At 36.2% G+C, this 72,089-nt stretch overlaps 2 protein-coding genes and 1 pseudogene across 5 annotated transcripts; 1 reads left to right on the forward strand and 2 right to left on the reverse strand.

Annotated features, from left to right (window-relative positions):
• Positions 1 to 22,771: 22,771 nt before the first annotated feature.
• Positions 22,772 to 23,736, reverse strand: LOC143548302 (uncharacterized). Its single transcript, XM_077039508.1, has 3 exons — positions 23,509 to 23,736; positions 23,025 to 23,158; positions 22,772 to 22,942 (listed from the first exon to the last, which is right to left on the reverse strand). The coding sequence occupies exons 1-3, from the start codon at positions 23,706 to 23,708 to the stop codon at positions 22,869 to 22,871; spliced, it is 408 nt and encodes a 135-aa protein (XP_076895623.1). The 5' UTR covers positions 23,709 to 23,736; the 3' UTR covers positions 22,772 to 22,868.
• Positions 23,737 to 30,195: 6,459 nt separating this feature from the next.
• Positions 30,196 to 36,270, reverse strand: LOC143548316 (alpha-glucosidase-like; annotated as a pseudogene). The gene is made up of 5 exons (XR_013137928.1): positions 35,890 to 36,270; positions 33,090 to 33,787; positions 32,771 to 33,001; positions 32,019 to 32,665; positions 30,196 to 31,230 (listed from the first exon to the last, which is right to left on the reverse strand). The product of XR_013137928.1 is annotated as an alpha-glucosidase-like (transcript).
• Positions 36,271 to 65,826: 29,556 nt separating this feature from the next.
• On the forward strand, positions 65,827 to 70,860 carry LOC143548317 (splicing factor U2af large subunit A-like). 3 transcript variants are annotated; one of them, XR_013137929.1, is made up of 13 exons: positions 65,827 to 66,041; positions 66,725 to 66,984; positions 67,118 to 67,234; positions 67,957 to 68,033; positions 68,567 to 68,637; positions 68,726 to 68,770; positions 68,851 to 68,910; positions 68,984 to 69,044; positions 69,122 to 69,234; positions 69,316 to 69,762; positions 69,851 to 70,001; positions 70,096 to 70,283; positions 70,498 to 70,629. XR_013137929.1 is itself a non-coding variant. In XM_077039522.1 (13 exons), exons 1-13 carry the CDS (start codon positions 65,910 to 65,912, stop codon positions 70,633 to 70,635), a joined length of 1,737 nt encoding a protein of 578 aa, XP_076895637.1. In that variant the 5' UTR covers positions 65,827 to 65,909; the 3' UTR covers positions 70,636 to 70,860. The 3 variants fall into 3 exon arrangements, 2 of the variants coding, with proteins under 2 accessions (XP_076895637.1, XP_076895636.1); XM_077039522.1 differs by having other exon boundaries at positions 67,960 to 68,033; positions 70,216 to 70,283; positions 70,498 to 70,860; XM_077039521.1 differs by having other exon boundaries at positions 70,216 to 70,283; positions 70,498 to 70,859.
• Positions 70,861 to 72,089: the final 1,229 nt, after the last annotated feature.

A 72,089-nucleotide genomic window follows, 5' to 3' on the forward strand; every position in this document is an offset into this window, starting at 1 on the left:
CCACAAAATGAGCAAGTATACAGAATAGAATAATAAAACGATTTGTAACATGTACTGGAATAATTATAATGCTATAATAACCTGAAATTAGAAAGTGACTGGAATGTAAAGAATACCAATTTGTTTCTGTTCCGCGAATTCACAGATTTGAAGCATACGTAAATAGAAGAATAATAGCGCTTTGTTTCTGTTCTGCAAGTTCACAGATTTGAAAATTTCATCTTCTCATTATACTACTTAATTCATGGTCTCAGTTGATCTCGACACGAATACTGGTTATTGGTTAGAGAACACATCACCATAGACGAGATTTCAGGAAACGCGCTTTGTTTTAAAGATCTTGCAGCCAACAAAAGAAAGAGCGATATACGTTCCAAATACACAAAACCGGTTGAAAACGGATAAAGTCGTCCTGTCCCATTCCGGTTCAAAACCATATTATTATTTTTACTTGTTCATTATTAATTTCAATCATAGTTGAAAATGAAATCCGAAATCAGGTCTAAGCCTGTAACACAAGACCTGTCACAACCTGGTCATAGTTATCTGGTCAGGTTTCAGTTTCACACAACCCAGTTTTAGCTATCTGGTCAGGTTCTCAATTTCACAAATTCTTCCGGAATGAAAACCCCTACCGATCACTAATTCGTAGAAAATATAGTTTCAAAACTATTTGGCATGAATAACCAGTTCAATATATTAATTGTAGATAATAATGGTTACGGTATATAAGATCATGATAAAAAGTTAAATAAAAGTACCTGTAGGTGACAATCAAGAAATACCTAAACTTGATGGCTTTCGATGCGTAATTGTTGTAGATGTAGATGTGGCGATAAAAAACCAACGCATAAACAGAAACACACGACACAGGAGGAGAGGTCCCGGGCAACCCCGTGCGACCTCTCCCCAAACACAAAAATATTAAGTTTTATTAAGACAGGCGACCTGCCATGCGAGCGCACCCAACATGGCAAAGGTCTAGGTAACAAGGTGTAATAGGACATACAGGATCCCTACTAAAGATCCGTTACTTCCAATTACATACAAACCTGTTTGCTCATCATCAATTCTCATCAATACATCCACAATAAGTTGAATCACAGGTCCAATTTAACCAGTAACAACGATTCTGATAATCCATCAAACAATCCAACAGCTGTATACCAATACTTAATCACGAGAATCGGACAGAAAACCTGTAATCATCACAAAAGTTATATCAAGCTGACGAACAGTAAATAATTACAAAATAACGGTGCCTATATTATAAGAAAAACAACTAATAATCAATTAATTAACATATAGCAAAATTAGGTCAACCGTACCTTCCATACACCAATCGTGTGCAGAATATCGAAGATCTGAGCTGCCGATAAGCAAATCCACACCGATCAAGCGTAAATCGAGAAGCTAAATCAATAACTCGCGTCAAAAATCATCAGCTACCAGCATAAACGCCAATCAATCCAACGAGATATGAGGCAGCTGCATCAGATCCGTGGGGACAACACGTTGGTTGAATCGAAGAGATGAACATGAGATCCGAAGCTTCTTCCGAGATGAACGACGAGATGTTCACTCATTTTAGCGCGAGATGAAAGCAAGGAATATGGTAGGGTGGGTATTTATAAAGGTAAAGGCAAAACTGGACGGATGAGATTTGATATAAGATTTTCATCCGACGGCTGAGGATGAGGAGGTGACGTGTGGTTATAAAAGTTTCCGCTTGAGGCGGTTGCACGAGAAACTTGACAATAATTTGTTAATTGGGAAAAGAGGTAGAAATTACCAACCGACTCGTTCTCATTCAAACCCTACGACCCGATCCGACCCGTTAACACGCAACTACCAACGCCTTCCTGTATTGAGCGGCCCACCAAAAAATTTATTTATTAATAAAAGACAGCCCATATGATGGATGATATGCACATGCATTACAATAAAATACAAATACAACACGTTTTCTTTTTGACAAAAGCACAATCATTAAAATGTTCTCCTAAACAATATTAAAACGTAGCAATATTTTATTAATAACAAAAATTATTATTATTTTATAGACATTAAATTTTAATAATCTTAACTTAATATAGTTGGTCGATAATAATTTTAGACTATATTTATTCATAACCCAGCCCGACCTAACTTTTTTTTATAAAATTAATTTCTCTCTCTTTCACCTACTCAACCCAACCTAACCAAACTTTCCACACTCATTAGCAACCCAACCTTCATTATTATTAATTAATTATAGATTATAATTGGTGTTTTTTAATTAAAAGTGATTAGAAATATAGAAAGTTTTAATTTTATTTCAAAAATAAATAAAAGTTTTAATTTAAAAAATAAGTGATGATAATATTTATTTTATATTAAATATACATTTTTTAAAACAAACTTTGTTTTTAATTAATTTTATACTGTTGTGTTCATAAAAAAAACTAAAAAAGATTGTATTTTTATATTTTTTTTAAACTTAATTATTAGAAGTTAATAAAAAAAATCAAGATTAGAGATAAACTAATTATTGTAACAGAAAAAAAGAAAAATAAACTAAAAATACACTCATTGATGTGATGACATATGACAATGACACATGTTGCAACCTGGGTTGATTTCACGGCTAGGTTGCACAAGTTTTCAAGATTTTTAATTATTTTTTTATTCAAATATTGCCATAACCTCAATATGAGGTTGCCAATGAGAGTAGTCTTAACTTTGAAAATAACTGTCATTGGTCCGAACGTTCACACTATTTGTTTTCATTGTACCTTCGTTAAAAAAGATTTAATGACATTAAGTTTTTTTCAAAATTTCAAAATGATATTTTAGGGTTTTTGATCGGAATAACAATACAAGTTGATTTATGTATAACTTACCTCCAAATGATGGTCCAAATGACTAAATAATGTTTCAATTCTTATGTGTTTAAACTTTTAATTTACAAAAATCAAGTTGTTTGAAGCGTCCTTTCGAGTTAAGTTTTACATCAAGCAAACAAATTTGGTGTCGTTAAGTGTTAATTGCGCCACTTGGCGGCACCGTATTGGTCCTTGAATTTAGGTTTCTTTTTCGTTTTAGTTCTGGTACTATGACGAACATAACATAAAGCAAACAAATTCGCGTAGACCCACAACATCAAGGACCGAGACCGACAACGCACAGTTTTTACCAACCTCACCCCACCTCATTGGTCCACCTCATCTTTTAATATTTGTTTTCATTTTTAAGCTCTGGTACCGTAAATAAAGTAATAGATCCGACTAAACTCATGTCGAGTTACCGCTTCAAAGCCCGGGATTGACAACGCTTGGGTTTTACCATCGCCGTGGTTTACTGAACAAAGAAACGTCGTGTCACACCCCGACCAAAGGCGGTGGAACATGCCGGGGTGCAACGGATTGCCCATAAACACAAAACACTATTTAAAGTGACAATATTTAATCAACTCATTTATTTCATGAATCAAAAATCAACACATCTCGTTCACACAAACAAATTGAATACAAGTAACAATTATATTGTTCGTTTTACTAATATCCTAATGGTCTTGGTAACGTTTTTTCGTCAAGTCCTCGAGTCAACAAAAGTCAAACCTGCAACATTTCATAAAATAAAGTTTGTCAACACAATGGTTGGTGAGCAATTCATAAGTTTGAGCATATAAGTATATAGTAATAAAAAGCCACAAAACTTGTATACGAAACGATAAATAAAAGCAACAATATGGATAATATGAGATCACTAACACATTAGCGACACATGCCATAAGAGAATACCAGATGGTTCAACATTTTTATATGAGGTCATTAATAAGAATACATTAACGGAACCGTCTATAAATAGATTCGGATTTCATGAGGTCGTTAATAAGAATACATTAACGGCACCGTGCTATAAGAGAATACCAGATAGTTCACGGATTTATGAATCAACCTTCCAAAAGCGGTAAACACATAAGCATATAAGCATGTAACCATAGATTACCAAATCGAGCATTTATCTAAGTAAAGTATACAATTGTTTGTGGTTTAAGATTCAAGTATAAAGCATTTAGTTTAAATAAGTATGAAATGTCACCTCAAAACAAAAGATAGAAAACGGGGTATGAAGTTACTCACCTCGATTGATAAACCGGGAATAATAGATAGAGATAAAATAATGCACAAGCTAGCGAACGAGAAAGAACGGATCCGACTTGAAACGACAAACACCTTAAAGAGAATAAATAAAATAATATTAACATTGATATTTCGTGAAAGTAGAACTAAACTTGATATTATATATTGAAACATATAACGAGGGGTTCGGTTTTTAAACGGGTTGAAGCATAATATAATATTAAACTTTAACAATACCGATATTAATGATGATAATAATAATAACATTAATTATTATTAATAATACTAATATAGTATAATACTAATAATAATAGTTAAAGAATAAAAATCTTAGTATTAATTAAAGTGTCGTTGATAATAATAATAATAATAATAATAATAATAATAAATAATATTGATAGTAATAATTATATCATACTCGATGTTGGTTCGATTTCTAAACAAGTTCACAAAATAAATATAATAATATTATTGCAAATGATTAATGATAAAAAAATATGATTTTAATTAATAATAATATTACGATCATTAATAATAATAATAACTTTTAATATTTATAATAATAATGATAATAATAATAATAATATTAATAAAAAATAAATATAATAGTAAGTTAAACATAATAATTTTAATAATAATTTTTATGTAGTGATATTAGTACTAATATTAACCATAATTTGTTAAGTATAAAAAATAATACCAAAACCGGTCTAGGATGAGACTTGAACCCGTGACCTCTAGTTCAACAACTAACGTACAAACCAATCGAACCAAGATAACAATTGTTAATTAAACCGGAATTAATATATCCATTACTAGGTTGTTCATCTTTTACCCAAATCAAACCAACTCCATACCCATCCAACCTGTTTCAAAGAATATAACCGATAAATAAAACCGATTATTAACAATTTAGATCCGATATTTGATATGTGAAAATTGATAGCCACAAAGCCTCAATTAATTTATCTTTTAGATGTTCACATGGTCGTGGCTCTATACTGTGAAGAACTCGAGCCGAAGCAGCCGGAGATCGATGGCAGCAGCCGGAGAGAGAGAGAGAGAGAGAGAGAGAGAGAGAGAGAGAGAGAGAGAGAGCACGGCGAGAGTAGAGAGAGAGAGCTGAGGGAGCTCACCGGAAACGCGACCGGGAGAGGGAAAGGGCTCGCCGGAGCTAGGGAGTCGCCGGAAAAACGAGACAGGGAAGGACAGGGTGATGGCGTTGGAGTTACGGACCAGAGGGGTGTTGGAAATAGTGGACCGATTCGGTTAATTTAACGCATCCGACTGAGTTACGACCCGCGAGAGTTACACCTTGGGCAACGAACCAAAATCCGCTTAAATTGTTTAACCGGTAATGACGTATGATTTACGATCTATTATTTATATTAGATATAAATAATAATTGATAAATAACATGCATTATTTATCAATATGGACTTTCAAATAATTATGTGCTGAATCGTAATGGGCTTAGGTCGTTTATATGTTGTACAGATTAAAAACAAGGGATTAATATATTAGTTGAAAAACCCTATCATTAATATAACATAACAAGAAAAGAAACCAATCAACCAAAAGGAGCCATCCGATCCCCACATAAGCTGCAGGTCACATCGCTTGAAGCCGCTGGGTACTGCCGCAGGAAGCCTCGAAGCAACGTCGCCGCCGCCGTCACTATCACAGGTCGCCGCCGCCGCTGTCCATTTATTAGTTCGTCGCCTAGCGCTTGTTCATTGAACCTCGGTGTCTCAACCGGTTATTCATTAACTGAGGTAAACTTAAATATTGTTGGTTTAGATTTACGTTTAATTGGTTGTTTCGTATGGTACTCGTATTGTATGTAACCGGATCCTTTCCGTTAAATGGTGATTACTCGTTTTTATATTCCGCTGCGTATTCAATTATTAACCTGATTAATAATTATGAAACCATTTTAATTAAACCGGGTTTAATTGTTAAACCATTGACTGATCACCACTGGAACCCAACAGTGGTATCAGAGCCTTGGTTACAACATACGAGTCGAATCCGGTCTTTTCACCGAATCTACGTCATAAACTTCAAGCTAGTTGAAGTTTTTAATCTAGATATGTTTTTTGAGCAATCTTGGTTTTGTCAATTTTTATTTATTTTATTTGATCAAAATATTGATTAACTTTATTTTTTATTGAATATGTAAATCTGGCCCGACCTTGTGTGATTGGTTGTTTGATTTTGGTCATATGGATGGTTCAAAGTTGTATTTTATTTTTTGGTTTTATTTTATGGTTTTTTGGCCACTTTGATGGTTCAAGATTGTAATAGATAGGGTTTGGTTTTTCATTATATGTATTTTTAATATTGTAATGAAGAAGACTCGAAGGAAAACCGAGGACGAGCTTGTGGAGTTCTTGAAGTCAGTGAGAGTTAGCAAAGATGACCGGATGCACCAGGAGTCCATCCTTGTGGTTGTTTGTGTTGTGACCCCTTGACCCGATTGGTCTTGCTAATAGGCTCTAGCAAGACCAATCATCTTTTGGCCATTTAAGATTTACATATTCTTGTTTGCTATTGTGGTTGCTTGCTTGATTATAATAGGTTATAATACCACCAACCTAATACCAAATACATTAAAATAAATTTTTAATCAACCAATTGAGTTTTTGCAAAATTAAACTAAATTTGATTTTCCAAAACCATATAACTTAATAGTTTTCTATTAACTTAAAATTGGTTAGACGTATCGCGACAAACTTAGTTTTTAATAGGTTATTTAAAACTAAGTGTCCTGAGAGATGAAAGGGTTTATCTTTTTTGTCCCGATAATAAATACAATAAAATTTGACTTTTACTCTATTTGGTAATTATAAAATTAATCCCAATTTAAAACCAATAGTTTGTGCCAATCCTACTACAAGTCACACTTGAGGCATACTGCAAAATTTCGAGTGTTTGGAGCTAAAGCACCGCACCTAGCCTATCCCATCAAGGTGAAAGCGTTTCGTTGACACATCCGGCGCTTTCACACGTCGCTGTAGTAGGACAACTATTACTTTACTCTCCTGTTACGTGCTAAAGCTGTCTGGAGACTTAAAGTGGGCAAAGATGAGGCTAAACGTATCTATACAGACAAACGTTGTCCCTATCGGCCTCATAACCGAGAGTTGTGCTCTATTCACAATTGACAATCGTTGCCAGTTTGCCTAACCACTTATTAATGTTGTGTGCTATAGCTGCCTTTAATAACTGGAAGCCAGATTCTCATGCTCCTATTTCATTAATGTTATTGGGTCATTAATAATAGGATTACAACATCGAAAATACTAATTAAATTTACTTTTGCTTTATTAATCAGATGTCTTCAAACGAAAATTCACCCTACGCCCTTAAGTCTATCATTGAGAAGGAGAAACTGAACGGTACCAACTTCATCAACTGGAACCGCAACTTATGACTAGTTCTTACAATGGCAAAGCGCCTGTATGTTCTCGATGGACCTGTTCCAAACGAGCCTGAAAACAACATAGCTGTTGCTCGAAAAGCTCTTGACAAGCATAGGGATGACTTGGCTGAAGTCTCCTGTATTATGCTAGCCACCATGACTTCTGAGCTTGCTAAAGGCTTAGAAGACATTGGTGCCTATGAGATGCTGGAACAACTGAAGGGCATGTTCCAGAAACAAGTCCGTCAGGAACGGTTCGATACCATGAAACAACTCATAAGTTGCAAGATGGCAGAAGGGGCCCCGTCAGTTCGCATGTTCTTAAGATTGAGGGGCACATCGATCAGCTCAAGAAACTTGATTATCCCATGCTTGATGAGATGGCATCGGATTTCATCCTCAACTCTCTCCCCAGCTCTTACGACCAGTTCGTAATGAATTTCAACATGAATGGCTGGGTAAAGACAGTGCCGGAGCTGCACAACATGCTCAAAACGGCTGAGATGAGCATTCCTTCTAGGACCAATCAAGTTTTGATGATCCGATCTGCTGGTGTAAAGAAGCCAAAAACCAAGAATCAGGGTTATAAGGGAAAAGGCAAGAAGAAAGTTACTGTTGCTGCCAAATCTGCCACCAACACTAACAAGAAAGTTGCAAAGACACCACCGCCGCCTCCTGAGGAACGCCAGTGCTACAAGTGCAACAAGATGGGGCACTGGATGCGTAACTGCCCCGAGCATCTAGCTGAGCTTGCAAAGAGGAAGGCCAATGGTGAAGGCTTTTCTCGAGGTATTTCCATATACGTTATTGAACTTTTCACTGTCTCTAGCAACACATGGGTATTTGATACCGAATGTGGTTTCCACATTATTAATATCTTGCAGGAGCCTGAGAAGTGGAAGAAACTTAATAAAGGCAGCATGGAACTCATCGTTGGAGATGGGAAGAGAGTACCAATTCTGGCAACTGGAGTTTTTCATTTTACTTGTCCATCTGGCCTAGTTTTTCCTTTGAATAATTGTTTGTATGCTCCTGGTTTGACCAGAAACATCATTTCATTTTCATTGTTGCTTGAACAAGTTTTTAAGTACATTTTTAATGGCATGGCTATTTCTGCTTACTTAAATGATATCTTTTATTTTGAGGCTAAACCTCGAAATGGTATTTATGAAATTGATGTTCAAACTGATAATAACGTATATCATCTTTCAAAACGTATCAATACTAGCATCAATGATACTTTTCTATGGCATTGCCGACTTGGCCACATAAGCAAGGCAAGAGTTAAAAGACTCAAATCTGAAGGGATTATTGAATCCACATGACCGGACTCATTTGATGATTGCGAATCTTGCTTAGCTGTCAAACTCGCCAAAGACTCCTTCACTCATAAAAGTGAACGAGCAAGTGATTTGTTAGGACTCATACATTCTGATGTATGTGGACCTTTCAGAACCATGACTAGAAACCATGAAAGATACTTCGTTTCTTTTATCGACGGTTATAGTCGATACGCTTATGTGTATCATATGAAACACAAGCACGAAACTTTTGAAAGGTTCAAAAAGTTTCAAAACGAAGTGGAAAAACAACTTGGTAAAACCATTAAAATACTTCAATCAGATCGAGGTGGAGAGTATCTCAGCTCAGAGTTCATCACCCATCTAAAAGAGCATGGAATTGTTTCACAGCTCATTCCACCTGGCACACCCCAATATAATGGCGTGAGCGAGAGGAGAAATCGAACTTTGCTAAACATGGTTCGATCGATGATGTGTAAAACTAACTTGCCTCACTCCTTTTGGGGTTACGCCTTTATGACCGCCGCCCGCATTGTCAATCTAGCTCCAACTAAGAAGATAGACAAAACCCCATATGAGATATGGCATAAGGGAAAGAAGCCCAAATTGTCTTACCTTAGAGTATTGGGATGTGATGCTTACATCTCAAGTGAGTCTGATGACAAACTTGATCCCCGCGGTGTAAAATTTGTTTCCGTCGGATACTATAACCAAAGTGGTTATTACTTCTTTCATTCTGATACAAATACGATTTCTATCAAGAGGAAAGGCCACTTCCTTCAGAAGAAATTTCTCAATCAAGGAACTAGAGATAACATTGTCGACCTTGAAGAAATTCAAGAACCACAAACAACCGCTGAGGAAGTTGGAGTGTCTGATCAACAAGTTGTTGTTGCTGATACATCAGACGTGAACACAAGCGTTCGCAGAAGTAGTAGGACTCCCGTAACAAATTCTAGATACTTATGGCATCTAAATGGTCCCGAGGTCTTATTAGTAGCCGAGTCTGGCGACGAGCTTCTAACTACAAATCTGCTATCTTGGATCCTGAATCCGAGAAATGGCAAGATGCCATGAACGCCGAGATGCAATCCATGCAGGATAACCAAGTTTGGAACTTGGTTGAGCTACCCCCGATAGTCGGGCAATAGGGAGCAAATGGATTTTCAAGAGAAAAACCGACATGCATGGAAATGTGCAAACCTATAAGGCACGGCTAGTGACGGGTGGTCCATGGGACAATCTTAATTGATTTAAAAGTCGTAATAATCATGATTTGAATTTGTTTATTTTGTGGAATTAGATAACTACGGTATTATTGGTGAATTGTAGGCTCAAAGGAGGTTCCGGGGCTATTATGGAGTATACCGAGGCAACCGAATGAGCCGAAGACGCACGAGGGGTCAAAAGAAGTGAAAACGAGAAGGTGCGATGGAAGTCCACCGTGGGCCACGGTCCAGACCGTGAGCCACGGTCCAGAAGTCCAAATTAAACAGAAGCCACCGTACCGTGGCTGGTACGGTGGCCGTGGAGATCACCTTGACCCACGGTTCCACCGTGGGCCATGGTCCTGAAGATACAAGAAGTCCACCGTGACCCACGGTGTAGACCGTGGGCCACGGTGCAAGTCGTAACAGCCGTTTTCTACATTATTTTTACTCGTTTTTGGGCTGTCTTTTCACTTATTCCTTCATTCTAAACTACCTAGGGGCGACTTTTTGAGAGCAAGAACAATACTTTGGTAATTCTTATCATTAGTTTGGGTTTGTGATTTGTATGATTACCCTAATTGATGTGATGTTGAATCAAACTATGTGTGGCCAATCATCTTTATGTTCTCTCCCGAATTGTAAGGTTTTCAATTGGATTACTTGTTATTCGCTTATGTTATTTGTGGGATAATATTTTGATCTTATGAATATATTGCTATGGTGATTGTGAGTTTGTATTGTAATTGTTAGTATGATTTGAATTCGTGTTCTTGACTATCCGTTCTTGGTGCCATAGGCAATCGAGATTTAGTATAAGAGAATTAAGATTAACAATACTAAACTGATTTTTGAGTGACAACCTTACATTTTTGTAATCCAAGTACTTAGTCCTCTTTTATCAAAATCAACTGCATTTTCACAAAACTATATTCGTGCAGTTCATTCCACAAATAAACTTGATTAACATTGGAAACCTAAAATCGGGAGAGAGCATTGTTATTTATATTGTTAAAACTCGTTTATTACTTTAACTATTTTTATCAATCAAAACCAAACAACCAAATCATTGAATTTACATTTTGCACTTAGATTAAGTTAGATTAATTTCATAGCTACTTTGTAACACAATTTCTACAAACTCCCTGTGTTCGATCCCCGCTTATCGCTATCTAATTAGTTATAATCGGTTTATTTTTTAGTGAGTCTTCGACCTCACGTCAGCTAGTCGCGAAAGGTTTTACTCAAACTCAAGGTGTTGACTATGATGAAACCTTCTCGCCCGTTGCTATGACTAAGTCAATAAGGATATTACTTGCCGTAGCCGCGTACTATGACTACGAGATATGGCAAATGGATGTCAAAACCGCTTTTCTTAATGGACATCTTTCTGAAGATGTTTATATGGTTCAGCCTGAAGGTTTTGTCGATCCTAAATATCCTAATAGGGTTTGCAAATTGAATAAGTCCATTTATGGACTTAAGCAAGCATCTCGAAGCTGGAATCTTCACTTTGATGAGAAAATCAAAGAGTTTGGTTTTGTCAAAAATGAAGATGAGCCTTGTGTTTATAGAAAGGCTAGTGGGAGCACTATATCATTCCTCATCTTGTATGTGGATGATATACTGATCATTGGAAACAACATTCCTATGCTTAAGGAAGTTAAGCACTGGGTGGAATCTTGTTTTGCCATGAAAGATCTTAGGGAAGCCGCATATATTCTGGGAATAAAGATCTATAGAGATAGATCTAAGGGGATTCTAGGGCTAAGTCAAAGTACTTACATAGACAAAGTAATGGCACGCTTCTCAATGGAAAACTCCAAGAAAGGAGCTGTTCCAATGACTAAAGGAACCATGTTGAGCAAATCGCAATCTCCGGCAAAGGACATTGAATCTAAGCATATGCAAGCAATTCCATATGCTTCAGCGGTTGGTTCTATCATGTATGCTATGTTGTGTACTAGACCAGACATCTCGTATGCCTTGAGCATGACCAGTCGTTTTCAACAGAGTCCTGGAATGGCCCATTGGACTGCTGTAAAGATTATTCTAAGGTACGTGAATAGGACCAAAGATATATTCTTGGTGTTTGAGGGAGTGGAAGAGGAGCTCACTGTAAGGTGTTACACTGATGCTAGCTTCCAGACTGACCGAGATGATTCTCGCTCACAGTCAGGTTTCGTTTTCACTCTCAATGGAGGAGCCATTTATTGGAAGAGCTCCAAGCAGAGTGTAGTGGCGGATTCTACCACCGAATCCGAATATATAGCTGCATCGGATGCTGCTAAAGAGGCTGCTTGGATGAAGAAGTTCATCACCGATCTCGATGTGGTTCCGAGTATTCGCAAACCAATCGAGGTGTTCTGTGATAACACAGGTGCTATTTCTCAGGCCAAAGAGCCCAGATCTCAACACAGAGTCAAGCACATTCTAAGGAAGTTCCATCTCATACGGGAGATACTGGAACGAGGTGACATCATAATAAGCAAAGTAGACACAGATCAAAACCTAGCAGACCCGTTCACTAAACCGATGACTCAGGACAAGCATGACCAACACAGGGATGCTATTGGTCTTAGATTAGCTAGTAATTTGTTTTGATTTAGTATTTCGGTGTATGAACATTTAAACAGTTATACTTTTAAGTTCACTTTTGATTTAATGGTTAAATACAAACGTTGAATATTATAACTGTGTTCATTTTAATAGGTTTAATCCATGAATATTGTATTCTAAATTATCCGTAGTCGGTCAGACTCGTGGGAGCGATTCTGAATTAAGACTATTCTGACTTTGGACTCAAAGGGTTAACTTCCAAACTCACAGACTGATGTACATATAAATATACATCTTTTCGGCATCAAATAATCTCTAAAAACTGCCATTTCTATCTAATAACATAGCATAAAAGACTACTTATCATAATAAAACATAATTTCAGGTGAAACCAAGCCCCAAACAAAGAAACAAGTGAAAAGACGAAGAAAAACATAAGAAAACACAAGAAAACGAAGAAACACGCCCCCATGCCTCAAGAAACACGCCCCCATGCTTCTAACATAAGAAAGGACAAAATCTGGAAGCAAAAGCACGGGGTCGTGCTTATCACGCACAGGGCCGTGGACGAGAATACAGAAAAGACAAAAAGAATTGAGCACATGTCACTAAAAAAGCACGGGGCCGTGCTTATCACGCACGGGGCCGTGGACGAGAATACAGAAAAGACAAAAAGAATTGAGCACATGTCACTCTAAAAAACACGGGGCCGTGCCTACCAACCACGGGGCCGTTGCCACCTCACACAAAAGACAAAACAGATCTGGCACATGTCATAAAGATACACGGGGCCGTGTTCATCATGCACGGGGCCTTGTCTCACCATCCAGATTGCCTATAAATAGTGGCTCATGTTGCATTCATTAGGTGTTCCTTGAAAAGAATTCTCTATGGTTTTCACTTATAAAAACACACACTAACACTCACTTTGAAGATCTAGTGAAGAGTTTGAAGGTTTGGAGGTCATCACCACTAATCATCATCATCAACCACCATTACCATCATTAAGAAGAAAGATTCATCTACATTTGGTTAGATTGTTCCAAGTTTAATCATGTATTTGTTATTATCAACCATCTTAATGTCTATCATCATGCTCATTATGAGCTAAACTCCTTTTACCATCTAAAATCTATGAAGAAGCTTTGTTTTACTTGATAATTAATCAAGACATGTGATGTAGTCTAGTAAAGTACATGGTTATATTACAATTATCTTTTGATGAGAAATGTTTCACCATCTTAAATCACTAATTCAAAGTTGGTGGTTGTCAATATCATTGGCAATCGTTCATGATCGATTCATGTTCTTAGAAAGATAGAAATACTTTGATATATTATCGAAACATGGATCCTTATATTGTACTTAGAAATGATGAGATATACGTTATGGTGTATTTTTCTAAACCTTGGTAATCCGAAAATGGCTTTGCTTAGGATATCAAATTAGCCAAAGAAATCATATGTTAACGGAATGTGTAATTATAACCTACTTAAATCAACCAATGGGAGGTTGTGTGATGAACTACAACCACCCGAAGTTGTTAGAATTGGTATTCGAGAAATTGAAGTCAATCCTAATCTTTCTACTTTACGAAACTACTTGCCAACTTAAATTGACATCATTGAGATGGTATGACATTAGGAAAGGGTGGACTTTAAAATGCGCATATCATCTCCTTAGTGCCAAAGATGCTCACTTAAGGTTTAAGGAGCTATCTATCATATATTGCTACGAAAAGTTTATCACATGTCTACATATTACTTATCAATGTTAAAATGGAGTGGATTCTTGATTTTAGATGGTAACCTTCGCATAATTGAACAACTCGTTTAGAATTTCTTGTCTTGGTCACCTATATATTATATATAAGTATTTACATTTTATAAAAAGTTCAAAAATTAACCCCAAAATGACTAAAACCTACGATTGAAGTAAAACAAAGATTTATTATTAGAAACATTTGTGTCCACGGATCGATACTTGGTTCTTACCAATACTATTCTACATATATGATAGGTACACTTGCCTATTTTGTGTGTGTTCAGTCTTTGTAGAAATCACTTTTATAAATTTAAAACACGATCTTGTGCAAAATCTAAATATCCAATCCATCATATTTTATACAAGTCGCGCACACGCACATCACAGACCTCATTGTGAATGACGTTGGATGTAACTCGCATCAAATCATCTTCATGGATCTTAGTCATAAGATGCATTTGATATTGGTATGCTCATTTAGTATCCTTAGACCTGAGATACATATTAGAACTTTCATTTACTAAAGGTATTCTTTGATCAATGTCAACCGCTGTCACGTAACTGCCAGTCATAAAGGCATTGGTTGGGAGTATTCTGAAGTTCAGTGGGAGTTGTATGTAATCAAGATGGGATTCCGTACTCTTACATGATATGTAACAATTAGACATCTTGGCGTCTTCATTAATTCAAACTGGTAAAGTGTGAGGCCTCACCCAAACTTACTGTGTGTTTGATTGGACCACTTTGACTCGAGAACGAAAACGATAATGATTGAACGCCATATGAGATTGATCTGATCCATGTCTCATTGTTCAATTGGTGTCTTATATGGAAAGGATAAATGATAACGATTACTATAAACTCATTATCTTGCAATAGTGTATTCCAAGATGTTTTGGTTAATGACTTTAAAGTGTCATAACTTGTTGGGGGTAGTCATGTGTAGCTAGAGCACCGCTGGCTGTCTGCGTTAAGGAATTTAATCGAAAGCCGTCCAGGTGGGAGACTGTTGGAAATAGTGGACCGGTTTGGTTAATTTAACGCGTCCGACTGAGTTACGACCCGTGAGAGTTACACCTTGGGCAACGAACCAAAATCCGCTTAAATTGTTTAACCGGTAATGACGAATGATTTACGATCTATTATTTATATTAGATATAAATAATAATTGATAAATAACATGCATTATTTATCAATATGGACTTTCAAATAATTATGTGCTGGATCGTGATGGGCTTAGGTCGGTTTATATGTTGTACAGATTAAAAACAAGGGATTAATATATTAGTTGAAAAACCCTATCATTAATATAACATAACAAGAAAAGAAACCAATCAACCAAAAGGAGCCATTAGATCCCCACATAAGATGCAGGTCCCATCGAAGCAACGTCGCCGCCGCCACCATCACAGGTCGCCGCCGCTGTCCATTTATTAGTTCGTCGCCTAGCGCTTGTTCGTTGAACCTCGGTGTCTCAACCGGTTATTCATTAACCGAGGTAAACTTAAATATTGTTGGTTTAGATTTATGTTTCATTGGTTGTTTCGTATGGTACTCGTATTGTATGTAACCGGATCCTATAAGGTTCCGTTAAATGGTGATTACTCGTTTTTATATTCCGCTGCGTATTCAATTATTAACCTGATTAATAATTATGAAACCATTTTAATTAAACCGGGTTTAACTGTTAAACCTTTGACTGATCACCACTGGAACCCAACAAGGGGAGGGGGATACGGCCGGAATCGGAGGTCGGGGAGACGGGGTGGCCAGAATCGGAGGTGGCGCCGCCGATCGCCGGAAAGCCGACGCCGGAAATGAACGAGAGAAAGGAGAGGGGCGGCTGTGGTTTTTTTAAAATAAGTTAGGGTTAGGGTTTGTATATATATAATACATATTTTCAAATTAACCCCGTTTCAATTCAAGTTTAATATGAGTTTTAAATGTTTTAAAACTTATAACGACTTTACAAAAATCATTTTGAACCCCTTTATGTTTTTTTTAACGACACTATAATATGACAAACATCGATTTATTGATGATCGAGGTCTATAATAATATTATATAATAATTAAATAAGGTTCTAAAAATGCTGAGTCGGGTTTACAATATGAAAGTTTACAAAATGAATATTAATCGAGACTCAAACTTGACGAATGTCACACGTCGAATATTTAAATTTTTTTTATATGTTATTCTTTTTATATGTTAGTTTGACAATTTTATTTTTTGGTTTTTAACGCTTAAGTTTTGCTGACGGTTTTAATACCGTAACGAGCGTAACCGATAATGTCTGAACTCGCTTCGACTCACCATCGTAACGTTCGGGTTTTACCAACACCCGAATTTCAACGTTGGGGTTTCACAACATTTTTTTTACTTCCGGTACCGTAATGAAACTCGACTGAATGGCAATTTTTCTGTTTAGTTCCGGTATCGTAACGAACGTGGCGGCAACCGACCAAATTCGGGTAGACTTACTGCATTTTGTTTTAATTCTAGTACCTTATCGTACGTAAAAAAAACCTACTTAACGCCAATTTTGTTTTTGCTTTAGTTTAGGTGCCGTAACCAATGTGACGGAAATTGACGAATTTGCGTATACTCATCGCTTAAACTTTCGAGATCGACAATGCTCGAATCTTCTCAACACCCAAGTTTACCGACTGACGCCACTCAATTGATGCACCTCAAATTTAAAATGTTCTTATTTTATTTTTGTTTTTAGCTCTGGTATCATAACGCACTTAACCGAAAATGACTGAATTTGCGTCGACCTACCGCTTCAACGTCCGGGACTAACACGTTTGGGTTTATCATCGTGTTAGGTTTTACCAACCTGTCCAGCATAACACGCCAGGTAAAACACTAGTTATTAATATTCGGAAGAGAAAATCACTTCGCAATTATAATACGACACTTCAATTTTTATGTGCAAACAAAGAAAAGCTACTAGGCTAGTAGTACATCACCAAAAAAAGAAACACATCACCAAAAACAACCCGTACATCAACAATAAACCCCAAGTTACCAAATGTTAAACCTCCACAGGTCCACTCAACCGATAGAAAAGCCATTCAAGCACTTCACAATCAAAAGAAAACCAAGAGACTTAATATTCTTTACACAACTTAGTGAGAGACATGAACTTAATGCTAAACACCTAATCATTACAAGCTTTACATAAACACCATAAAGTCATGAAGATTAGCCATTCAAGTACATCATTTGCCTTCTTCTATGGAACCTTTAGGAACTTGAGTAACTCCGGTAGGTCGTTAAAACCAAAAACATATATCAAGGATATTTTACACCGTTGAGATATAACATGCCAAGTAGACTAAACAAAGAGTCGATATAAAAATATGTTCCGTCTAACAACTAACCCCACATAATTTACATAAACCTGAATGTCTTATAATGTTTCTTGTTGCTCGCAAAGCCATGGTAGGTAATCTTTCAAATTATGCTCTCCAAGCAAGAATACCCACCTTCTTAGGAACCCAAGGTATTCAATTTCATCATGTAACAACTCGTATCTTCCAAACTAATATCTATAACCTGACCCGTTTATTTATTCGAGAAATTTACCTAAGAAAATAACGTGTGATTCGAGTTACTATTATTTTATTAATATGTGGTATTATAATTATTTAATATACTAAAAACAAATTTGAAAGATATTCACTTTTAACCCTAAACTAAAGTTTTAGCCCTTAATGCTTCCATACCCAACCTAGAAGGGCCTCTTTGCAAATCTGGTCAACTAAAGTGTTATAACCCGTTTACCAGCAACCCAAACCCATAATCAGCACCAAACCCGTATCCAGTTCATCTCCCTTGACCCGATTATTAACTTGTGCCTCAATCTTCGCTCTAAACTTGGAAATTGATTAATGCATATTGTTAACCATTCCATTTACGGCTACCGACACTCGTTAATTATGTTATATCAATCAAAACTTATACGAATTTCTTAACTTATGGCCGACACCCCTCCTCGTTCTTATTATACAGGTAAACAATCATTGTAATCCAATTAAAGATACCAACATCACCCTCATACCAGCGCGTACTAAAGCCCCTTAATCAATTGAAATATCATCTCAATTTGATTCGTGTTCTGGGTCTACTTCCTGCCGTCTGTTCATCGTGCAAGTAGACCATCAAACTATCGTCGTTGAGGTAATTAAGTTATATGGTTTTGATCGCCGTCCTTCATACTATATTAACCCTAACGTTAATTGAGTAAACTCTTAATGATTTACGCGATTAATGAATCTAGGGTTAGGTTATGAACTGGGTGGTCTGGTCTTCTATTTATATATTTTTGTTCTGGTACCTTAACCAACCAAACACCCAGCGCAGTTGGCTGGGTGCATGCTTGCCAATCTATTGAGCCGACCATGGCGCGGGTTCGAGTCTCGGCTATGGCAGATTATTATTATTTTTGTTTTTTTTTTATTTTCTTTGTTTTAATCTAAACGGGTTATGAGTTTAATATAGTTAATGCTATATAAACGTCATACTATTAAAACCGATATATAAATTGATCGTATTTATGAACTTGTGTTAAACATCATATATATATATATATGATATATACATTTATACATAAATATTAATAAGTAATAGATTATTAAAAGTTTTAATATTTAGAAAATAATAATTTTAATTAAATTAAATTTTATTATGTTAATTCACGTATTAAAAATATAGTTTAAGTATTTTATAAAGATCATATTTTATATAAATATCACTATTTATTGTTTACGATCTATTATTTGCGATAATAACTTAAAAGCTATCTTTATTAATAATAAGAATATATATAAACATTAAATGTATTTTTAGTTTAAAATAATTATTTAAAACAAATCTATTTATATGATTTATCCGAAGTCTTATAAATATTTACTTAAGTATTTTTATGAAGTTTTGTATAATTTAAAATAATATTACTTATTAAAAACGTTGTTAAACATAAGTAATAAAGAATTGATGATAAGTCATATTTAATTTCCATATGAACTTACTTGATAATAAACTCCTGAGTCTTTATTTAGTTGAATATTCGTTGTGGACTTTATATTTATTTTCCGCAATTATTCCTTATTAGGATATCTCGTCAGTATTTCCCGAAGAGTCGATCTATCTTTATAGCTTAACAAATTCATATCTCTTGCCTAATCGCTAAGGTGAGTACCACATTCCCCTATTTTACTCGTTTTCTTACGTTTTGGGGACATATGCGTAAATTTACTTTTCATATATACTTATACTCAAAACTGCAACTTTGTCTTATGTGTTAACAACTTATACTTTACTTGTTTATGTGCTTATTTGCTTTGTATGCTTCCGCATTCGGAGAGGTCCAACATAATCTCAGTCTAGTATGATCATACGCCAGTCGTTAGCCTTTGTGCTTCTCGACATCTCAGTTATACTTGCTTATTTGGTTATTTTGTTATTCTCATATGACTTGTTGCAGCTACGTATGTACAACTAAACTGGTGTGTTGCTCACTCAACATGTGTTGTTGACAAAATTCTATTTTATACGCATATGCAGGTTATCGCTTGAATTAGTTGTAAGACTTTGTGAAGATATAGTGAAGAATTGTGTTAGAAAAGATAAAATCAAGAATTAAATTTGTGTTTATTGTTTGTTTAATGAGTTGTATTTTGTATTTGATTTATTTGAAAATTGAATAAAATTAATAGATATTGTCATTTAAATATTGCATGATAGTATCTTGAGAGCTGTGACAATCAGTTCGCGTCCTGGCATTTCCGCCGTAGGTTGGGGTGTGACACATCATGTAGCTTGGATTTAAACTATTTTAACTCTTGAAATCGTTCTTTAATTCTACTAACTGTAAAAATCCTAGACCCCTCCAAGGCCAGGTCCATTTTTGGCCGCTTTTGAGATGCAAAATAATCAATGCCAGAAGATAAATAATTAACTTCTGAAATCTCCTCCGAAGAGAAAGGTAATTTGGACAATCCCCATTGGCATGAAGTATAAATTGCAACCAACTAAAATTGCTTAGCCACACGTCAAAGTAGATGTTCAGGGGCAAATAATCTATGGAACGTTGACCAAAAAGGCTCATAACTAATACAACAATCTGCCCAAAAACATAACAATCCAACATGTAAATAATGAAAAGGTAAGTTTCTTTCACATTGAAAAAATGAAAAAAGTAGCTCGTCCCACGTCACTGAAAAGAAAAACTTGTAAACTTTTTATAAAAGAGAGAGCTCACAAGATTATATTCTTATATAACAAGACATTCTTAGTGGTCTTAGCGAAGGTGCAATGGCGCTCTCGCGAAGTGCGATGGGCCATGTACACATCCTCCTCCGATTGACCATCTCGCGCATATTCATGAACCCATATCACATGATAAGAAACCGCAACATACATTTGACTTGTAAATCATTAGGTATAGCCATCATTTTGTATTACAATACAATGTATAATATACAATGACACGAGAATTATGGTTCGGTTAAAATCAAGAAACCTTTTAATCTTGTTATCAATTTGATTTCATGGTCATTTTTTAGTCTTTGTTAACCATATAATTAATGATACAAGGTGTATACGATTCGGTTAAAATAAAATCAATAAATTGTTAAAACTTATCAATTTGATTTCATGGTCGGTTTTCTACTTGTTATCAATTTGATTTCGTGGCAAGTTTTTCTTTTAAGTTTTGGACGGGTCGGTTTTTCTTTTAACTTTTGGACGGTGTTGGTATAAAAATTTCAAGATGTAATAAACGATTTGGTTTACAGTTTATATAGAAAATTAGGAGTATAAAGCCTGACCATAAATTTTAACAACATTATTTTAAATTAGCTGTTTCATTTCATATATATATTTTTAATTATTTATATATATTTTTTATTATTGGGAATAGAGTGGGGCGAGACACAACATGATATGATGTCCGGACCAATGTTGTTGGAGCTAATGTCGGCCCGGACATTGTGGTCGAACGAGAGACGGTTATAGTCGATTTCATTCGATTTCAAGAATCAAGGTGCCAAGGAAACCAAGAAAGCAATCAAAGAACAGACATGTTATTATCGAGTATGAAGCAAGGAAAGATGCAAGGTTATCATCGAGTATAAAACAACAAAAATATTAAGGCATAAATAAATAATATGGACCTAGTTAGGTGGTTAAATAAGTTGTTATTATTAATGTATTTGTACTTATTTCAATATTTCAAGAAAAGTTACTGTTAATCCTAGTAATGATATATGTAATTTGTCAAGACTTTTTTTAGTTAAGCTTCTATTACAGACACCTTTAAGTATTAATAATATGTTTTTAAAAACTCGTTTTGTAGTCTTGTTTTAGCTTTTAAAACTGTATTCTAGACGGCTTGATTAGCTGCTAATCTAGTAATCTACTCATGTCCTTGCTTTGTATGCTTGCTTTAAGCTTGTATTCAGGCCCGACCCAAGGGTGTGGCTGGGTATTCGACGGCCATAAACTCGACACTTTCATAGGCCCAGAATTTTATTTTTTTTTAAAATGTATTTTTAATGAAAAAAATATATATATAATCAATATTTAAACACTAGCTTGATCTAGTGGCAAAGAAGTATGACTTCTAAACAAGAGGTTATGGGTTCTAGTCTTATTTAAGACATTTTTTAATTTTTTTTATACAAAAGTTTTTTACATAACTCAAATCATAACCAAGTAAGCCAACGTAAAATTAAATCAAGTAAGCCAACGTAAAATTAAATTGTTTAAACACAACAAAATATTCCTTTTACTTAAGGCTCAAAAAAAATTTCGTCTTGTCAAACAAAATTTCGACTAAAACTATTTAATTTCGACTATAACTATTTTAGCTGTCAATCCTACTAATGTTAGGCATATTCTCAAGCTTGTTTTAAGCCAACTAATCAACGTTAATTATATTTATTTAACTTAGGTGTATTTTCCTATGTAGTAATCGTGTTTCAAGCCCAACTCGTGTTATATTTAAGTGCATTTTTTCATGTTGTTTATATAGTATTCTAGACGGCCTGATTGAATTGAATTGTATTGATTTGATTTTCAAATACTGAAAATCCAATCCAAGCAAAGCTGTTAACGGTGCGTAGCTTATGATTTAACATGGATCATATATAATTCAAACACCTAACAGATTCATTCCATTCCACTAGAAATATTTTACATAATCGTCCGAACAAAATCATAAATAATACACGTTCATAGATACACCCAAGGAAAAGAAAAGGAGATATATATCTATTTTTAAGATATCATACACAAACCAAGCATCATCCCTAAATTAGTAACAAATTAACGGCTTAAGACGTAAAATTGAAGGATACTAAAACTATAAAAGCGACACACAGTATTTCAACCTTTTAAGTTCAAAAAAACAAACAAAATAAAAAGTTTTGAACTACACGTCTACACGAACGGAGTGGCATGACATCCTCCTACCTCGTCTTCATGAGTTGGCACTCGTCTGGTGTCGAGCCTTTTCCTTCTCTTTCACCTCGCTCCCTTGCGACTTGTCGTATTCTTCAAAACGAGTACACGATATCAACTCCATCACACAAACAAATCTAAATACATGATCCAAAACTGTATTATACAAATGTACCTGGACAGTTGCCATGAACGATCTTATCTTCATCTTCATGAGAAAGCGACTGGTTGCCTCCGTATATTCCTCCAAAGCCTTCCTCATCTGATCTCGTTGCGTACCCTTCACCAAACGAATGTGACATCACATCCCTAATTCCCACATATATAAAAACACACTGATTAATATTCACTTTCAACTTTATGTAAAAAGTCACATATTTGAGGTGTGAACTTCTCTCTAATTTACGATTCAAAAAAGGACAGGTGAAGGGGTCACAAGTTGCGTCAAAACCCCTTTAAATTAATTTAAAGATTCAAACGATAGCTATAAAATGACAGGCGAAAGGGCCACAATTTGTGGCTCGACCCCTTTATATAAATTACGATTAAAAGGAGTACTAAAAAATAACATGTATAAAATGACAAGTAAAAGAGCAAAAAGTTGCGGCTCGACCCCTTTAAATGGCAAAGGCCACCTATTAAAAACGTATAAGTCATACCCCTTTTTTTCAACTTCCTTAGCTTCTTCTTTCTTCTCCATGTTATCAGTATCAGGCTCTTCGTTTCCCGCGGACGCCTGCTGGAACCTAACAGTTCGGGTGATCGGATATGCTTTGCCGGCGAAGTTGTTCGAGCTAGAGAAGAGGGTTGAAACAGCTGGTTTGGTTTGAGTCGGAAGTGATTTAGTGGCGTTGAACATGTCTGTGTTGCTTTAGTTTTTAAACTGGACACGGTGAGTTGTGGATTTATGATAATGGCAATGGAGATACGTATGTGAAGATATTTACACGTGTCTTCAGGAGTTGACGCGTGTGATGTGTTGAATATGGTGGGTAAATGGAAGTCTGACATGTGTCTTGATAATTGCTGACGTGGATTCTAACATCAAATATGCCTGCCAACCTCCTCAATGATTTATCACTTATCACTCAAATATAACATGATACATCATTGTAACGTACTACATTACATTTTATTTTAGTTAGTTTCTATAAAGATATAAACAAATTAAAAAGGCATAAAAGAACTAAAACAAAATAACTATTAATATTTATAAATCTATAACAAAATATTTAGTCAAAGTCTTGCAAGAAAATCCAAAATTGATTAAAACCCAAGTATTATCTTTTTGAAACCAAACAAATTAAAACATGTAAATCATCTCTCTTCGCTAGTGTCTAATTAAACACTGCATTCCTCATTGTCACAGGGAGTCGTCTTTTAAGTGGCGTCTTCTGTAGCTAGTTTTGTCGTTTTTATGAATTCATCAATGTTAACTTGGTAATCAAAAACTTTTATTTATATTTTTTTTATTATGTTATTTTACAAGAGAGGATTAACCCCAATAAATAGAATGCTCAATAGTTAAACAAGGAAACAAAGAATTACGGAACATCCTATGGACAGTCCTTTTTTTCCTCCTATAATTATTCCTTGATTGAAGTCTTCCATGTTTATCAATAGTTCAACACTCTCCCTCAAGTTGTGTAGTGGGATCTCCAATACCCAACTTGGATAACACTAATTCAAATGCTTTTGTTCCAACTGCCTTTGTGAGAATGTCGGCAAGCTGATCTTCAGACTTCACAAATGGAATTTCGATGGTACCATCCTCAATCTTTTCTTTTATGAAATGACGATCTATTTCAACGTGTTTGGTTCTGTCATGTTCCACCGGGTTCTCTGAGATTTTGATAGCAGCCTTATTATCACACTTTAAACGAACTGGACGCTTGAAGGGAGCTCCAATTTCTTTCATTATTTTTCTCAGCCAAAGAATTTCAGTAATCCCTTTAGCTATACCCCTGAATTCGGATTCTGCACTTGATAGAGATACGACTTTCTGCTTTTTGCTCCTCCATGTTACCAAATTACCCCCAAGGAGCGTAAAGTACCCTGCAGTAGATCGTTTATCATTAGGATCTCCTCCCCAGTCAGCATCCGTGTAAACTTCAGCGTCAAGGTGATTGTTTTTCTTAAACACTATACCTCTTCCAATAGTGTCTTTTAGGTATCTAATGATCCTCATAACTGCTTCCATATGATCTTCTTGGGGATTGTGCATGAATTTACTCACAACTCCCACAGCATACGCGATATCGGGTCGAGTGTGGGCTAGGTAAATCAGCTTCCCTACTAGCCTTTGGTATCTTTCTTTATTTGCTGGTTTGACCCCTTCTATTATTTTGAGTTTATGGTTTATCAGCATGGGAGTATCACTGGGCTTGCAATCAACCATTCCTACTTCAGCCAGCAAGTCCAGTATATACTTTCTTTGAGAAATAAAGATCCCTTCCTTTGACCTAAGCACCTCAATCCCTAGGAAATATTTTAATCCCCCAAGGTCTTTCATCTCAAATTCGGTGAAGAGATTTCTTCGAAGGGAGCTGATTTCCTCTTGGTCACTCCCTGTTATAATCATATCGTCAACATATATTATAAGACATGTGATCAACTTACCTCTTTTCTTGTAAAACAAGGTATGGTCAGCATTGCTCTGTTTGTACCCGTATCTTTTCATGGCCATAGTAAACTTTCCAAACCACGCGCGAGGTGATTGTTTGAGCCCATACATAGCCTTTTTTAGCCTACAAACTTCGTTCTCCTGAAATTCATCCGAGAACCCTGCAGCCCTTCCATATACACCTCTTCTTTCAAGTCTTCATGCAGGAAAGCGTTTTTTACATCAAATTGATGAAGAGGCCAGTCTTTGTTTGCCGCTACAGAGAAAAGGACTCTGATAGTGTCAATTTTAGCAACTGTGGAAAAGGTTTCAGAATAATCAATACCGTATGTTTGTGTATACCCTTTGGCAACCAATCTTGCCTTGTATCGCTCAATGGTACCATCAGAATTATACTTGATGTTAAATACCCACTTGCATCCGACTGGCTTCTTCCCTTGTGGTAAAGAACATTTCTCCCACGTGCCGTTTTTCTTCAAAGCCTCTATTTCTTTGTTCATTGCTTCTCTCCATTCAGCTATCTCCTTGGCTTCTTGAACTGTGTAAGGAATTTTTTCTGAAAGGATGGTGGCCAAAAAAACTTTTGCAACATTGGCCACTCCCCCCCTGTTAGTTTCAACCGGGTATTTCGAGGTGCGAGAAACCTGTTCCGGTGAATACCGTTTGGGAGGGATTCCCCTATTTTTCCTTGGAGGAAGAACACTCTGTTGCTCCTCCATATGACTTTCTGGATCATCATGATTAGAAGTATCATTTTGTAAATTATCATGATGTTCTAAGTTGTTTACCTCATTGTTAGTCTCTACCGAACCTGGTGCGGTTTCGGTGACTTCGACCGGATGGACATCGTCTTCAGGAGATTCATTGGCTTGGTTATCCTGTCCCACGGTCGACGAAGCGGGTTCAGCGGCGCCATCTACCGGCTCTGTTTGGACATCCGTCGAACAACTATGATATAGCAGCCAATCGAACCAATCGAGTGACTCACCTAGTTTCTCCCCCTGAGTACTGGATTGGTGGTCAAAAAAATAGGCTGACTCTACAAAGTCAAGGTCCATGGTGACATGGACCCGACGAGTAACGGGGTTATAGCAACGATAGCCCTTTTGATTTACACCGTACCCAACAAAGACACATTTCTCGGCACACGCACTTAATTTATTTCGATCTGTTTTTGGGGTGTGAATGAACGCGGTACAGCCAAAAACCCGAGGAGGTAAAGTCATAATGGATGGGACTTTAGCCTGGGTAGCTAGGACACCTAGAGGAGTTTTATGTCCTAGAATTTGGGTTGGGAGACGGTTAACAAGATAGGCAGATGTAGCCACGGCTTCTGGCCAGTACGATAGTGGAACATGAGACTCAATCATAATGGCACGCGTTTTTTCAAGAAGTATACGATTTTTTCGTTCCGACGTTCCGTTCTGTTGAGGAGTGTTAGGACACGTAGTTTGATGGATAAGGCCATTTTCTTTAAAGAAATCTTTCATTGTTTTGTTCACAAATTCCGTCCCATTATCGGAACGGAGAATCTGAATACCTTTTTTAAACTGAGTTTTGACCATCTTGTAAAAACTAACAAAAATTTCAGCAACTTCAGACTTATGTTTCATGAAGTAGACCCAATTCATTCGTGAAAAATCATCCCCAAATATAACAAAATATCTGAACCGACTATTGGTACTATTTGGAGCCGGACCCCAGACATCGGAATGATTTAACGAAAAAACAGATTTGACTCTAGTATCATTTTTGTGGAACGAAGCCCTATGACTTTTTAAAAGAATGCATGTTTCACAAATCTCCTGAGCGGAGTTATTCGGGAAAAGACTAGGAAACAAAAACTTAAGATAACTAAACGAAGGATGGCCAAGACGTCGATGCCATAACCATAGTTGTCTTTCGGTTGTCCCGTGAGCAAGCATGGCATGTCCCTTTTGAACCACCTCATCAACATAGTAAAGAACCCCGCGTTCAGTACCACGCCCAACGATCTCCTTCGTACGAATGTCCTGTAGAACACAGAAATTAGGATACATAAGTACCATGCAATTGAGTTGTTTTGTAACTTGGCTAATAGATAATAATTTTGAGGAAAGGGAAGGAATGTATAAACAATTATTAATTTTCATTTTTTCTGAGAATGTGATAGATCCTCCCCCTTTGACTTGAATTCTTTCTCCACTTGCCGTTTCAATGTGGGACTTTGATGGTGGCACCAGGTTACAAAAATCTTTGTTATCGTATGACATAGTATCCGTAGCCCCACAATCAAAGATCCAGTTTTTTTCTTTTCTAGAGTGAGACATGGGCTGAACATTAAAAACTTTAGGAGAAAACAACTTAGAATGAATAGTAGAGGGACTTGAGTTGTAATTCTCAAGTCCTGTACCTATTAGGTCATCATCACATGTTGCAGCCACTCCTCCAAAACCACCGCTGCTCTCCTGCGGTTCCTTTTCGGTGGACTCTCCTCCCCTTGTTACTGACGCACCTCACCCATCACCCCTTGAACATTGGTTGTTCTTTGGTTTCTGGCCGTCTTCCCACCATTCTGGATACCCGACTAGCCTGAAACACTGTTCCTTAGTGTGCCTCTTCATCTGACAATGAGTGCAAAAAAGTTTGGATTTATCTTCTTTTTCTTTCAGTCGAAACTTTGTTCTATGTTGTGGGTCCTTGGCAGCCAATCCTAATCCGATTTCGGTTGAATCGTTATCAGAGGGTCCAGATTTTAAGATGGTCACTCTTGCAACCTCTCTTCTGATGGTGGCATATGCCACCTCAACGGATGGGAGAGGTTCTTTCTTCAGAATATCTCTTTTGATTGGTTCCAGTTTGTCATCTACCGCCATGAGTAACTGGTAAAGTCTTTGTTCTTAGGTCTTCGTATTGTAAACTTGAATGTCTTCCGGATCCTTCATTGGATTCGGGTCTCTTCTATCGATCGACATCCAAATGCCTTGTAGTCTACTCCACAAATCTTCCAGAGAATCAGACCCTTGTTTGAGGGAGTTTGCTCGTTTGTGGAGATCGAACACCTGGAGTGAATCTGTTCCAGATCCGTATGTGGTGGCTAAACCATCCCACAAGGCTTTTGCAGTAGGATATTGTGAGACATTATTCACCAGGTTGGATTCAAGATTTTGGATAATCCAGGTGAAGACACATTGGTCATCTTGTTCCCAACGTGAATAACTTGTATCAGTTTTTAAAGGGGGTGACGGATCCCCTGTGACGTGAGAACCTCTCCCCCTACCTCCAATGGCTTTCTTCATCAGTGTTGCCCAGAGGGCATAGTTATCGCCACCAAGTTTAATCCCTAAGGAAAGGTTCTCAGAGTTGGTTGTTGTTTGTTGAGCTCCGAGACCATTCCTTAGGAGTGCAGCAATCTTCATCGTCAATTCATCAGGAACTTGATTGATTTGGGTGTCACCATCCGTCATCTTGTTTGAAGATAGGGCGGAATTCCCAGGATCAAACGCGCTTTGATACCATGTTAACTTGGTAATCAAGAACTTTTATTTATATTTTTTTTATTATGTTATTTTACAAGAGAGGATTAACCCCAATAAATAGAATGCTCAATAGTTAAACAAGGAAACAAAGAATTACGGAACATCCTATGAACATTCCTTTTTTTCCTTCTATAATTATTCCTTGATTGAAGTCTTCCATGTTTATCAATAGTTCAACAATCAAGGAAGTGATCAAATGTGCTAGCAATTCTCGAGAACAAATGTTCCATTTGTTTATACCAATCATAACAATTGAGAGAGTAGCGAATGAACCCAAATGATTCAACATAGCCAAGTAGATTCAATCCGTCACATCATGCTAAACAGTTATACATTTATTATCAATTTACATGATGTTGTATTAAATTTAAATATCATTACGTTTTATAGAAGAAAGTTCCCAAATCCATATAAATATTATAGAAACAAACTAAGTTTTATAAATTATGACTATTTAATTATAGTGAATAACAATATTTAAGGAAAATTCTATATGAGGATGTGAATGCATAGTATGATTACAGCTCGATCATGAGACCCATGAAATTTTGGAAAAAAAATCATGTCACATATATTTAACTCGTATTTCTTTTAACACATAGATTTAGTTCTTCATTACTTTACATCTTCAAGATTTAAACATGAGAAGAAGGTGTTGCTATATGAGCCTATGTCGTATATTCGAAATACTCATTATATTAAAGTGATCAGTGAGAAGCTAATGAAGAACTCCTCAAAGAGCAAATAATACTGGTATCTAAATTTTAAAGAGACGATTTGAAACTAATTATATCAATTGTTTTTAGAAAAAATAACTAGGGAAGAATAACTTTTCTGAGTACAAAGACCAAAGAATGAACATAAAATGGATTGTTTTAACTTTTGATCCACAAATGGATTGTCTAACTTTTGAGTGGATCAGGAAAACCGTCAATGGCTGTTTGTGAGTGATAATATCTACCATGTTGTAGCGTTTTTGTTCATGTCTTTTCATGTTTCATTACTTCAACAAGTGAAAAAAAAGCATAACTTGAACATGCTCCAATTATTAATTCCATTAAAAAGTTATTGGCTATTGAATCTAGTCCATATTAACCACCGATTTGAGATGTTAATCATGGTTCCCTTACAACACTAAACACTTTCTTTTGTATAATTAACACTTTTCTTTTCCATAAAATATTTGTTTTAAGTCCCAATAATCCCTTTCCTTATTATACCTTATAATTTAGCATCAGTTTATATAAAGTTTATATAAAAATAAACAACATAATACTCATACTCGAGAGAACAACTCCTTATGATACATGTTGAGTTCAACTTATTAATAACATAAACTCCATCTTCAAACTTATCAAGATACATCAATACTTGAGATCAAACTTTAACTCAAACTCTTCCCCTATCAACACAGACAAACCCGAAATCTTAGCCATACCAAACCGTCCACCACCACCACCAACCTTCACTCCACCACGTACTTTCGCCCCCAAAGTAGCTAACTCATAACCAGTTGCTCTTGAAACATTTTTCAACCCGATAAACGTCACCTTTTCGATTACCCACTTTTGACTCAATGCAAACCCACCATTCTCGACCACCGATCTCAACACCGCTCTTTTCCCCACAACTTGGCTAGAAAACTTAACCAAACTCCACTTCCCACTTACTCCACCAAACCCCATCTCCTCACCATCATCCAAAAACACCTCACCCGTGCTATTCTCACCACTACTAACCACCACCAGTATGTGAAATGGGGTCATCCTAGCGGCTTTCGTAGTCATGGCTTCCTTTTGTAAAACCAATATATTCCCTTCACGAATATGAACATTTATATGGTCAGCAGGTGCACTGAGCCTAACATGAGCCCCCAAACTGACACTAACCGAACGAGAATAGTTAAACAGATCAAACCAGTTTCCGGATGGGAAGTATGCATCAACCGAAACTGCTCCCGGCTTTAAGACAGGGGACACTAGTACGGCTTTTCCAAGGAGAAATTGTGTGCTAATATTGTAAGTGTTGGTGTCTTGAGGGAATGTGAAGAATAATGGTCGTGCAATTTGAGTCCCCTTTGAATGTGCATTGTACATTAACGTGTACAAGTAGGGAAGCATTTGGTAACGTAACCCGAGCACCTTCCGAGATGTTGTGGCTACTGAATCCCAAAGGTAAAGTTCTTGACGCGCGGATGATTTATCGGAATGGTCTCGTGAGAAAGGATAGAAAGCCCCTAGCTGCGATTAAATCAAGTGAAATCAGAAAGATTTTCCAACTTTTGGCATAATAAAGAACCGAATCATCCTACATATTATGATATGGGTGCACAAATGGATGGGTTGGTAACGAGTCAAACAAGTAATTTCTAGCACATATTAAAATGATTGGACCAATTTAGGGGTTTGCAAAGGCGTTTGGGTCGGTTTCGGGCTCAAACCAAATAAATAACAGAAAAGTTTAGTGTTTAAGTTTTTGAAAATCGTTCAGTTTCAGTTGCAGTTTTTACAATGGGTTCGACTCGGTGTGGGTTACCTCGTTTTATCATTCGGGCTTAAACTTTTGTGTCAAAATATATTGGTACAAAGTAATGATCAATTGATTATTACACGTTAGGGCTTAAAATTTTGGTCCACACCAATATTAATTTATTGTAAGTTACTTAAAAGTAAAAAATTAAAAATTACAACCCATAAATTCAATAAGAAAAGTTGAGTTTTTCAGGTCCGATACAGTTATAAAAGTTGGTTTTTCTAGTTTTCGTTACATGCAAAACCAAACTAGAAATTCAAAATTTTTTAATTAACATAAACCAAACCGTCAATTTTTGATTTAGTTATTTCGGTTCAATTATATATATTGGTTGATTCAATTATGGATTGGCTATTTTGATTACATGCACAACCCAGGCCAGCCAACCTGGAAACACACACATTTAGTCTTCTTCTTTTTCTTAGTTTACAAATAATATGTGTTAAATATGATTATAAAACTATTGTCAAAGTTCAAAATTTTAGAGATTTTATACCTGGATCCAACGTTGGCAAAGTTCTTCATTAGTATTTCCACTAAAACCACAAATATCAGCACCGACCATTGGAATCCCAAATAACCCAAAATTCAAGATACTCGGGATAGAATACGCTAAGTCATCCCACGTGGCGGCATTATCCCCAGTCCAATGTGCCGTATATCTCCCTGACCCCACAAAAGTCGACCTAGAAAGTATGAACGGTCGCTTAACCATTATATTATGCAACACTTCATTTGTAGCCTTAGCCTCCAAAAACCCATACAAATTATGTGCATCATAAGCTGTCACGTTACCAAAATGCATAGCACTTGCGGGCACGGTTCTATCATTAATAGACTTTTGATCTCCAACATTGTTAATATTATAAGGAGGGTTGTCAAGTGTAGATGATGACAATGGAGGTGATGATATGAAATTTGATGGTTCATTCATATCAAGCCAAATGCCATCAAATGGTAGCTGATCATGAAACCGTTTTATCTCATTGCCCCAAAATACCACTCCTTTTGGATTTAAAAAATCCGGATAATTAACAATGCCTGGCCAGACCTGTCCTATGTATGGTTTACCGTCACGCTTTATGTAAATATCCCCTTGTAATCCTCTTATATAAGTTTCATATGTTTTGTTTATACTAATACCTATTCATAAAAGACGGATATGAGTATTTTAAAAGAACCGCTTTTTTGAAAAGAAAAAATATGTCATGGTTTTTTATGTGAAAATAATAAGTTAAAGATGGTTACCAGGATCTAATATGAGCACGTATTTCTGACCGTTTTGGTGAAGATTATGAACAAATGATGACATGTTTGTCAATGGGAAGTTGATGGGATCTAATGTGAAATCTTTGAAAGCATCCATGTAGTCTATATCTGTCCACATAACCTCTAATGGGATCTTGGCTTTTGCATAGCCAGCAACCACATCTTCAAGATCATGAACATCTTTGTAACCCCATCTACATTGATGAAACCCTATATACATAACAAAATAAATATCAACAAGATCAAGTCCATTTAATCGAAAAAAAATAAAAAATAATTTTACTAATGATGAGCTCACCTAAGGACCAATAAGGCATGGGAGCCGGTCTGCCGATGAGTTGAGTGTATTGATCCATGACTAGTTCGGGTGACGGTCCAGCAAAGAAATAGAAATCTAACAAACCTCCGATTACCTTATACGTAATACGGTCACCACTATACACAACATCCATTCCATTGCTATTAAGTAGCAATACACCATGAGTGGTACCCGCCAACACTTTTCCATTAGAATCCGACGATCTAACATCGATATAAAATGGATGCGATCCATATAGATTGAGATCAGGATTGGCGCTTGCGATGTCAGCATTCCAAAGGGTGAGGGTTTGATTTTGTTTTAGTTTAAATGAGCGCTTGGTATGTTCTCCAAGGCCGTAAATGGAGGATCGGTGAGCAGGGAGTGAAGATGTTAGTTCAAGATACTGATCCTTGAACACGAGAATAGTGTTGGAGGTGTCGAATAGTATATCGCCAGTAGAGCGACGGGCGACTGTGAAGCCGAACTGAGTGGTTGTTTTGGTGGTGGTCTTGTGGAGGGTTAGGATGAGATCGGAGTTTGGATCGGAGAGAAAGAGTTTGGACTGAATATTTGCATGGGATTTTGGTGGTAAAATATTGGATTGTTACTGGCGAGGAAGAATGTGGTTTGGGATTTCCCATCTTTGGTGTTTAGCATCAGTGATTCGAACCCTCAATCGGTCAGGGGTTTCGAAGCTTTACAATAACATTCAAATAGTTATTACATTAATCATCTAAAAAAGCTATATTTTAGAATAAACAAAACGCAACAAATTGTTCTAAGATTAACCCTCCTAATTTGTTATTATAATATTGTATGTTTTCCTCTCTTTGGTTTCATTGAAGCGATGGTTTGTACATAGTTCTATGTGTAAATGAAGTGAATGAACATGAATATACTAAGTTCTTTCGTTCGGTTAAACTTAACTGAACAATAAAACGCTTGGGTTCTTTGTGTTTTACACCGATTTATGTTTAGGTTTACAATGATCAAGGGTTATTTTTCTTCTTTCTCACTGTTCTTCTAATATGAAATCAGGGTGAGCTTTTCTTAAATTGTTAAACTGAAAACAGATTGCATCTTCATTTAAGGCTTGGTTGGGTTTGCACCGCATAGGATGTTCGGTTTTTAGCTTTAGTTTTGGTTTTACGTTGTTTGGATCAGGGTATTCGTGTGTAATGTCACGCAGACATATACGATGACCTGGTGCTTACAACCTATCAAATGAACACTTGTTTTACTAATTCACACCAAATATAACTAGTTTGATTAATCAATCATAGATATGAGATATACGTTAAGATGTTCTACAATATTAATTAGTTTGCATACTCTTATTTTATAATGATAACTTGTTATCGTACTTGACCTTTCAACAATCATATGAGATATACGTTAAGATGTTCTACAATATTAATTAGTTTGCATACTCTTATTTTATAATGATAACTTGTTATCGTACTTGACCTTTCAACAATCATGATTCATTAGAAAGGAGGGACCGGCCGGTTGGACCAAGAATTTGGCATGCCAGTACTTTATTTATCTTTTGGTAATTTTGTTTATGTGATTATCTATTTATATTTGTTTTAATCTTTTTCCTAGCTTAAATGAGAGAAGATTAAACGGAATTATAATTATTAGTTTATTATTTTAGTTTTGCTTTTCATAATTTTTAAAAATATTTATACTAAAAAAATTAGATTATTTTTTTTATTATTATCAAGGTTTTTAAGATTAACTAGACCGGTCTAACTAGGTCGACTGTATTTAATTAGTCCCATTTTCATAGAAACATTGATCCTAACTGTTGTAGTCCAAATAATATCTATTTTAACATTACTATAATTCTTATAAATTCTTAAAATATTTAATTAATGATAAAAGTTATACATGAATTTAGTAGTAATAAGTTCAAAACTTTTTTGGTACATCAGTACCTTATAAAAATAAGTGAATAGTTATAATATAATAAAAGTAATGTTCGATTTTAAAAAATAAAATCTGTTGAATAACACTTGCATTCGTTTTGGAAATCTATGTTCATAGGTCTTTTTAAGATAAAACATAAATTCTATAAACAGATATTACCTAAATTAAAATTTCATAGATGGTGAACGTATTAATAATTCAAATCTCGTTAGGATTTTGGAATATTTAAAACGTGAAGAACATTTGCTTTCTGTCTTTTATTCAATTATTGCCAAGAAAACGACATCCATATAGAAGTAAACAAGAGAAAATACATTTTGCATCTTATCTGATCTCATAAAGGATAACGTACCTGTCTTGATTTGATCTGTCGATGTACACTTTTATGTCCATAATTATTGTTTAGAGACTTCAATATTTGAGGACTTAATTATATACTTATAGTTTATAAGAGTATCTAATGTTATAATTTCTTATAGTTTGATCACTTGATGCAAACAAGCAAGAGGCTATTAATGAAAGTTAGAACAAATTAAAGAGAAACTCTTTATTAATTACAATTTTCTGATTCATCAATGTATGCAATTTTAATAAAATTTTGTACATGAAAATATCCGATTTTAAGTCAACATTATGATAATCGGACAAGCATATATATGCATAGCCTATGTGGTTTTAATACGTAAAGCGGTTATTTAACCACATAAATACATAATCGGCCACTATATCAAGTAAAAGTGTGTTTACGCGACTATTTTTAACTTAAAATTTGTCCTCTAAAACGCGCCTAACAAACAAAATAGATTTGAGGGACATATACACTTGATCCGTAAAACATATTAAGATTTGAGAAAATCATAAATACCTCGCCACGAGCCGGAGTTCATTGATATCGGGTCCAAACAAGGAAGACTTCTTGTTGAGTTGAAGATCGGCGGCCAATGATTTCCCAGATGAACCGATGCCAACAGATCGGATAGAGTAGCCGTAGCCAATCGGTTTCGGTTGATTGTTTGTATCTGCAATGGTTTTTTGATCAATTGAGAGTAGTAGTAATAGTATAACTGCTGCTATTGACCACATTGTATGCAATGGAGTCTACTAACATTCACAAGAATCTTCATTGCCAAATCCCGCGTATTTAACAATTGTCGAAACGTTTCTTTTGGTCCAGTACAAAAAATCAACTTTGGGTCCACTGAAGTGTGAACCTTGGCCCACCCACTCATCATTGACAATTGTATATGCACATGAAAGTCTTTTGAAAAGTCTAGTAGAACTTTTATGATGTTTTTGGGTTATAAAACTGAAAGTGTTTTTTTTACCTTTTGAATCACACCATACATATGCATCGACCAGTGTATGTTTTATAAAGCCAAATTTAAATAAATTTTAAAAATATTTACTAAGTTATGTTTTGGATAAAAGGATGAGATTCATTTTAGAGCTCAAAACTAATTTAAAAACTTTTATGAAATAGTATTTAAGGGTAGTTTTGTTATTTATTATATGTGGTTAAATGGTTACATATTAGATTTTTTTCTTACCAATCCCCCAGACCTGTCTAGACCCCATCTCCATTAATTCTCCCTATCGAATAATTAGTTCGACCACAAAAGCTCCACTAATTGTTCCGATTTTGATTTTTTTGAGGCTGAACACGATGCCCAAGTCCAGTACCACTCCCACCGAATCGCAATCGAATTCACCTATAATCGATCCGCTACTTTGTAGTGTTTACATCTTTCAAGTAAAAACAGACCGGGAAATTTCAAGTCTCGAAACTAACCAATTGTCTGTCCATAACAAAACATTTTTTTTCATCCCCAACTACACCTCTGATCTCTTTACAAAGATCAATTCCACACATGTTTAAGTCGTTAGAGATTTTCTAAATGTGCTTCCACGGCCCCAGACATGTAAATTTGGCATGAATAAATTTTCAAGAATGATGTAGGGACCATATAAGTTTTCTCCAAAGAATACGTTTCTCGCCTTTAAACTTCCATGGTTCCACCACCATTTCGCCTACAATGCTAGGTTAGCATCTTGAAGAGTCGCTCCATGGGGCACGAAGCAGAGCAAAATAAAGTCTTCAACCAATCCAAACCCACCTACACTAACAGGTCCGATCATCTTTTACCATTAAATTCAATTTATTTTTTATTTTTCCTCCTAGCGTCCTAAAATATGCCCTCCGCATTCTTTCCGAACTATCAATAACCAACACCAAGGCTCGATACAAGAAGAAATAATACTTAGGTAACAAGTTTATGACCAATTTTATTAAGGTAACCGGCCACCCAAAAGAGTGTATCAGATTCACATAGGCTTAAAATGTCATTTTAAAATCATTGTCACAACTGATTAATACTTAAGGGATCGTTTCTGTAATTTACCCCTACACGTGCACACCCGAATGCATTCAGTTCGTTATTACTCGCATAGTTTCGCGGGAAGAAAGTAACAGCCAGAGACAGAAATGGGATCTCGAGAGGACGGCGATCTCCAGCGTTTGATTCCTCTACAAGGGTTACGTATACCGGACACTAATGGCGACTCCAGATCCTCCTCGCCCACGGACTCTCCTTCCGGAGCTCCATCCTCCGCACGACAGTCCGGTAAAGAGGTAGGTTCTCCTATTTTCAATCATTTATTAATTCTTTACGTCATTATGCGGTAGGGCTGACAATTGGGTACCTGTGTAAGACACGATAAAACCTGTTATTAAAAAAGTGCGGTATGTGATTTTTTTATTTTCTTAAATAAATGAAATTAGTAGGCGAGACTCTATAATGATTTATAAAGTAGTTAAACGAGTCGTATTCAGGTTTAATACTTGTGTTATGTGAGTCGTTTGTAACCTGTTAAACCTGTTACGCCACACTGTAATTGTATATATGCAAAACATTTAGGTGTATGTTTGAATCCATGATCTGATGCATGGATTATAGGTTTGTATTATCTAGTGCATGTCTTCGTGCTGTATTATATATTAATAATCACATTCTGAATTAAGAGGATTAGGCATAATTTGATAGACCTAAACCTCTCCGAGGACATGGTTGAGGATAGGAATTCGTGGAGAAGTAGAATTAAAGTTAAGGATTTTTAGAGAGAATTCAATACCTTAGGGCTTAGACTTAACTTATTTAGGTCACATACCATAATGGTATTCCCCTTACATATATTATTATTATTATTATAATTATTATTAGCTTTTATATAGCTGTTAAACTGTGATCTTATTATTAATATTATTATAATTAGTAGTAGTTTTTATATAACTGTTAACCTTTGATTTCCTTTATTTTGCTTCATACACATGTACTTAGAGCCGAGGGTCTCTCTGGAAGCCACCTCTTTATTCCTTTGGATAGAGGTACGGTGTGCCTACATCCCACCCTCCCCAGACCCTACTTATAGCTTTGCTGTCGGTGGGATTTTACTGGGCATGATTGATTGATTGATTGATTCTGAATTAAGAAGTTTATGATTGATAGCATATACGCCACTTAATCGATCCTAAATTTGAAGTAAGGATGGCAATTTTGTTGAACTTTGGATGCATCTCTAACTTTCATCTGGAAGAGTAACAAATGTTAATTGTGCAAAATAAAAACACTAGTGATCATGGGAACTGCATGCCAAGTCACACTTGAAATGAAATTAATTTTCAACAAAACCAATTAACCAGGGATAACTTATATACTGTTTTGGAACTTTTGAGTAAATATATTATCTTCTCAGAAATCAGTCAGTGGATCTTAATGTTAGCTGATTAAGGTTTCACAAGGCACAAAGGTTAAGAGATTTGTTCTTCTTGCTTGTGCAGGCATTAGTCAAAGTTCTACACAGCTGGGCATCAAAAAAGTTCATGAGTGGATGGTTAGTTATCATCTCACAAACTCTTCTCATATTCTGATGTGAACATTCAGTGATGGACAATACAGTTGAAAAATATGGTTAAGTACTTAAGTTATAGTCTTTTCTCACCCTTTGCAAGTATATGTATGTATGTGTCTAAAGCATTAATAGTATTTTATTGTTCAACCTTTGAAATTGCCAAAAATAATAATATCTAGCTTGTTGGTTTAGTACAAAGTACAAATGGTTTATTGCTAACAGTTGATTCTTTTTCAGTGTGATCTTATTTCCCATAGCAATCACATTTTATGTGACTTGGTGGTTCATTCATTTTGTGGATGGATTCTTCTCCCCATTCTATGCTCTTTTGGGAATTGATATTTTTGGTCAGTTCATTCATTCATTCAGATTTGGATTCATTTCTAATAATTAACAAGAAACATACAATTATGAATCTCTTTAACTAATTTATTACCCATTCATTGTATGAATTGCTTCTTCGCAGGTCTGGGATTCGTGACGTCCATTACTTTTATATTTTTGGTTGGTGTGTTCATGTCTTCATGGTTGGGAACCAATCTTCTTAGTTTAGGAGAGCTTATAATACAAAAAATGCCTTTCATAAGTTATATCTACGCGGCTTCTAAACAAATTAGTGTGGCTATATCTCCAGGTTAGTCCCTAGAACAAAAGTTCAAAGGTTTATTTGTTAGTCTTATTCCTAGAGTTATAAATAGAATAATGAAGTCCATAATAGATCATAATTAATTAAGTTTTTTTAAAAAAATATATAACCTTGTAAATCAACGATTTTTATATTATCACCGTAGTAATTAATATCGTTTCGTAATCATAATTAACTCAAACAGATTACTTAGATTGAAAAAGGTTTACAAAAAAGTGCATGCGGGTCAACCCAAACCATCCTATATAAGGTTGCATTTTAAAAGACTTATTTGCTTATTTTAGGGTGAAATAAGGTGTTTCACCAAGCAGATTGGGACAAATTATCCAACTTTGAAACACATTCTAAGACATTTAACATAGCTAAAATCCTAACTTCATTAGATCAAGGTTCAAATGCATTTAAGGAAGTTGCCATCATAAAGCATCCCAGTGTTGGAGAATACGCGTTCGGATTCATAACTTCAACTCTTGTTCTTCGGAAGAATTTGGGCGGTGAGGAACTTTGTTGTGTGTATGTGCCAACCAACCACCTTTATATGGGTGATATAGTTCTTGTCAATTCCAAAGATATTATGAGGCCTAATATCTCTGTTCGGGAAGGTATAGGTAAGAGATTTGATATGCTTAACTTAAAACTACATTATTGACATTTGAGGGACAATTTAAATGCATTTAGTCATTGTGTATATTTTATGGGTCAAACGAAAAAACTAGTTAAAAGAAGAAGGCATGCACAACAAACACTATAGTCCTGATACCACTAATGTGTCATACAGATCGTATGAGTCTAGGGGTGTACATGAGCCGAGCTACTCGAGATCGGCTCGTTAAAAAAAACTCGATCGAGCCGAGCTTTAGCGAGCTCGAGCCCGAGCTTGAGCCTCAAAATAAGCTCGTTTAATAAACAAGCCCAAGCCCGAGCTTTACTTATAGAGCTCGAGCCGGCTCACGAGCCTAAACGAGCATGCCATTTATATAATTTTTTAAAATATATATTTAATAATCATTAATTAATAAGTATAATGTTATGAAAAATTAAATAAAAATAACTATATAATATATATTCTTTTATACAAAAATTATAATAGAAAAATATATATAAAATAATTATAATTATATAAAAAGAATAATTGATAAATAGTAAACGAGCCGAGCCTGAGCTTCAAAATCCATTCACGAGCCGAGCTCGAGCTTTGAAAATAGAGCTCGAAACGAGCCGAACTCGAGCTCGAGCTCTGTGTAAGTTAAACGAGATCTCGAGCTCGAGCTCGGCTCGGCTTGTTTGCACCCCTACGTATGACAAGAAAAATGACTATATGGCTTGTATGACTAGGAAAATTGTCATATGATCCGTAAGAGTGGCATACCATACAACTCCTATGATGTTTTTTACTAACAAAGAAATGATTCAAACGAATGATGTAGCCACTAACAAAGTCACCTGTATGGCCATTTTTGCCCCATCATACGGTCTGTCCGTGACAGGCTTCACGTACTCGAGTTGATCTGATATTATATGGTCCGTATGATGTGACATGCAAGCTGATGTGCCCTATTTTTGCATGGTGTCTGATCAATAGCATGATCCAAAGAAGAAATGATCAAACGAGCCTATCAATTAAAAGGTGTCACGTACACTTTTAATTCATTCAACCTTTTTATAGTACTAAAAATGACGTGTTTTGAACCATGTTCAAAATAATGTTTTGAGCCATCGCCTAACTCCCATGATATATCCACATCTACTTGAAGCAATGATGATGAAAAAAATACTGATTTGGTATTGATGTCATTTTTACAGAGATTGTTATCTCGGGAGGCATGTCGATACCTAAGATACTAACAACGACCAACTCAGAAAACAATCTTTCATCAAGATCTGGGAAGTATGTTATCCCACAAGTATGATATCAATGAAAGCTCTTAGGGACATGCCCAACAGCATATACCATGAAGTTGACATGTTTTGATACTTCAAACTATTGCTTTCTTTTAAACACTAGATTCTTAGGGATCCTTTTATGAGGATGACTTGTGAGTTAAATTGGTTCTTAATTTTTTATATTGTGTTAGCTTAAAGAAATTGACCATGTATTATCTGTGACATTATCTTCATTTTGTTTAATAATAAATACTAATAATATTTTCTTATATAGTTATTAAGTTATATTGTAAATCACTAAATAAATTAGGAGTACTTACTTTTTACTCTTTTAATTTATAAAAACTTTATTTTTAATTAAATACATGTGACATTATCTTCATTTTGTTTAATAATAAATACTAATAATATTTTCTTATATAGTTATTAAGTTATATTGTAAATCACTAAATAAATTAGGAGTACTTACTTTTTACTCTTTTAATTTATAAAAACTTTATTTTTAATTAAAACTAGTTTTTATAACCCACGCAAACGCGCGGGTACATTATTAAGTTTGTAAGTAAAAGTAACGCACGGGTACATTATTAAGTTTGTAAGTAAAAGTAACGCACGGGTACGTTATCAAGTAGTTTTTATAACCCGCGCATACGTTATTAAGTTTGTAAAAGTAACGCACGGGTACGTTATCAAGTAGTTTTTATAACCCGCGCATACGTTATTAAGTTTGTAACGCGGTTTTTATAACCCGCGCATACGTTATTAAGTTTGTAAAGCACGGGTACGTTATTAAGTTTGTAAGGACCATTGATGTTTAGCATTCTAATGTTTCTCTCGGGTACGTTAATAAGCTTGTAAAGACTATAAATGTTGCGCGGATACAATGTTTAGTTCGTCGTTCTTACAAAATATTATATAGCAATAACGAGTATTTTGTTATGCATCAAGAAGCAAATTTTACCATGCACAATCGTTTGATTTACACTTATATTTTTAGTAAAATAAATAATCACAATTAGACTCGCATAAACTTTTTCTTCAAAGACAAATATTAAACAAAAATTAACACTTGAGCAAATTTATAATCATGAGTCATGACTGTCTGGTAGATCAGATTCAAACTCCTCGACGGCTCCTTCGTCAACCCCCCATGACCGCCATCAATGGACCACCGACTTCCGGAACCACCTGGTCCACCTCCATGCCTTCTGTGCTGCCGTTTGAAGCGCCTTTGCCTGAAAGAGATCATTCAACCACACATCTGGCGTTATCAAACATTTAAAGGGCCAAAAGTAGATTAAGGTTTGGAAGTTTACCTTAGCCGGCGGCGACACAATGTGTTCGTAGTAAAACACGCGTCTTCCGGAAATCTTTCTTTTTTCGTCACTGACGTGTCTATTTCAGGATCGAGCAACGACTGGCATCGCCAACCGGCCAGAAAACTGACGTCGATTGTAGATCTATCTCTGTTGTCCTGGGTTCCGATTTGTCTCCAACATATTTTCAAAGATAACATGTATATCCAACTTGCATAAGCAGCAAAGTTAAAACTCAAAATTCTATTAGTTAGCGGCTGGATCTCGATGAAGACTCCGAGCGTGAATCATGTGATGCAACCGTAGATCGAAGATAAGTAAAATCACCGCATAATAAAAATGAAAGATCAGATAAATGAAGAATAGGAATAAGTGATATAAAAGAAATAAAAGCCAAGGATATAAGATCGAAGTGGGAATAGTGGAGGTTAACACGTATGATTAATGATGATGCGTGGCTAGATCATAGTTGTAGATACACATACACGTGTGTGATGACTGGGTAGTTTTAGATACATAGTTGTACATACATGAAGCATAACATACAAATCTTATAATATGAAATATATTAAAGCAAAGGTACAGCAACATCAGCAGCATGTACAAACCAATATGCATAAAAAAGTTGAAAATTAATATATATAGCTATTATGTTCATTATTTTATTTACAACTCAACGATTTAAAGTGCCAAACTTTAGGTTGTGTAAATGTTTAGTGAAAAGAAGTTCTAACATTCTTTTTGTTGAGGTACACTCTTATGATCTTTCATAAATAACTGAACCAAATAAAAAAAAAATTAAATTCATAAATTAAAGACAATTATACTCGTAACAGAAAATAAATGGACTAATGTTATAATTATTTATAGTAGAAGGGCTAATAAGAATTTAAAATGTAACTACGATAACTAATTGAACCAGTTAGTTTAATGTCATTGGGGCGTCTTTTAAGGCTTCGTATGGCACCTTGTTTACAGAAGGCTAGTCATATCCCTTGGTGCTTATGTTAAAGGTCATTGGTTTCTTCTGGCATGGAATCATTAGGAGAGCAACCATCAACTCTCGGCCAGTGGCGCGTTAGATGTGCAAGCATTGAGGTTGTTTATGATAAGAAGCGGGGCCAGCCAGTAAATCCAAACGTCCAAATACAAAGCAAAAACATATATATTTGAAAAATGAGCATTAAAAATGCATCATGTAATAAACAATCTAATGACATGACAAAAAAGAATCTAAAAAACTTGTTTGTTTTTTAGGATGCTGTAACTAAAGTACAAAAGTAACAAAACCCTCTCAGACTTGTTTACGGATTAGGTTAGTTAGGGGTCCTCCTAACCACACCTCACACCCCACCAGACGCTGCGTTCAGCCCTTACCGGTGCGGTTTATTCGACGTGATTGATTTGATTGGTGAAGTCTGTCATTGTCCTAAAACACGCCGCGTTTAGACCTTAACGTGGCGTTTACAACCATCAATTATTTAGGCAGTTTCCCAGAATTGTGGTGGTATACATTAGCTACATTACATACAAAGTATACATTAGCTAGCCTGCAAAACATAAATTATTTGCTACATTACATACAAAGTGTCCTAATTCCCAACTCAAGAAAATGTCTTGGATGTTTGACGGTTATTTTCCGAGCCCGCCGAGGACAAACGATGAGGCAAGTATTCCGGATTTGAATCTTGCGCCGTCGGAGTTTGTAGATTATGACGGGGGGTGGCGTTACCAAATTTGAACCAGGTATCGTCACATGTTTATTTGGGTTACCCGTCGTCATTAATTTATGAAATTAGATTTGTTAACAATATATTTTGTTAGGAATATTTTGTGCATGACCAACCGGATTGGTATTTGGCGTCTAGCAGCAGTTCGTACTTGTCACATCCTGAACATGATTATAGGCAGCCGTCATACCATTTATCAGGAGACCCGCATTACGTTGCCCAGCCTTCGTACCATTTTAATACCGAGGAGTCGTATTCATGTAGTCAACGCTCGTACCCATTACCAGTAGGTGATGCGTATCGGTCACAACCAGAACCAGACCATATTCTTGAAACCACCCACGAGAATGTTGATGAAGATTACGGCAGACATAATTCTGACGACGTTGGTGATAATTACATTCGCGAGGCTAGGGTGTCATATAAAACGGATATCGTACGAGCCAATTTGTTTTGTTTAATAAAAGTATTTTGTAATTAGTAGTTGGGTTGAACTTGTTTTAAATTTGACGTTAATACTGTTTCAGCTATTTTCTTCCCATGAGGAGCTGGAGCAGTGGGCGAAGAAAAGAGGTCGGGAGCACGGGTGTGTTGTTGTTGTCCAGCGGTCTAGGCCAAGAGCCGTGGATCTTGGATGCAATCGCGGCGGCGAACCAAAACTCACCGCCACAATCAGGCGTACAGGCAGTATAAAAAAGGGCTGTCTGTTTAAGCTAAAATGAAGGCACAACCGTGTTGGTAATTTTTGAAAGCTTGAGGTCGTAAACGAGACGCACAACCACGACCCGTTCGTATTTAAGGACACGCGTATCTAAGGAGAATGACCGACGAGATGGTTGATATGGTTGCGAGGTTACACGCGGATGGCTTGAAGACATCAAAAATAGGTCCACTGTTACGCAGACAGTTTCCCAAAGCCTGCGTTATTGACAAGGACATACACAATCTTATAGAGAGCTGGAGAAGAGAAAATACAGTTGGCGATACCCCAATGCAGGTTCACGTTTTTGAATTTGATTTATTGCAATGGATGTTCAAAATAATATATTAACGTCAAATAAAACCGGTTGCATGTATTTGAAAGCTTCCTGATTAATAACGGGTTCGTTTATCACACACGGGAGAACCCTGCCACAAACCGCGTAGAGGACGTATTCTTTTGTCATGACACGTCGCATGAAATGTGGCGTGCGTTCCCCCCATTTGCTTCTGATTGACACCACTTACAACACAAACATGTACAAGTGGCCGTTTGTGCAGTTTATTAGCGTGACGTCGACGTCGAAGTCGTTCTGTATCCCGTACGCGTTCTACTTAGGGAACGCCAGCCGGATTTCACATGGGCCCTCGAGCACCTGAAAGGTATGCTCGAGGATTCTATTGAGCCGCGCGTCATAGTCACCGACAGAGACTCGGCCCTGATGAATTCTTGTAAACAAGTATTCCCGAATGCTACCAGAAACCTGTGCCGGTGGCACATACGTGAGAATATAAAGAAAAAGTGGAAGGGTATCTATAACAAAGAGGCAAGAGAAGATTTCGCTCTATTATGGACGGTCTTGTGTGAGTCTCCCACGTTCGATGAATACGAATATAACTGCTTAAAGTTGCAAGAAACGTTATTCAAAATTGGGAAAGAAAGTAAGTCGTTCTGATTATTAATATACAATAAGTGTTAATCTAGTAGTACATTTCATAAGTTTAATTTTGTTTCGTTTTCAAGGGTATGGGACTATATCCATGATAGCTGGCTGTCACGAGACAAGGAAAAGTTTGTATCTTGTTGGATGGCCGATCGGTTAAACTTCGGCGAGAGTACAACAAACTGAGTCGAGAATCAGCACGCGAACTTGAAAAGGCACCTTAACGGGGCCAACAACACCCTCCACGCACTTGCGGCTTATACCCTTGAGCTTATAGAAGCCCAGATTATTGAAATCGGAGCAATATTTGAAAAATCCCGGATTACGTTGAAGAGAGACCATAACCTTCAGGTTTTTTACAGGCTACATTATAAAGTGTCGATTAAGGCTCTTACACTACTAGAAAAGGAGTACGGAAAGCTTGACAAGATGATCGTGTCGGGACATACGTGCCGACACCAGTTGCGAACGTCTATGGGGTTGTCGTGTGCTTGTGAGGTGGAGCGTCACCTTGATACTTTGGTACCTATTCCACTAAAATCGATAGACCCGTTCTGGAGGAAGCTTGACTTCGATCCAAAGGTCCCACAGGTAGAAGAAGAAGACTTCGAGGCAGAAATGGAAGAGCTTAAACAGACGGTTTTGATACGTAAAGATCGAAAACAGAAAATAAGTCTTTTATCGAAGATTTGGTCCGTTCTTCCCGGCAACTCAAATAAAAAAGAGCCAGAGAAACGGGAGGACCCTCGCGGGCGCCCAAACCTAAATCAGCAAACAAAAAAGGTCGAGGCCGCCAGGCACAGCTCGTATATCCCTTCCTCGTACCCCACTTCGTCCTCACAGAACACTGACCAAACCCCCTCATTCTTGGAGCGTTCGCGGTCGCAGTCCCATTCACAGCTTAAGATGCCCCCTCCGAAACCTTCAAAACGGTCGTCTAAGAAAAAGGAGACTGGAGCTGCCATAGGTTTTCCTTTAGTTGTTTATCCGGAAGATGTTGCAGCGGTAAATCGGTATAAAGGCCTTGTTCCAAGCTGGAGTTACCCTTACATCTCAAAGATCATAGACATAAAGCCTAACGGTAATTGCGGTTTTCGGGCAATTGCAGAGGGTTTAGGAATGGGTCAAAATTGTTGGAGGGAGGTTAGGGTTGCCATGAAGAATGAGATGGATAGGAACCCAGATTGGTGGAGGGAAAGATTAAATACGGAGCACTCGGAGTTTTTTGAGACGACCCGTAGCCGGTTAGATTTTTTAGAAATGGTTCAAGATGCGCCCCGCAACCGTTGGTTTCAGTTACCCGCCCATGGATACGTCATTGCTCAAGCATTTAATTGCGTTCTGATTCTCATGGATCCGCATAGCAGTCAGACCTTTTTCCCGATGAGAGAGGGACCAAATCTGTTTCGTGTTCATCCGGTACTGGCCATTGCTAATGTTACAGATACTCATTGGCTATATATACAACTTGAAGGGGATTTCCCGGTGCCTTTGCCGGTTCGTACTTGGGTGAGATTTGCAAAAGAAGAGGCTTACAGCTAGAGGGCCTTGTATGAAAATCGTATAAACGACTACCTTAGAATCATGTCAAGTTGGCGAGTCGAATGTGATACAGTTTATTTAACCGCTTGATTGAATATTTAAATCGATGTATCACAGCCACATATTATACGCACTGTGCGATTAAGTTAACATAAAATATGTAATTTTATGTACTAATCGAATATCATTAAATATGAAGAACAATCGAACACGTTGACACAGTTGTCCAAAATAGCATCCACACGTCCACCATTAGTAGTCTTCGCACCCGTTTTCTTGTAATGTTCACACCTAGTTTATTTGAAAACGTTTGGTATTTGTTTTGGTGAAACTTGGTGAATGAGTTTGGGAGAGAGGTGTCATATGGTTTATGAGGTGGTGGGGGTGGGGGTGACAGGTTGTTCAGATGCTTTAAATGTATTGGCTTTGTAAACTGGAAAAAAAAATCTCTAACCGCCACGTTAAGAGGTATACGTGACGGTTTTATCCCATTATTTTCCGACGTGTCATGTCGGTGCGTTACCAATAACCCCACGTATAGTCCTTGACGTGGCGTTAGTGTTCCACTATTTTTAGCCTGTCAAATATTGTTTCCCCATCTTTCAGTCTATATTTCTTGTTCAGCCGACCGATTCCCCTCTTCCCCGTATTATTCCATCTTCCGGCGACAGTTTGAGGGATATCTCAATCCAAGTCTAGTCAACACTCCTCTGAGTCATCTTCGAAGCCTTCCCGTGCAGATGACCTTTGTGTGAGATGCCCATGTGGAGCCGCCACATGTTACCGGATATCCAGGACCGATGCAAACCCCGGTCGTCGATTTCTGTGTTGTGTAAGTCTTTAATTACTAACGTATTAGTGTTTATGTCTGTTAATCTAAGCTGATTCATTTAATTTAGGTTAGGTCAAATTTAGGTGTTAGTGTTCTTAGTCTGTTAATCGAATTAGGGGTTTTTGTTTGTTGATATATTAAGTCCATTACAGAAATGGAGTTGTGGATGGCTAAAATCGGCCGATGATCCCACATGCCCTAGTTGTGAAAAGGTAATTCAAGCAATGGTGAATATGATAAACAAGAAAGATGAGTTTGCAAGAATGAAACCAAAGAAGTAACAAGGTTGAAGATGTTGCTAGCTATTAGTTGGTTTTTGTTCTTTGTTTATGTTTGTGTTTATTGATTAGCTGATAACATCGTATTTGTAGTATGGGATACTGTACTCTTTGTTGTTGTTGTTTAATGTTTAGAGTTTCATGTTTCATTTATTTACTTTCCACATTATCAGTCATGTTGCAACCATGATGAAAATGAGAAGGATCAAATTGAGAATGTTGTGAATGTAGTTCAGTTTGACAATGAAGCAAGTCAAATGGAAGACAAAGAATGTCAATTGGTAGAAAATGAGTTGATTGCTTATTTGGTGCAAGAGGATGAATTATTTAGACCAAGTGAGGAGCATGAAATAGATCCGGGTGATGATTATGACCCTGAGGTTTTGAAAGCAGCTTTCAACTACACCAGTGAGCTGGAGGAAGCTTACTATCATGATCCATACGAAAATGATCCGGTGTGGGATTCTGACTGGTCAAACGATGATTGTCATTGGAAGTAGTATTGTACGTGGTTTGTGATGCTTTATGTACTGTAATGTGTTACTTAAATTCTGCACGTTTAAATGTGTTGTAATGTTTGTATGAATTTCTAGGTATCGTATTTATATTAAAATAATCATCAACCGTTTGCAAACAGGGTATAGTGAAACGAAGTGGCCGTGAGGAAAACTGAATTTATAATTTTTAATTAATAATTATTTTTTGTCTTTTAATCCACGTGACGAATGTTATTGTGTAATCATCTCTATGTTGAATCTATTGCGTTGACGAAAATAAGGATGGATGTTGTTGCTACGGAGGTCATTTATAAGACCATTCTCGTTCGTGAACCTTTTAGTAGTTTGGTTGGCACCTATACTTAAACAAAAATCAAAAATTATTGTTTGGCAAGAATTTTTTATATTTCACCTATAAATTGATATTTTGTCTATAATTTATAATATTTAACATTTCTAAAAAATTTGAATATACAATTTTGTTTTATATTTCTTATATGAGATAAAAACTAATCATATTACATATAGGTATAATAAAAAATAATTAGTTGGGTTGATTTGTGAATGAGTATGAAAATTTGAGTACCTGGTAACATATACCCGATTAGTTGGGTTTGTTTGGGATAGACTTTCAAACCCGGGTATGGGTTTGGGAATACCAAAACCCGACCCACTGCCAATCCTAACTTGGGTTTTTAAGTGTTAACCGCCACGGTAATATCTTCAAGAACCGTATAATGGTAACGTGGATCTCTAGAAACTGTGATAAGCCTGTAAAAGCCTTTGCATGCAATATTGTCGGCCTTTACCTCTGCGTAAAGCTCTTACCTTTGCGTATATTGATTGCCTAAATATCTGTAACCGCTGCATTAAGAACTTAACGTCGCGTATTTAGGTAAGGGGCAAATCTACAAACTCTGAAAAGCCTGTAACTCACCTATTCACTTTGAAGAGAAACCCTGTGTTTGCATGTGGAAAAAAGTGGGTATGTCTTAACCGTCACGTTTAGACATAAACGCGAGGTGAAATATTAATAAAATTTTTGACCCCTATAAAAAGTTGCAAAGAAAGACATTTTTCCTAATTTGTAGTTCAGATTTGATGACAGTGGAGACGATATAGGTTGTCGAGTTCTGTCTTTAAATATATGTATGACAACATATTATTTCGAATATGATATTTGTTGGGTATTTTTAACCCTATTTTTATCGATATTGTTCATTGTTAATGCGATATATATATACATTGTATTCCAATAATAAATGCCGATAAACATGACCTCGTTTGAAGATGCCACTTTTACGTAATATATAACGATACTGTAATCTATAGGTGGTGCAAACTAGTTTTCAAACAAATTAAACATTGAGATATACATTGCAGTAACAAAATAGCATCTACACATGACGGAGACAAACAACAATTGCTTAAATTTCGAAATCCGCCTGTAAATTTCTAGTCAACAGGTAATAGTAATATCAGACACCAGTCTTTACTCATAGCTGGCCTTGGATGTTAGATACCCTCATTTGATTTCCTTTTTGGGTTTTGGGGGCACTTTTGTGAATTATAAATGGGGCCATATAGGCATCTTCATCCCCTAGTTTTATATTAATATTAATAAAGACTCCAAAATAGCATCTACACAGCTACCGATATCTGCTGGACACCCACCGTAAAGTTGACCGACGAGACCGTATTATATATTAATAATAATGTACTCCAAAATAGCATCCACACATCCACAATTTGATCGTTTATTTCACGCCGAAATTTCTGTGGCTGCGTAGAAGCTATTTTCGGGCTACATTGTTATTATTTTGCAGGGTAATATATTGTTGAATGGGTGGAGTGGTGTTGAGGCCTAACGATTTATTGTGGTATTGAGCCATAGATTATTGGTTGTTATATAGATGGTCTCTGAGTCCCTTATCCGCCACATTACGGCCTTGACGTGACGTATGAGGGTAACTCGAAATCGACAAAATCTGAAAAGGCTGCAGCAGGAGCGTGTTATCGGCAACGGTAAGCTATTAACGCGGCGTATAACGCTTACTCCAATATTGAATAGAACGGGCTCGGCAAGATCATTTGATTTAAATTTCTAAACGATTACATTAGAAAACAGTATTGTTAAAATTTTATATCTCATAACGGCATGGAAAAAACATCATAATCATTGCTTAAAAGTTACAAACGATTACAATTGACAAAACTAGTACAACAAGATATTAACACATATTGTACTTTAAAATAGCATCTACGCAGCCTTGTCTGCCACCTTCTTTGCTTGATAATCTAATGGCACGTCAATTACGGGGTCCTGGCAATGCACTCTCTCTGTTCTTGTTTTCTTGTTGTTCTTCAAACAACTTAATGCCAACACCCCACTGTTGATCTTAATGACAGCTTCTATCCCAAAGAATAATAACTAGACCAAAATAACATCTACACGGCCAACGTTCTCTCTTTCGGTTGACACATATTTTCCTCTTAATCATTGAAATTAGAGTTGGGGTCATCATAATAATTATCTATGTATTGGATGGATAGAGGCTTAGTGAGGTTTCGGGCATAATTTATAATTGATTTTTTTTGAAACAAAGGCACGTATAGTCCTCAAAGTGGCGTTTTAAGATAACAAAGTACATATAAAATCTGGCAACATGTAGTAACCTGTCGTCCTAAACCGATGGGTTTCGTACCTAACGTGACGTATACAACCTCCAAATTTTGTCTACAAAAGCCTCTCCGAATTTCCGTTCGTTCAACCACACCCTCATTAATGTTTTCAATAAAGCCTTTCACAATGTTTCATGTGGTCGGTTACTATTAAAACTTATTGTTGGTTGTGTAGATGTTATTTTGGAGTGACAGTCAGGGGTGGGGTTGTCGTTGCCTGATCGGAATGTTAGGTTTCCCTCGTCATAAATCTCAACAGCGCCGTTTACAGGCATTGTGGCCGCCATTAAATGATGGAGGGAAGAGTTTGGGCATTTCTACAGACGGGTTCCAATGAACATCTAAAAGAACCACCCGAGAAGCGCCATAAAGATGAGTGAATTCCTTTAAAAGAACATTTTCGTATATGTCAACAACATCTATAAATGTAATATTATGTTGTGTAAATGCTATTTTTTTAATGTAATATTTGTATTGTGTTGTTAATTAAGAGTGTTTTTAAGGTACTGTACCTTTATGACCGAGAGTTGATGATAGTGAAGACGATGATGGTTGTCGTGACTTCACTTTCAAAATATGTACGAAAGAATTGCGTTTGATAAGAAAATATTATTATGTTCCTTGTGTAATGTGTTATGATTTTTAAATCTAATATTTAAAATATTTAAATTACAATATTTAATAAAAGTGTTATGATAAACAAGTAAATGAGAATTAACAACTTCAAATTAGCATCAACACAAATTTGATGACAACGGCCACTGCTCGAACATCTAAATCAACGTACCACATTTTTTCTTTAGGGACTACCAATTTTCCGAGTCGCATATATTTTTATATGTTGAGATGCTGATTTACATTAAAATATAAAATATAATTAACCGGTATGTATAGAACATAACTCTGCGTATATTTGGTCCACTGGTCTCCGACATGTCAGGAATCTTCCAGTACTGAAAGCCTGTCTGATGTACGTTTAACCCCACGGTATGTTCCTAACGCGATGTATAGTTTGTTAACATACTTTGTGCACACCGACTTTTTTGTGTAACATATATACGAACATGCCCATTACATCCAACACACCAAAAAAACCGCAAAATATGGAGAAAAATAACGACGGGTTTTTTTGTTCTCAACCGGCTCCAAAATCTGCAAAAATCCCGGACAAAAATTGGAGGCGTGTAAGGAGGCCGTCTATCGTAGACGTTTCTGGCACGTCGTCATGTACTCATTCGGGAGGTCCAGAAAAAGAAGATCCTGTCGAACGCCCCCAACAAACAAAGATATTTGCGGTTGAAGTTGAAGAGTCTAGGAACTAGTCGAAGGATGCCGTTGATTTTTATAACAACGGGGATGCACCGTTTTGCCATACTCGTTTCATCACCGAACCTTTAGATCGTAACTTTTGGGGTGCCCTGCTAGGTTTCGAGTCCAACGGGTGTTTGTCATCTCTTGTGAATAACTATTTAAATTTAAATTATATAGACCATGTATTATTGTTACGTATTATTTTTATATCACGAAATTGTACAGCATGTTGAAGCGTGGACACTTAGAATGATGCGTGTTAGACTGTCAAGGCTATTAAAATATCCAAGCGAAGAACAACGTTGGACGGTGTTGCCTCCTGATTTCTACGTTCATATGAAAGATGCGAACTCGTTAGCCGCTAGAGAGATGGCCGGTGAAAAAGAACCATACCCTCCATTTTGGGAGGTTGATTACGTTTATCTCTCATTATGGATTCAACAATCGGACTGGCTCCTCGTTCGTATTGATTTGCGGACCATGGTAATTACCCAATACTGGACCGACACGAGGTGGAGGAATGAAAAAAGACGTTATGTTGCATACTACATTGAGATGATAACTTTGTTTTTCACGTGGTTTCTTGATGCTATTCACTATTGGATCAGGTCTACTCACCACATGAAGTATAAAATGTCTGTTGGTTTGGTTGAGATAGATGTTCCTCAGGATAACGGTAATGTTTCTACTGCCGGGGTTCTTGTTTGCATGATGATGGAAAACCTTGTTAGAAACAAATCTCTGCTGATAGAAGATGACGTTGAAGAGGCTTGTGTTAGATACCGTCATCACATGGCAAACCAACTTTATAGATTGCGTTGTATTTGATTGCAGTATTATATTCACATTTTATTGAATTATGTTTACCACCCCCATTCACAAACCAACCCTAAACCAATCTTCAGTTATGTAAGTGTTTAATTGTTTTTTATTAATAATTGTTGTGTTTTTTTTAAGAGTATTTAACAATATAAAAAATAACTTCTTTATTTAAAATTTAAACAATACAGATATGTATTATTTTTGGCATGGTATTATGTCTAGGATAAGGAATTAAAATAATTTCTTTATTTTATAGATTTTTATAGATGGTTTCTATCGGCCTTTACCTCTGCGTTAAGAACTCACCTCGGCGTATATGGGTAACATGGGAATCTACAAAGTGTCGGAATAAAGTTGGGCTTACCGCTACGTTGAGGGATTACCGCGGCGTTTAACACCTAAAAAAGCCTGAAAAACCTGAAAAGCCTGCACAAATAATGTCGGTGAGAACCGTTGCGTTATGTCACAACTGGGGCGTTGAATGATAATGTCGGTAGGTCACAACCAATAGGAAACAATTGTAATAGAATATTCAACTTTATTTAAGTGTTTTTGGTGAATATAAATATTTTTATATTAAATATATATTGCTTATTTTTAAATAAAGAAGTTTTTTTTATATTTCTAAACACTTTAAATAATTAAAACAACTATTATTAATAAAAAACAATTATAAAATTATATTTATTTAATAAAAAGTACTAGAATGACAAATAATATGAGATTGTGCAAACTTACAGCGCATATATACGCCTCATTATGGTGTTAACGCGGCGTTTTGTGAACCAAAATTTTTGTCTACAAAAACCCCACTAGGTTTCACCATTTTTTCAGACACTAAACATTTTTGTCTACAAACACACCCTCCGATTCACTATTTTTTCTAACACAAAACTTAAACATAAAACACACCGTACTCCATGTTTATCATAAAACCCTCCTCCATGTTTCCTCTATACGTTTATGTCAGCACACAAAAATTTTTCATTACACCTTCATGTTTAACTCATGAAGTCGGTTACTATTAAAGGCAGATGTTGGCCATGTAGACGCTATTTTGTAGTTACATGTGGTGGTGAGGGTGGTTGTGGCCTAATGTAGCACCCAAATTGAGTTCGTTGTAGATCTCAACTAGTAATACTACCAACGGAGGAGACTTGTCTATCATACTTCTCCTCCGAGGTCGTGCCAGAGCAACATCTACCACTGTTTCGACATGCAGGTCAACGAAGGGGACCTGTCTGACGCACTTCTCCTCCTCGGTGGTTCCAGCAGGCATCTACTGGTGTTCCGAGAGACAAGTAAACGGAGGAAAACCTGTCTGTCATACTTGTCCTCCTCAGTCTTGTTTGCCGTCAACTACTTGCGTTCCGACAGACCTGTCTGTCATACTTCTCCTCCTCGGTCGTGCCAGACGTCATCATCTACTAGTGTTCCAATAGACGGTTTCCACACGACATTCTAAAGAACCACCCGAAAGGATAGAAGAACCTTTCGTAGATGTCAACAACAATTTTAGAAATTTTTTAAATGTAATATATTTATAATTTAAACTTACAATTATGTATTCGAAACCGATCATCATGTAATGTGTTATAATTATAATTTAATCTTTAAATTACAAAATATAATAAAGATGTTACAGTAAACAACTAAATGAAAAGGTGTTATAGTAAACAAGTAAATTTAATCATAATTTAATCTTTAAATTAATCGATCTAGTGGTACAGTAATGTATCAACATGCCTTTAATCTCACTCTCAGGACTATCAATTACATTTACTTAATCGAAACCGATCATCATGTAATGTATTATAATCATAATTTAATCTTTAAATTACAAATACAATGACCCATAAAGATGTTCATCATGTCCGTGTTTGAAGAAAGGCTCCAAAATACCATCTACACAGACACCAATATCCCCTGGACCAACCGAGCTATATTGAGCAACGAAACCATATTATGTATTATTTTTGGCATGGTATTATGTCTAGGATAAGGAATTAAATCGTGTTGTATGGGTGTGGTGATGTATGGGATTGACTAGTTTTGCACCTACCTTGTAGTTTATTAATTGTTTTATAGATGGTATCTATCGGCCTTTACCTCTGTGTTAAGATCTAACCTCGGCGTATATGGGTAACATGGAAATCTACAAAGTGTGTGAAGTGAATTCAACCTCTCTGCAAAGCATGCAAAATTAAAGTCGGTCTTACCTCTGCGTTGAGGCATTACCGCGGCGTATATGGCCTGACAAGGCTGAAAGGCCTGTAACAACTGTGACGACTGAAGCAATAGTCAAAAAGTCTGCAAAGCATGCAAAATTAATGTCGGTTATAACCGCGGCGTTAAGTCATAACCGCGTCGTATAATGCTATCTTTAACACTTACCGTCTCCTGAAGCCCTTAACGCTGCACCTCACTTTTAGCTATAAAAACGACTACCATCAACCATTTACACAAACACTTTAGTCTACCATACACCCCTAAAAAATGTTTCTTACCAACGATATTTCCCTCTCGACCTACAATTTATTCAAAAATCATCGACCCTGTTTAAATTATTCAAGCCAATATGATTAAAACCATATAGTGGTTGTGTAGACGCTATTTTGTGGTGACATGTAGTCGTAGGGGTAGCCGTGGCAAGGTGGAACTCATAATTAGTACACCTTCATATATCCCATCAGTGCCGATTACAGGCACATTAAACTCCATTCTACCTTGGAGCGGGGAACACCATGCACGGACCATCTCAAACTACCTACTACTTCACGAATATGGACCGATGCTTTTAATGAATTCGGTGCCACCTCAAAAATACAAGCATGAAGTGATCTCACATGGAATGCTACCATCTTACAAGTGGGATATATGTTGGGTGATTTCTTTTATAAAACACGCAGAGACGTACGGATTGCAATGTTATGACATAATAATTGTATTTGATAAGATGATATCATTGTGCCAGATACATGTCGTGTATGTGCTATTTTGTAATTCTATTTCATCCCCTCGTTTTATATTTATTTTAACATAATTATTAAAATTGTGTATATAGGTCACGTGGAAAATTGTGTATAAAACCCCGAACCCCCTATCACAAGAAACCAAACACTTCTAACATATTTGGTGTTGTGTACACATATAAATGAGATTTATAGACAAGAAAACATAACTTATGGATGTCGGTTGGATGAAAATATCATTTATATTTAATTTTAGTTATGAGATATTTATTTCATTATTAAAAGATTAAAACATTGAAAAAGAAATAAAATTACCCAAAACTAGGTTGGCCAGGGCTCGAACCTGCGTCCCTGGCCGGCTGAGTACATAGACGCACACATCACAACCCGCTGAGCCATGGTCAAATGTTGATTAATTCATAACAACATAAATTTAAAAACCCAGAAGTCGATTATCACTTAATTGATCTTATAACCCTAACCATTAAAATCTTTCAATCCAATCTATGTTCGTTCAATTAACTTTAGGATTATTGTAGGATAGGTTAGAGCGACCAGAAGGAATGAATCAATTACCATAAACTAAGACCAGAAGGAATTAAAATTGTTCAATCTATGTTCGTTAAATCTATGTTCGTTCAATTAAGTTTAGGGTTATTCATATACGCAATAAGCATAATATCGATCATGGTTTTCAAAATTCGATTGTCGGTATGGCCGAATTAGGAATGTATGTTATGATGAATGATTTGATTCCAAAATTGAGGCGAGAATTAAGGTCCAAGCTAACAAAACGGGTCGCGGGTTGTCAAATGGATACGGGTAAACGGGTAAGGGTTTATGGATCAAAAGGCATAATATAGCAGTTTGGTCCTTTGAATATAGAGATGGAAGTAAATTGGGGTAGTAGTTTATGTTTTGGTCAAAAATGCCAAGATTTAAAAGTTTATAAATATGTTTTGTATGATTAATTAAATAAATAGTTAATTTACTCGATAAACGCGGTTTTTCATTGATTAAATTCTCTAAGAAAATCAAAATGGGTCGGGTTACGGATACAATCTTAATTGGAATTCTCGAGTTCTTACAATATTATCGTCTCATTTCCGATATAACATATATATATACAAAGTATACTAATATTAGATGGCGATGAATATGTCCTTGTTTCAAACGTTTCGTCTTTTACGTAATATACAATGATAATGTAATCTTTAAAATGTGAAATATAATAATAGTCTTACACAAGTTACGATTACATTAGAACGAACGAGCGACTAATTACAAACTAGTCCTAAGATTTTTAAAATAGCATCTACACAACAAGAACATTTACAACAATTGCATCAATTGTCAAAATCCGCCTGCAACCTTTTGTTCACGATTAATAGTAATGACGCACACCAGTCATTACTCCTAGCTGACCGAATTCAAAAATCCCTTAAATCTTTTGGGATTTTCGGGACTGTTGGGATTCATGAAGGGGGGCCTCTAGGCACGTTCATCCCCCTCCTTTTATATTGATTTTAATAAAGACTACAAAATAGCATCTACACAGCCACCAATATCCGCTCGATCAACCACGTTAAATTGACCGACGAGACTGTATTCTATATTAATAATAATGGAATCCAAAATAGCATTCACACAGCCACAATTATCTTCTTAATTTCAGACCGAATTTATCGTGGCTATGTAGATGCTATTTTCGGGCTCCATCGTTATTAGTTTGCAGGGTAATATATTGATGAGCGGACTTAAATCGTAGATCGATGAGACCGTTTTCTATACTAATAATAATGGACCCCAAAATAGCATTCACACAGCCACAACTTTCTTGTTTATTTCAGACCGAAATTTTCATGGCTGTGTAGATGCTATTTTCGGGCTCCATTGTTATTATTTTCCAAAGTATTACGGTAATGTATGGGTGGGTGGGGGATTAACAATTTTTTGTTGCATGGAGCCTATAGATTTTCGGGTGTTTATATAGTGGTTTCTGTGGTCTTCTAAACGCCGCGGTTCGATCTTAACGGTGCTTTACGAAGGTTACTCGAAATCCCAAAAGGCTGTAAAAGACTGTCAACCACTGCAAGAGGAGCGTTTATCGCGGCGTAGAATGATGATGATGTTAATATAAATGCTTTTTTAAATGATTTTTATATCACATATATATTGTTTATTTTTAATTAAAGAATTTATTTTAACCTATTATAAGCACATTTTTTTTAAAAAAAAGTGGACAATTATTAATAAAAATATTTGAAACTTATTTTTATTTAACATACATTAATGAAGTTTAGTTTTGTTAGCTTAAATTGGTTGAAAATAGAGATATTAGTTTTATAATAAAAATTGGGTTTGTTAGACTAATTTGTATGTGAATGAAATTAGTCTAACAAATTATAATAAAAATTGTGGTGGATGATATGATGATGAGGGGAAGGTTCATATACATTTTGATCTTACATGAGTACGTAGGAAATAATGTAAATTTATTTAAAAATGCAAACGTAAGAAACAATATCAACTACAATACCAATCTACACAAACAATGACTTATAATAATAACAAAGAAAAGAACCTAAAAACTCATGATGATGGTATGATTGTAACAACTCGGGTTTTCCATCTAATATATTATATCCATTACTCGACTTATTTGCGTTTTTGGTAAACTAATCATTAAAATATTATATTATTAATTATACTTTAATATCCATTTTAACTTTGATTAATATACACTTTTCACCCCTTAACTAGCTTTAACCCAACCTTGCATCCACTTATAATTTACAAGGACTAAATATGCAATTTACTTATATTAATCCAACCCATTAACCCCCATCTACCCAAACCCGTATCCATTTTGTTTTTCTTGGACCCGAATTCACAAATCCATAACTTGGACCTTAATTTTCTTTTGTATGATGTAATTGATATACAAATTGCGTGTTATTACCAATTTCGGCCTTAACCGACAATCCATATATATTAATCGTATCTCTTTGATTCGTTTTTCCTTTTTATCTTAGCCGAGACTATTGTAATCTTGTTGGACACGAAAATAGATGTTATAATCCAATTAACTGCGTATATACGATCGCTTAACCCTAACTAATGTTAACCCTATAAATAATTGCATCAGTATCACCATTTAATTGCTTGTTCATTCATCTTTTACCGCCGGCATGTCTGCTTCCGTTTACCCTCTTCTGGTCGCATTAAGAGGTAATTGTTTGTGTGGTTTAGATCGAGATATAGGGTAGACAATAGCCCAAAACTTGATTTGGTTAATTGTAATCGGGTTGACCAATTTGAATTTATAGGGTTCTTAATCAGTATGGTCAAGACCTCTTGTGTGTTTATAACTAAACGAGCTGGACCTAATTTGCACGTCGCCATTGGGGCCAGCTGGTTAACACATGTTACTTTGGGGGCAGAGGTCGCGGGTTCGACTCCCTGCACCCCGCTTTTTTAGGAATTTCCTTGTTTTATTTTATATAAACCATTTAATCCTTATAGTTACAATAATAATAACTAAATAATAATTATTTCATTAAAAACCGATTTTGTAACACTCGTTTAACTCTCGTTTTCGTTCTCGTTCTCGTATACACATAAAGGCTTATACACGTATATGTAAATATAAATAAGTATATTATACTTTAATGACTATATATAAATATATATATTAACTTAAAATCTAATATTTTTATATAAAATTAAGTAAACTATAAAAGTTAAAAGTAATATTTATTATGTTATTTTCTTTATAAATTAGAATAATTACTTTATTTTATAAATCTATATATAATATTATAGTATTATAATATTTACTTATTAATGATTATTGAGTTGTTGTAATCGATCTTAAATCTTTACTTAAGCGTATCCGTTACTCTCGTTTCTTTTAGGATTTATCGTTCGCGTGTGACTTTTTCCGTCTTCTCATTTTCTTAATCATCCTTTGTTCGTCTATCGAGGTGAGTATCACATTCCCCTATTTTATCGCTTTCAACGTTTTGGGGACATATGCGTAAATATATTTTCTCATACATACTTATACTTAAAACTGCAACTTTGTCTTATGTGTTAACAACTTATACATTACTTGTTTATGTGCTTATTTGCTTTGTATGCTTTCGCATTCGGAGAGGTCCAACATTATCTCAGTCTAGTATGATCATACGCCAGTCGTTATAGCTTTGTGCTTCTCGACATCTCAGTTATACTTACTCATTTGGTTATTTTGTTATTCTCATATGACTTGTTGCAAATACATATTTTTATTTATACTTTGAACTGGTGTGTTGCTCACTCAACCTTGTGTTGACAAAGCTATATTATTTTCAACGCATATGCAGGTATTCGTTTGATGTGAAGTACAAGATCACTTAAGAATTTATGCTAGGAGAAAAACTTAATGAGACATATTGTAATTGATGGATATATGTATTTGTGTATTTGAATTTTGTATGGATAATTGTTATTTGGAAATTTATTTAATAGATATCGACACTTTTAATATTGCATGATAGTACCTTGAGAGCTGTGACAATCAGTCCGCGCCCCGACATTTCCGCCGTAGGTTGGGGTGTGACAATGATGATGATAATGTTATGATGATGATGATATGAAACTAATATTATGATGATGATGATGATGTTATGATGATGATGATATGAAACTAATATTATGATGATGATGATATCATAATGATATGATGATGGTATGATGATGATGTTATGATGATGATATTATGATGATGATGATATCATAATGATATGATGATGATGATGTTATGATGATGATGATGGTATGATGATGATGATGTTATGATGATGATGATGATGATATGAAACTAATATTATGATGATGATGATGATATCATAATGATATGATGATGATGATGATGATGATGGTATGATGATGATGATGTTATGATGATGATGATGATATGAAATTAATATTATGATGATGATGGTATCATAATGACATGATGATGATGATGTTATGATGATGATGTTATGATGATGATGATATTATGATGATGATGATGATGATGTTATGATGATGATATGATGACGGTATTTACAAAGTCGGGTTTTAGTGAAATAATTCATATTTAGTCATTATTATTAATATGATTAATTGTGGCTTAAAGGAAATAAAAACAAAACTTTCCAACAAAAACGTGGTGTACAGGGGTCGAACCCGCGACCTCTACCCACAAAGCTTCAAGTGTTAACTAGCAGGCCATAAGGCGACGTGCATAAGCAATCTGTTTCTATAATTAATATACAAAGGAAGTTCATCTCAAAATTTGTTTCATATATGTGACAGTGAACAGATATATATTTTGTGAATGAACCCATATACAATCAGGAATACTGGTCTGGTGGTAATACTCCTCCCTTTAATCCAACCAACACTCCTGTCAACCCGGGTTCGACTCTCATCTGCAGCGCCTTATTTTTTTATTTCCACTTTTTTTCCTTTTTTTTACCCAGCAAGTTAGGTTATTTATTTTTACCCAGCGATAACAAACAAAAAAATCACACAACTTCCCTTCCCCACCACAACTGCAGGTCAAACCCTAACCCACCACCACCGCCGCAGTCCACCGCCGACCGTCTCTCTTTCAGCCACACCGTCCGCACCCTTCCTTTCCATCCCTATTATCCATCTCTCATTCACTCCAGTCTTCACCAATAAGGTATGTTTTAATGTTTTGGTTCAATTATTATTTTTTTGTTTACTAAAATTACAATTAGTAAGAATGATTATGTTGAAGTTTGTTAAATGATTATGTTGAAGTTTGTATGGGTTGACTCTCGTATATGTTAGAGTATTTAATCGGGTTAGGGTTTGATAATCAAGTTATATAGGTATACTTGAGCGGGTTATTTAAGGGTTTGATAATCATGACTGTGTTGACCTTGTTAGACGACTCAACTCGGGGTGTTCAAGGCCCGGTTTTGACGGTTTTTGGGTCAAACCGAACCCAAACGGTTTGGAATTATCCAAAACTAATAACCGAACCGTTGAGATTTAAAACCGAACCAAACCGAACCATTATTAACGGTTTGGTTCCGGTTTGGTTTCACGGTTTGGGGTTTATACAATGCACCTTTTTTTAATAAACTTAAAGAAATACTATATATTATGAAATATTAAACAGTTAATATATACGATTAAATCTTTCGTCCGGTACGGTTTTATATGGTCGGTTTGAAAATTTGAAACCAAAATCTTATTTGTTTCAAATATCCATCAACAGTTGTGTTTATTGAGAAAACTAAAATGTGGCTTTTAATATATATATATATATATATGATAAACAGATGGACATCATAGAGGAAGACATCATCTACCAGCAGCATGAGGAGGAGGAGGCTGAGTAGCGCCCAAGACGGAGGCGGCGGAGAGAACAGCCGCCAAAACCTATTGAAGGGGATGATGTGTTGGTGGGTTACCCACACACACAGTTTGTTCTCGGGACACTCGAGCACGACCGGTACATCCAGCTCCGATTGATGAACCCTATGCCGAATACCATTTTAAGCCTCAGTTTTATGGAGTTGGTTGGCGAGGACCAAAGGATGTTAGGGTTTGTCGGCAACGACACGCCGTGGATGAGGATGTTTACGATGAACTACCCCGCACACCGGGAGCTTACGCTAGAGGTTTATTCAACATTCCGTTTCAGGTGTTTTTCTTTTTACTTTAACTTTGTTTTCCGCCTACACATTACTGTAATATATTCAAAACATTTTGTTTATTTAATTTCAGGCCACGATAGGCGGGGAGGCCAGAGGTGCCGATGAGAGATCAGAACCCAGAGGGTCGGGCATTGGAGGTTTCGTTCAAGATGTTTGGGGTCTACCGGTACTTTTCATTGGAGGAGTTCGCCGTGGCGATCGACTTTTACACCGAGGAGGAGGTCCGGCAGCCGATTATCTACACCGCCAGCGTCCGCAGGGTCGCGGACGATTATCTGCGCGTTTGGTGGCGCGCGATTGCGAGTAACCCTTTCCCTAAAGGTAGCCAAACAAAAGCCCCCTACATCATTGACCCGTTGTACAGGTACGTGAACCTATGTTACTTTACATTACGCTACATTGTAATATATTACGCTACATTATATTATATTTACCTTATATTATATTTCGTTATGCAGGTACCTACACAGGCTGATAGCCTCGTCAGTACAAGGTCGACATCAAGGTGCTGACCACTGCAAACTCTCAGACTTGTTCTTTCTGCAGTTCCTGTTGATGAAGATCGATTGCAACCTCGCCCATGGCTTCGCCTACTACATCGCCACATACCCGCACAGGCAGGGAAGAGGATCGTTGCTCGGTGGCCCCTACGTGACGCGCATTATTTGGGACTTGAAACACATGTAAATAACCTTACGATCCCGACTGTATCCCCCCGCGAGCTCGCCCGTGGTAGCGCCCAGGGCATGCGTATTGTTCTCAAGTTTAGGGACCCCGACGGGACAAGAAGAGACCGTCTCGTCACGGACTTCGGTATGCCACCGTACATACCGGTGCCATTAGTCGAGCCTCCACCATTGATTGCCCCGGAGGTGCACGTCGACGACAACCACGAAGAGCAATCGGGGGACGAGGACAGAGGGGATGGGGTGGATGACGCGGCGGATGGAACGGAGCAGGTTCAGGTTACTTTTATAACTCGTTTACATTTATTTGTTTATGTCTAAATATTAAAATTTAATTCTCACTTTAATGTCAGCCACGGGTGCCGCAGCACGCACCGCGCACGTATCGCGCTGTGCGTTTAGACCATGCCACTGATGCACGCTTACGGAGAGTCGAGGCCGCGGTGCTACGGATGCAACGTCAAATGGATTGGATGATGGAGAGGGAGGCCAGCCGACAGCGCGGTGAGGATTATACATTACCTCCCCCACACTTTGATCACGAGGCTAGCACATCAAGGGCCGGCGCCGGCGCCTCAACCGACGGAGACGAAGACGGGGACACGGTAGTGTAAATATTGGTTTACACTACTTTTTAATATTATATCAAACTTTAATATTTTGTATGTTATGAAGTTTTTATGAACTCGTTATGAACTTTACAAGTTCAAATTTTGTATGAACGGGAACTTGTTATGAACTTTTATATTTTGTATCACATGGTTTTATGTTTTTTATGCTTTCTAATATTGAAAGGTAAATCCAACCAAGTAGATAAACCATGATCATAATATTAGTTTAACTACATAAACAAAAAAGAAAACGAGGAGAGCTTTGATTCCAAAACACCAAAAATCAAAGCAAAATGAAGATGTTTATTTCATTTAATATTTTTTAAACAAATAGCCAACACCTCATATTATATTCCTCAAGTCACTTATTTTATATATATTTAAATTATATATCATTTTTTATCATAATAATCATAATCATATAATTAAAACAAATTTATATTTAAATCAAATTCTTATAATTATCAACTTAGGTTAATATCACTAATATTAATATTAATGATAATAATATGTTGATTTGAAATGGTGAGATGATAGTTAATTTGATTGATTGACCACATCGTCGTACCCCGTCGCTTTTACTCCTTAACGTCGCGTCTTGTGCGGTTTTCTAACCACACCGGCGGTGTGGTTAGAATTGCCCTTAGTTAAACGGTATTCGAACACCACACCGCAAAGCAAAGCGAGTATAGTAACACTAGGCGGCTATATAAATATAAATAAAAGCATACATCAATCACATCGTACGCCGATAAACTCAAGTTGCAAGCCCTAACACATAATAATCACAGAGATCTGAAAGATGACGGATTACGAAGAAGAAAGATACGAAGGCAACGGCGAAGATGTTCAACCCTTTGCCGGCGGCGGAGGCTCACCGCCTCAGCCTGCAGCTAACAACCACGGCGAAGAGCTCACTGATTCTAAGTCACAGGTTTTTATTTAATATTATTAACCTTTGGTTTTTTCAGCAGATCGAGAATTAATTTAGGGCAATTTGCATAAGTTGGTTTCTGATGTTTGTGAGATTGTAATTAGGGTTGTATTGTATTTTAGCTAATGCTTTTGAAAGTTGACTTGCTTAAAGTCAAAGGTGTTTACTATTGCTTGAATGACATGGTGGTGCATCTTCGAACAGCTTATCTTCATGGAGTAAAAGACATGCTCTTTTCTTTGGTTTTGTTTTTGTATATTTTCTTCACTCAAAATAACATGTGTTGATTTTTCTAAACCAAGCAAAGCCGAAACTTTACTTGAAATAGATAAAATACACGTCAGTCCAATGTTCAATCTTTTTCTGGTCATTAAGACAGTATAATCTGTATTCTTACATGAAAAAGTTTCTTAATATTTAAGTATTAAGTATCAATATGGCAAGCTTATGGACAAGCTTGAATACATATCATGATAGAACTTGCAAATAGTTTTTAGAAGTGACATGGGTTAAAGTGTTTTCAAAATTTGCTTCAAAGCACTCGGTTTTAACGCAACTACTCTTAGTAGTAGGATTGTTTTGCAGATTAGAGGTTTGCAGCATGTTTTTGGCATGCCTTTTTTTTTTTGATCTTATGTGGGAATACTTACATAATACATATATGTGTATATTGCTGTTTTCAGCGTGGTTCTCTTGACTATGAAAGAGAGTCCTCGAAAAGCAGGTCAAAGGACAGGGAGAGAGGGCGGGATAAGGACCGTGATAGGGACAGAGACAGAGACAGGGAAAAAAGCCGAGATAGGGACAGGGAAAGGGAAAAAAGCAGAGACCGGGACAGAGATCGTGATCGGCATAGGGACCGATACAGGGAACGGAGTGAGAGACGGGAACGGGACAGAGGTAGAGACGATGATGACTACCATAGGAGTCGAGATTATGATAGGTAATACGGTTGAGTTCTTCCTATGGCTTGGTTTGCTAGATAATAGATTTTCCAGGATACCTTCTTCAGTACTTTATTCAACACTATAACGTATATGGACTAAAATTTGTTCCAACACTGTGTTTGTCTACAGGCGTAGAGATTATGACAGAGATAGAGATGATAGGCGTAGTAGACGTCGGTCTCGTTCTCGCTCAAGAGGCAAATCTGAACATAGATCAAGGTCACGGTCTCGTTCACGCTCCAAAAGGTAATTGTTAGGCGTTCCCTTAATCTTGTTGCCAGGAGTACCTCTTTTTCTTAAATATAGAAAATCCTTGTGGATTTGGGGTCGTTTTTCATCCGTTAGGTTTTCAAAACAAACAAACAAATTTTATCCAGTAAATTACTAGTCATAGTAGAAACTAGTGATATGAACTGGGGAGGTCGCGATGAGGGCAAAACTTTCATCTTTAGGTGTTCATATTACTTGATATGTGAATGTCATGTTACTTCATTGTCCAGGAATATTACTTCATAAATAGAAGTGTGGAAGATTAAGATTTTCAAATTGTTTTTTTTATTGTTAACATCTATTTTGGGACTCTTTTATTTTTAGTTTTAAGAATTGCACTGTGTATATTTTGAAGTGCTTGTAAATAGTAATATTTCATGAGAAGCCATTTTACAATCCATGTTCTTTTTGTGGCATTAACTTTACCTTTGAAAAAGCCTCCATCGACTTAATGCGATTTTTGAGTTTTATCTTTATAAACTTTTAAAAAGATTTATAAAATAGATGTTACTTATAATCTGGGGTCATTGAGGAACAAGCTAAATGGTTCTTGTTCAATATCTTGCTAGTTACTGGATATGGAACTTGTGGACCACCTTTTCTAATTGCTAAAATTAGCTGGACATATTCACTTATAGTCATAGTAGCATGCACATATTTATGCTTAAGAAGTTTATACTTACCCTTTGTGTTCACAGCAGCAAAAGAGTTAGTGGTTTTGACATGGCCCCTCCAGCCTCTGCACTCTTGGCTGGTGCTGCTGCCGTTACTCCAGGTACATATCCCGCCATTTGTAACCGATTTAATTATCGTGATAACTTTCATTTCTCTTTGATATAGAGTGGAAAAGTCTTACTAAAATGCATGGTATTATGTTGGTAAGCAAGTTAGTGTCGTAATATTCATCACTAAAAATGGGTGTTTTAGAATTCTTTATGTTTTACATCGTGACATAATTCTGATCTGAGAGGGTTTTTGTTTTGTCTTGTGTTTGGTGTTTTTGTTTGTTTTATGTTTTTGTTGGGCTACTAGCCCCACTGTGCTGAGAATGGGTGTGAGCCGACTTCTGTAGCTTATTTGTACAACGAGGAATCAGTGCAATGGTATGATAGGTTTACAGATTTTTTATCTGCTGCATGAATGTTGATTTAAAATAAAATTCCATTATCGATACAAGGTTCTAGAAATTTCCTTAAACTTCTGGATTTTCAAACCGTGGTGGTTCTTAGATGTTACTCATTATTACATAGTTAAGCGTTTTCAAAACTTTTATACTTCTTTAGAGATGTAATTTTGTAAGCTTTACAGGTCAGGTCCCTGGGGCCACACCAGCCGTTCCTGGAATGTTCTCGAACATGTTTCCTTTAGCATCTGGCCAGGTAATATATGAAGTTATTGACCTATGTGATATGATTGATATATGTATCTTAGTTTTGATTACATTTTCCATCCTTGTGTTATTTGCAGTTTGGAGCTCTTCCTGTTATGCCAGTTCAAGCAATGACTCAGCAGGTTGTATAATATAGTCGTTTTCACATTTTTGTTTCTTTATTTGTTTCAAGTATGGAATTCTAACAAATGCTGCAATACAGGCTACTAGACATGCAAGGCGTGTTTATGTTGGTGGTCTTTCTCCAATTGCCAATGAACAGGTCTTTTTTAATCCTGATTTCTCAAGTAAATTTGACATTTGACATATGTTTCTGATTATTTTATTGTTTACAGACTGTGGCAACCTTTTTTAGTCATGTAATGGCTGCCATTGGTGGTAATACTGCTGGTCCAGGTTAGTACATTACATCTTGGTTTTGGGTTTTAACAAATCATTAACTCTTTTAACTTAACAATTGCATATGATCTCAGGTGATGCTGTTGTGAATGTTTACATCAATCATGAAAAGAAGTTTGCTTTTGTTGAGATGAGATCTGTTGAGGAAGCCAGTAATGCAATGTCTTTGGATGGCATTATATTTGAGGTAATTATAACTATGGTTTTCTAGATATTAATAATCCTTTTATTTTGATTAAACGTATGTTATAAAAATGTAAATTTTCAGGGAGCACCTGTGAAGGTCAGAAGACCTAGTGATTACAATCCATCATTAGCCGCTGCCCTTGGTCCAAGTCAACCTAACCCCAACCTGAACCTAGCTGCTGTTGGGCTAACACCTGGTTCAGCCGGTGGGCTTGAGGGTCCTGACCGCATATTTGTGGGTGGGCTTCCATACTATTTCACAGAGGCTCAGGTCAGGGAGCTACTTGAGTCTTTTGGAGCTCTTGAGGGTTTTGATCTCGTGAAAGACAGAGAAACCGGCAACTCAAAAGGATATGCATTCTGTGTGTATCAAGATTTATCTGTCACAGATATTGCGTGCGCGGCTCTAAATGGTATTAAAATGGGTGACAAAACCCTTACGGTTAGACGGGCTAACCAAGGTCAGATTCAACCAAATCCGGGACAAGAAAGCGTACTTTTACACGCACAACAACAAATCGCAATGCAGGTAAGAAGTACTTTGTTTTGAGTCGCACAAATTCGCATACTTCTTTTCAATTTTCTTTTAAGTCTAATTAATATTATTGCGTTTGCAGAGAATGATGTTGCAGCCCGGGGCAATTGGTATTGGCACACCTCCCACGAAAGTTTTATCTTTGACACAAGTGGTGACCGAAGAGGAGCTCATAAACGATGAGGATTATGAAGACATATTGGAAGACATGAAAGTTGAATGTGGAAAATTTGGTAAGATGGTATTTGTATATTGACTTTTTTCAATTTGGAAAGTAAGTTTTCAGTCTATTGATTGTAGTTGTTTTTGTATCTTTCTGTTTTACAGCCTTGTGCTATAAAGAATCATCTCTAACATTCAGACAGAAGCCCCTCTTATCACCTCTTTATGTCTATATCTGATATGCATCATTAATTTATTATCTTTAATTTTAAACTGATTTTGCAGGTAGTTTAGTCAACGTGGTCATCCCACGTCCAAATCCTAACGGTCAACCAGTCGCAGGGGTTGGAAAGGTTAGTTCACACTCGTTTAAGATCTGAGCTTACTGTCTAAAGAGCTTGTTTGTTATCTATTTGTCCCCCCCCCTCTCTCTCCCACACACACAAACAAGCCTAGTCAAACCTAACATTTGAAACTTTGGCTTGTTTACAACTTTATCGAAAACAAACTCAAACTCGCAAGTAGTGGTTTTCACGGTCGGTTATTTTTTTCTTTCTATTTGTGCAGGTTTTCTTGGAGTATGCAGATACAGAAAGTTCAACAAAAGCTCGGGCGGGGTTAAACGGGAGGAAGTTTGGTGGGAATCAAGTCGTGGCGATCTTCTACCCAGAGAATAAGTTTAATGAAGGCGAATACGATGGATAGTTCTATAACCGCTATTTATTGTAGCTTCTGCCTGGAAACTGTTTTAAGATTACTACTAGTTTATCCTTGGCTTTTATAATATTTTGTTTGTTTTTGTTTATCATAAGATTTTGATAAATGCAAATGTAGGGTACTTAACTGAATCAGTGTTTATTTTCTTTTGTCATGAGCTGTATGAAACGAACAAATTGTGAGCAAACAAATATTGTTATTTTCATTTAGAGTTGCTAAAGCTCATGTTTTGACGTTAAGGCATATCTTTTTCTTTAAGAAACACAGAAGCTACGAAATGCAAGCTGTTATTATTTTTTTAAGTTGCAACTAATATCTTGGTACAAGGTTATTAGACACTGGAAGTGTAATTTCTAACCCGTTAACCTAACTAAAACATAACCAAAACCGGAAGTGCTCATAAACCGGAATGATAAACTTGTTACAACCTGATATTAAGCGTAAGTTTGGGACCGGTTTGGTATTTTCGAACATGAAACAATTAGAAGCCTGTTGCTTTTAATGATGTTAACGTTAGTAATGATATTTTGGCCGTTTTCCAATGGCTATATTGCCTTTGGAAACTGGTTTGTGATAATTTTAACCCTATACGGACCTGTAGGTTAGTATAAGTATAAATAGGTATTAGATGTTAGTCTTTGATCATACAACTTCTCCAGCTTTCAAAAACGCGAAACTGCTCAAAAACAAAATCTCAATCTTCAAGCTAATGACAAATGAAACAAACATGGTGTTGATACAAGAAACAAAGAGAAACTCTAAACGCAGTGAAAACATAATTAAGTATCGTTTCTACATTTGGTGTAAGAATGAAAGATATGGTTAAGGGATCGGAGATAATTTCTTGTCAAAAGTGAAATATCTATATGAATGAACAATTAAAGGCTTTACAAGGAAAGAAAAGTTTTTATTTCTTCATCATATCTTACATGGAAAGAAAAATTACACATGTTAAATAAAAAACAACACACTTTTATTTGTTATTTGTTGGTACAAATCTTTTTTTTCCCCTAAAGACTCTCCAAAGTTGTTGATGCTTTCTTCGTGTGCCTTCTTTTAGGGGGGTGGGGATGGTTCGTGATGAGACTCCCATCACGAGTGATGGAGGGTGGAACACCGCCGCCACCCCTTTCATCACGAGTGATGGATGATTCAACGTGATGGTGATCACGGAATATATAAAAACATGATGGATGTTCTCTCTCTCTCTCTCTCTATATATATATATACCCTTAAATATAATTATTTCACTCACACAAAAACCTATTTCTATACATATATCTATATGAATGCTTTTATTTCTTCAGAATGAATGAATGAACAATTATATCTTCATTGAAGCATATCACTAGATTGTATTTTTCCATATGTCAAGTTTTTGCTTCTGTTCTTTTTCCTTGTTACATTTATGATGTTGAAGTTTTCTTTATCTTTTGCAGAGA

Source organism: Bidens hawaiensis, unplaced genomic scaffold (assembly GCF_021521415.1).
Source record: "Bidens hawaiensis isolate Kalapana, Puna unplaced genomic scaffold, B.hawaiensis_p1.1 tig00015047_1, whole genome shotgun sequence".
NCBI lineage: Eukaryota > Viridiplantae > Streptophyta > Magnoliopsida > Asterales > Asteraceae > Bidens > Bidens hawaiensis.

What these genes read in the sequence shown, in the direction of transcription:
- LOC143548302 (XM_077039508.1), bottom strand. Translation starts at nt 23,708, where the DNA reads ATGTTCAACGCCACTAAATCACTTCCGACTCAAACCAAACCAGCTGTT. An exon ending in AAGGAAGTTGAAAAAAAGGG is followed by an intron (nt 23,159 to 23,508) that starts GTATGACTTATA and finishes TGTGGGAATTAG; the next exon opens with GGATGTGATGTCACATTCGT. An exon ending in CGTTCATGGCAACTGTCCAG is followed by an intron (nt 22,943 to 23,024) that starts GTACATTTGTAT and finishes CTCGTTTTGAAG; the next exon opens with AATACGACAAGTCGCAAGGG.
- LOC143548317 (XM_077039521.1), top strand. Translation starts at nt 65,910, where the DNA reads ATGACGGATTACGAAGAAGAAAGATACGAAGGCAACGGCGAAGATGTT. An exon ending in CTCCAATTGCCAATGAACAG is followed by an intron (nt 68,911 to 68,983) that starts GTCTTTTTTAAT and finishes TATTGTTTACAG; the next exon opens with ACTGTGGCAACCTTTTTTAG. An exon ending in AACAACAAATCGCAATGCAG is followed by an intron (nt 69,763 to 69,850) that starts GTAAGAAGTACT and finishes TTGCGTTTGCAG; the next exon opens with AGAATGATGTTGCAGCCCGG.